General features: G+C 41.1%; 2 protein-coding genes and 1 long non-coding RNA gene across 3 annotated transcripts; 2 read left to right on the top strand and 1 right to left on the bottom strand.

Annotated features, from left to right (window-relative positions):
* Positions 1–27,280: 27,280 nt before the first annotated feature.
* Positions 27,281–29,762, top strand: LOC134201093 (uncharacterized). Its single transcript, XR_009976271.1, has 3 exons — positions 27,281–28,837; positions 28,920–29,031; positions 29,566–29,762. It is a non-coding gene; the product is annotated as an uncharacterized LOC134201093 (long non-coding RNA).
* LOC101736160 (prominin-1) lies at positions 28,662–56,949 on the bottom strand. The gene is made up of 18 exons (XM_062675229.1): positions 55,822–56,949; positions 55,641–55,696; positions 46,684–46,907; positions 44,755–44,867; positions 43,300–43,395; positions 41,310–41,512; positions 39,107–39,242; positions 38,829–38,999; positions 38,297–38,396; positions 37,491–37,572; positions 36,607–36,770; positions 35,452–35,673; positions 34,686–34,801; positions 33,803–33,993; positions 33,257–33,415; positions 31,630–31,763; positions 31,396–31,452; positions 28,662–30,514 (listed from the first exon to the last, which is right to left on the bottom strand). Exons 1-18 carry the CDS (start codon positions 56,783–56,785, stop codon positions 30,481–30,483), a joined length of 3,222 nt encoding a protein of 1,073 aa, XP_062531213.1. The 5' UTR covers positions 56,786–56,949; the 3' UTR covers positions 28,662–30,480.
* LOC101736376 (protein takeout) lies at positions 51,581–55,446 on the top strand. Its single transcript, XM_004932616.4, has 5 exons — positions 51,581–51,861; positions 51,984–52,206; positions 53,095–53,219; positions 54,004–54,156; positions 55,279–55,446. Exons 1-5 carry the CDS (start codon positions 51,789–51,791, stop codon positions 55,428–55,430), a joined length of 726 nt encoding a protein of 241 aa, XP_004932673.1. The 5' UTR covers positions 51,581–51,788; the 3' UTR covers positions 55,431–55,446.
* Positions 56,950–72,089: the final 15,140 nt, after the last annotated feature.

Genomic DNA, 72,089 nt, shown 5'->3' with positions numbered 1-72,089 from the left:
TCCGGCGCCGGTGCCCAGTGTCTCGGCCTGGGCGAAACCGCTGCCGTATATGAACACGGCTACAATTCCCTCCTCCGCGATTCGTCCCGCCCCCGCGACTCGTCCCGCCCCTGCGACTCGTCCCTCTCCCGCGACTTGCCTTCCGACCGCGTCCGACAATCTCGCTTTAGCGATCGACTTCTTTCAGTCGATCAACTTTGAGCGCGTTAACGCTTTGGGCGACGCCATTCGCGCTGCCTCCACTGCACAACACTTTATCGCCGTTGTGCAAGAATACGCCGACGTATACGCGTCATTAAATACGTACGTCCTCCCCTCACTCCGCCGGTAATCAATGGCGTATATAAGTAGAGTAAAGCCCCTATCCGTAACGATAGGATTTTTTAACGCTTACGGTCTCGCAAATCAACGTGATCAGGTTTCTGACTTTTTGCGTGACCATCAAATTGATATATTTTTAGTGCAGGAGACCCTACTTAAGCCCGCGCGCCGTGACCCTAAAATCGCGAACTATAACATGGTCAGGAACGACAGGCTCTCTGCTCGTGGTGGTGGTACCGTCATTTACTATAGAAGAGCCCTGCATTGCGTCCCGCTCGATCCTCCCGCGCTCGCTAATATCGAAGCATCAGTGTGCCGAATCTCACTGACGGGACACGCGCCGATCGTTATCGCGTCCGTTTATCTTCCACCGGATAAGATCGTTCTAAGCAGTGATATCGAGGCGCTGCTCGGCATGGGGAGCTCTGTCATTCTGGCGGGCGACCTAAATTGTAAACACATCAGGTGGAACTCACACACCACAACCCCGAATGGCAGGCGGCTTGACGCGTTAGTCGATGATCTCGCCTTCGATATCGTCGCTCCGCTAACCCCGACTCACTACCCGCTAAATATCGCACATCGCCCGGATATACTCGACATAGCGTTATTAAAAAACGTAACTCTGCGCTTACACTCGATCGAAGTCGTTTCAGAGCTAGATTCAGACCACCGTCCCGTCGTTATGAAGCTCGGTTGCGCTCCCGATTCCGTTCCTGTCGCGAGGACTATGGTGGATTGGCACACACTGGGCATTAGCCTGGCTGAATCTGATCCACCATCGCTCCCGTTTAGTTCGGACTCTACCCCGTCTCCTCAGGATACCGCTGAAGCCATAGACATCTTAACGTCACACATCACCTCGACATTAGATAGGTCATCGAAACAAGTTGTAGCGGAGGACTTCCTTTACCGCTTTGGGTTGCCCGACGATATTAGGGAGCTCCTTAGAGCTAAGAACGCCTCGATACGCGCCTACGACAGGTATCCTACCGCGGAAAATCGTATTCAAATGCGTGCCTTACAACGCGACGTAAAGTCTCGCATCGCCGAAGTCCGAGATGCCAGATGGTCTGATTTCTTAGAAGGACTCGCGCCCTCCCAAAGGTCTTACTACCGCTTAGCTCGTACTCTCAAATCGGATACGGTAGTAACTATGCCCCCCCTCGTAGGCCCCTCAGGCCGACTCGCGGCGTTCGATGATGACGAAAAAGCAGAGCTGCTGGCCGATACATTGCAAACCCAGTGCACGCCCAGCACTCAATCCGTGGACCCTGTTCATGTAGAATTAGTAGACAGTGAGGTAGAACGCAGAGCCTCCTTGCCACCCTCTGATGCGTTACCACCCGTCACCCCGATGGAAGTTAAAGACTTGATCAAAGACCTACGTCCTCGCAAGGCTCCCGGTTCCGACGGTATATCCAACCGCGTTATTAAACTTCTACCCGTCCAACTCATCGTGATGTTGGCATCTATTTTCAATGCCGCTATGGCGAACTGTATCTTTCCCGCGGTGTGGAAAGAAGCGGACGTTATCGGCATACATAAACCCGGTAAACCAAAAAATCATCCGACGAGCTACCGCCCGATTAGCCTCCTCATGTCTCTAGGCAAACTGTATGAGCGTCTGCTCTACAAACGCCTCAGAGACTTCGTCTCATCCAAGGGCATTCTCATCGATGAACAATTCGGATTCCGTACAAATCACTCATGCGTACAACAGGTGCACCGCCTCACGGAGCACATTCTTGTGGGGCTTAATCGACCAAAACCGTTATACACGGGAGCTCTCTTCTTCGACGTCGCAAAAGCGTTCGACAATGTCTGGCACAACGGTTTGATTTTCAAACTATTCAACATGGGCGTGCCGGATAGTCTCGTGCTCATCATACGGGACTTCTTGTCGAACCGCTCTTTTCGATATCGAGTCGAGGGAACCCGCTCCTCCCCACGATCTCTCACAGCTGGAGTTCCGCAAGGCTCTGTCCTCTCACCCCTCCTATTTAGCTTATTCGATAATGATATTCCCCGGTCGCCGCCGACCCATTTAGCTTTATTCGCCGACGACACGACTGTTTACTATTCCAGTAGAAACAAGTCCCTAATCGCGAAGAAGCTTCAGAGCGCAGCCCTAGCCGTAGGACAGTGGTTCCGAAAATGGCGCATAGACATCAACCCAGCGAAAAGTACTGCGGTGCTATTTCAGAGGGGAAGCTCCACACGGATTTCCTCCCGGATTAGGAGGAGAAATCTCACACCCCCGATTACTCTCTTTAGACAACCCATACCCTGGGCCAGGAAGGTCAAGTACCTGGGCGTTACCCTGGATGCATCGATGACATTCCGCCCGCATATAAAATCAGTCCGTGACCGTGCCGCGTTTATTCTCGGTAGACTCTACCCCATGATCTGTAAGCGGAGTAAAATGTCCCTTCGGAACAAGGTGACACTTTACAAAACTTGCATAAGGCCCGTCATGACTTACGCGAGTGTGGTGTTCGCTCACGCGGCCCGCACACACATAGACACCCTCCAATCTTTACAATCCCGCTTTTGCAGGTTAGCCGTCGGAGCTCCGTGGTTCGTGAGGAACGTTGACCTACACGACGACCTGGGCCTCGAATCTATCCAGAAATACATGAAGTCAGTGTCGGAACGGTACTTCGATAAGGCTATGCGTCATGATAATCGCCTTATCGTAGCCGCCGCTGACTACTCCCCGAATCCTGATCACGCAGGAGCCAGTCACCGTCGACGCCCTAGACACGTCCTTACGGATCCATCAGATCCAATAACCTTTGCATTAGACGCCTTCAGCTCTAACACTAGGAGCAGGCTTAGGGACCTCGGTAACCGTGCTCGTCGAACTCGACAAAGAGTTCGCCGTGCAACCTAACCCATGAATCAGCTCGCTGAGTTTCTCGCCGGATCTTCTCAGCGGGTCGCGATTCCGATCCGGTAGTAGATTCATTCGCGAAGCAGCTACTCTTGAGCTGTTAGGTCTCCTTCGGAGGCGCTCGGATAGCTGTTAGCAAATCCCACCCCTCCTGGCTGAGCCTTTGCTCGCCCACGTGTCCTGGTGAAACTGGAAAGGCCTCCGGGCCACCAGTAATCTTTTTTTTTTTTTTTTTATTGCCCTTGTAGGCAGACGAGCATACGGCCCACCTGATGGTGAGTGGTTACCGTCGCCCATGGACTTCAGCAATGCCAAGGGCAGAGCCAAGCCGCTGCCTACCGCTTAATACTCTCCACAAGCCTCGTTTGAAGAAGGACATGTCATAGCGCTCAGGAAACACCGTGGAGGGGAGCTCATTCCATAGCCGGAGTACGTGGCAAAAAAGATCTCTGGAAACGCACTGTGGATGACCGCAGTGGCTCCAGGTAGTATGGATGAACTCTACTCCGGTGGCGGGCGGTGCGATGGTAAAAACGAGATGCCGGTATCATCTCGAACAATTCCTCAGAGCACTCCCCATGGAACATACGGTACAAAATACAGAGGGAACCGAAGTCCCTCCGCAGACCCAGAGGCTCCAAACGATCCGTGAGAATGGGATTATCGACAATCCGAACGGCCCTCCTCTGTATGGAGTCAAATGGAAGAAGCTGGTATTTGGGAGCCCCGGCCCAGAGATGGGAGCAGTACTCCACGCGAGGCCGGACTTGTGCTTTATAAAGCAAAAGCCTTCAATCATAAAAAAAAAAAAAAAAAAAAACATTTACAAAAGCAAATTCTTTACCTAAACAAATTGAATACACATAGAAACATCACGAATGGCATTTAAAAAGACTCGTCATAAGAATATTATATAATTATATAAATAATTACTGGTGGTAGGACCTCTTCTGAGTCCGCGTGGGTAGGTACCACCGCCCTGCCTATTTCTGCCGTGAAGCAGTAATGCGTTTCGGTTTGAAGGGTGGGGCAGCCGTTGTAACTATACTGAGATCTTAGAACTTATATCTCGAGGTGGGTGGCGCATTTACGTCGTAGATGTCCATGGGCTCCAGTAACCACTTAACATCAGGTGGGCTGTGAGTTCGTCCAACCATCTAAGCAATAAATAAAAAAAAGAATAGCCATGTGAGAAGGAAAAGCAAAAAGGAAACCTGAATTTAGTAAATTTTTTTTTTCTTCATTTTACACCACCTATTCCATTTATAGCTCTCGTCATCCTTAACACGAACGCATAAATCACATCTTTAATACACAATAGTTTGAAATATCAAACTTCATTTATCACTTTACACCATAGTAAGAAAATCCTTGACTTGAAACACTCGAACTAGAAACGATTCGAGCGCTTAAAATAAAGCAAGGACCATAAATGTTGAATAATTACATTAAAAGTGTAAATGAGATTGCACAGAATGTGTTAGCGTAAATCAAAAGCAAACGAAAGTAATGTTGTGCATAAAAATGTTATTGTTGTGCGATTACGTAAAACGCATTGTAAATTATGGAACGTCACCTTGAAGGTCACGGGCACACGTGCAAAAAGCTTACGCAATATTAAAACGGTTGAATCTGTGATGATATTATTAAATTGCACAAAAGTCGGTGTTAAAGGTCAACAACCTTGAGTTTGACTGGTTTTTGTAGATTGTTACATGTCCCCAAGGAAATTATAATAGTTTACTTAAAATAATTTTTTTCTGCATTTAATGCACGTTTGTTTTTGTTTTGATATGTTTTATCCCTAACGAATTGTTTGAAAATTTCGCGGTTTTCGCTAGAATAATACTTACTTTTATTTAACATTATGAGATTCTAACTAATAGTCTTATCTAGGTCAGTGATCATGACGCTTCGAAAACAGTTGTATGTACCCACAAGCGGTAAGAACCAGTTAAAGTATTAAGCAGTCAAATAAATATTTAAGTTAATTTATTTGAATACATTTAGTAACCTTCTCTATTTGCTAAAAATATGTAATAAATTGACTATAACAGTACAATAAGAGTATTTTAATCGAGTATTTAAAAGTATAACTGTGTCACAATGACTTGACGAATCCACAAATACGATTAATTTTTTTTTTTTTTTATTGCCCTTGTAGGCAGACGAGCATACGGCCCACCTGATGGTGAGTGGTTACCGTCGCCCATGGACTTCAGCAATGCCAGGGGCAGAGCCAAGCCGCTGCCTACCGTAATTATGACAAATCGAATTGAAATACAATAATGGAATGAATGAAAATAATTGAAGTACTTCAATTTAAGTTAGGTTCTTAATTTATTTCATGGATACATTTATTTATTTGATACTTTAAATAGCCTTTTAGAAATTAAGTATGTTGAGAGATGAAATAATAGTGCCCAAAAAGTACAAACACAAATAAAAATGAAATGAAAATATAATAATATAGTTAATAAATTTTTAAATTACTTTTGTGTTCAACTGTACGTTCACGCACGAATTTAGAGTATACGGTCAAATATGATACTCGCGTATTTCAAAAGACATATAATGTAACGTAACAAAAGGATTCGACACTTGCAAAACGTGCAAAATATATGTATGTACCGGTCCATTTTTGGTACAACATTGCATCCCACACGATGTGAGCACAAATGACTTGTAATACGTGTTCATACCGAAACTAGTTTGCATCTTAAAGCGGTGTCTACCTATATATATAATTTTTATACTCATAGAACTATTGTATTATTATTCAACTTGAAATGTATTGTAAGCTTGTGCTTTTTATGTAATAATAAAATCTGATTATAAGTATTTAATGTCATTCATTAAACACTAAAACGTAATAATTTGTTGTGCCTTAATTAAATTAATTAACATTGAAAAAGTGATTTAACTTCTGATTTTTTTATCGGTGGTAGGACGTCTTGTGAGTCCGCACAGATAGGTGCCACCACCCTGCCTATTTTTGCCGGGAAGCAGTTTCTGCCGTGAAGCAGCCGTTGTACTGTTAAGAGTGAGACCTTACAACTCATGTTAACTGCTCAAGGCGGGTGGCGGCATTTACGTTGTAGATGTCTATGGGCTCCAATAACCACTTAATATCAGGTGGGCCGTGAGCTCGTCCACCCATCTAAGCTATAAAAAAAAATCTAAGCAATAAACATAAAATATAAACTTTGTGTAAATCTGAATGCCGAATCCAGATGTTTTTTGTAAGCAGTTTTTGTAATTTTATTACAAGTGCATACATTATACAACACTATAATGCGAAGAGACTTTTCCCCCAACCTATTATGTAAAAAACATAACGCAAAAATCATTTGAACTGATAAGTCACATACGAAGACTGTAGATATGAATTCTCAATGACTTTGTTTCTTCAAAGACCATGATAGACGACGATAAAACCGGATTCCTCTATCGTTTATATGGTAAAGTTCTCATTTCACCATTACCGTTTATAAGATTCAATGTCTCGCTCGCTCGGGTTTATGGAGCGATACGAATAAATCAGTTAGGTTTTTTTTTCCACGAATGAAATGAATCATTATAATGAATGAATGATAATGAATGTTGAAATGGTAATGAATGATAATGAATGTTGAATGGTAATTAATTTACTGGTGGTAGGACCTCTTGTGAGTCTGCGCGGGTGGGTACCACCACCCTGCCTATTTCTACCGTGAAGCAGTAATGCGTTTTGGTTTGAAGGGTGGGGCAGCCGTTCTAACTATATTTGAGACCTTAAAACTTATAGTAGCGTAGTACATACCACCCATCCGAAGGCATGAGAATGAAACTTGAACTGTTTTTTTAACGGCCAGCTCTTAAAACCAGAAAGAAAGCACTGTATAACAGCTTCAAGGCAGTGAGTGAGATTTTTATATGTGAGTGAGCAATCACAATACGGCTTAGAATAAGTAAAAAGGTTTTTCAATGAAATGTAGTTCGACGAATTAAGGGGCTTGATAAGAAAACATTTAAGGGCTCGCAATGCCTGGTAGTACAGGACAGGTAATTGTTGCGAGCTTTGGTAGAAACTTGGTAGACCGTCATAGCACATCATCATCAGCATCATAGTAGCTCAAGGAAGCTTAGCAGCTTGAGTAAGTTAGTATCCTTTTATAGGTCCGACGATCTTAACGGATACCTACCATTTTTTACGACTGACTACGGTTCGCTCAGATAGTTCGACAGCTCGACTACCTTCGATGGGATTCGTAAAGGTTTTCGCGAGTCGTAGGACTCGTAGGCATACTGCTTTTACTACTTTTACGGTATTGTCCCGTGTCATTTATTATAATATTATTATTATTCTAACTGACTCAATGGTGCAGTAAGTAGGTAGCGCCCCCAAACTGTTGCACCGAGAATTGTGGATACGATTGACACATTCGTATTATGAACATGTATGTTTCCTCATTGTTTGAGTGCTTATTATCTATTTATTTAAACGTATGTATGTCAGCCTCCATATGGTACACATAACACAGAAAATCCTAATTTGGGACCGGATGACCTTGCGTGATTTGTTCCCAATTATTTTTTATTATGTATTTATGTACCTATTGTTATTTCTAACTTTTCGAATACTTTTTTCGTAGTCAGTCAGTCGTCCGTAAAAAATAACAAATACTAGACTAAGCCGATTAAGTAGTTTATTTATTTGAACTAGACCGGTCGATATTGAGCCATTGCGTGTTCCTATATACGTACCTACCTGTTGTACCTAAAAGTTGTGAATCATTAGACTTTATAATCTGACCGAGTTAATTTATACTGTGTTTCGTTTCTCTGACCTTACTCAACGACGCCCACTGAAAGAAGATTAAGCATCATGGACCCAGCCCTGCCGACGTTATGTTATTATTATGCATAATTTATTATTTAAAATAAAATATGATATTATTAAATGATATAAATGATAACAAAAAAAAAAAACGTGTGGCACTCGGGAACTGCCGCGGTAAAGCTATTGCATAGCATTTTTTATCAACTTATGCAATTATAATTAGACAATGATAATTTAATATTAAAACAATAATAAAACAAGACCACGCTATATTAAACATTAATAAAAGCAAAACCTTAACTGTCCCCTTCACACTCATAAGCTAGACCGCGCGAGAGAGAGATGGGCAGACTTTTCATGATGCGCATGCAGTGTGACGTCACGCCACGCACTTATTCACAAACACTAAAACACAAGCGCAACGTGTTAATGTGTTGAACGCGAGCTACATGGTAGGCGGAGTGAGGGGTGGAAGGTTTTTTTCGTTACGGAATTTCATGATTCGGTCGCCGCACTCAAGGCCCGCGATAAAATCTATGCAATAGCTTAAAAATATTAGCATTCTGCACTCATTCTCTGTATTCTCTATAAGTTTGGGAAATATCATACTCCTCCGTCCACGCAATTTTCGTAAAAATGGTACAAAATTTTTGCTTTACACATTAATATATAGATAACGGAATACATAATGATACCTAAATATAAACCACGCTTTTATATCTCGTAAGCAATATTCAAGAAAAGTCAAACTGCATCGCATAGCTGAATACGACGAAAGTACTAAATCATTTTAATTGAACATTAAATTCTAGAACGTTACGATATTTCCTGCAATCAGTCTCAACATTTGAAATATGCTCAAATTATCCATACACAGTCTTACAACGAATACTATCTTGTAATATGATTGGCATAGTTTCACTTTTAAATGATAAAGTTATTAATTAAAGAAGCATGGATAAATGCATAATGCATTTTATATAGGCAAAATATTTACGTCACATAAATTGAGTGTTATGATATACGTGACGTATACGTACGTTTATACGTTAGTTCAATATGAAAGAGGAAATAAATGTAGCACATCTGTGAACGGCATGAAGAAATGAAATGAACCTTAAAACAAAGGCTTAAAGACAAATTTTGCATGTGTTAAGATTTTTCTGCGAGCTTCAATGAATGTAAACGTCCCGTTTTTTACTATTTCACCACTCGTTAAGTCTGGATTAACTGACACCTCATCTATTGGCAATATTTTCTCGTTTCTCAAGATCTAGATCGTGAATTGAACTATGTAGTTTCAGCGCTGTTTTTTTTATTACCTTTGTAGTTTTTTACTGGTGGTAGGACCTCTTGTGAGTCCGCACTGCCTATTTCTGCCGTGAAGCAGTAATTGGTTTCGATTTGAAGGGTGGGGCAGCCGTTGTAACTATACTGAGACCTTAGAACATATCTCTAGGTGAGTGGCGCATTTACGATGTAGATGTCTATGGGCTCCAGTAACCACTTAACACCAGGTGGGCTGTGAGCTCGTCCACCCATCAAAGAAATAAAAACTAAAGAAAGCAGACGATTATACGGCCTGATGGTGAGTGGTTACCGTCGCCCATGGACTCCAGCAATGCCAGGGGCAGAGCCAAGCCGCTGCCTACCTTCAACTGTGTATCATAAGTTATTGCTTCTACCACGAGACTTTAGGAGATTTTTTTAGGTAAGCAGTGGCTTGAGTGAGCCTTTTATGATGCTGTTATCCATTGGTGGTGGAAGCTCCTTTTTAGTTGTCTTGATAGACTTTTTGGTCGGGAAATTGTCAGCTAACCCACATACATGGTCCTTCGATTCCCCGATGCACTGTGTTCTGATGTTGAACGTCTCATGCCTTCTCTGTTTTAATTTTACCTTCATTTTGCAATGAACTATTATTCAAATCAAATCAAATCAAAAAAAAATAATTCAACATAAATGAAAGTACATACTTGTTGAACGTCAAAAGAACTACCGCCAATTCACAAGAACTAGCCTCCGTCCTGAGAAGAATTGGCAAGAAACTCAGCGGGCATGTCTTTTTTTTTTAAATATTAGATAATTTTTTAATATTAGATTTTTTTTAAATATTCATTTTTACATGAGTATTATAACATAACAATTATTACAATATGGAAATGCCCGGAGCGAGCAACTCATTCCCACTTTGTGCAATCTTCTATTAAATTATCTCGTTAAAACCTTAATTGTAAACGTGAGACATAATTTTGATGAGAAAACCTATAAATTCTTTCGCTTTCGTCAATACTCAGGTTTCGCAAGAGAAGGGCGGACATAAGCTTATCCTGTCGCAAATCTAGATCGCTAGACTTTTGTGAAAGGTCAGACCGGTACGTTGGGAAACATTCAATGGCCTACCACTATCAACATAATATCGGAAAATATATAATATCGGATTGTAATTATTAAATTCTTTGACTAGAAGTTTTAAGTAAGACCTATTTCGTTAAAACTCAGCGTTCAATACGTCTTTATAATGACTTATTGCGATCGGTAAATCAAACTGTTATTTTCCATCAATATATTATACAATATGTCCCACTAAGTATTGCGAATGTATTATTTTTCGTAATAATGAAATAACACTTTTTTAAACATATTATTATCCGCAACACGCTTCGTCAGGTTATAGAAACAGAGCTATCAGCAACATGCTTTGTCAAAAAGTACAATACTTACTTTCAGGTACAAACGTCGTCATTGCGAATTGTTACCATTTACTCTGTGGAAAACTCCTTGACATGTTATTTACGATGCAACGTAAAAAATCGTATCATTTGTATGCAAATAATTTTAATGAAATCAACATATAGATTTTAAATAAAGCTATTTCATTTTATTGAATTAATTACAAATTAATAATAAATATTTTGTTAGTAATGAAACCCGCCAAAAACTATAGTTGGCGTAAACACTGGTAACTATTGAATAATCTACTTCGTTTTTATCGAGGGCTGATAGGCACATGAAGTATGTTCTGCTGTTTTACAACTACATTACAAAATTAATTCTAATATAGTATTGTTTTCTATACTAATATTATAAAGAGGAAAGATTTGTTTGTTTGTTTGTTTCGAATAGACTCCGAAACTACTGGACCGATTTGAAAAATTCTTTTTCCATTAGAAGCCGACATTGTCCCTGATGAACATAGGCTACTTTTAAAAAAAAAATTTTTTTTTTTTTTTTTGGTTTTATGTGTGTTTTAATGTTTCCGAAGCGAAGCGAGGGCGGGTCGCTAGTATATTATATTAAGATTTGACGAGTCGAAGACATAATTAAAACTACTTTATGCAATATAATATTTATTATATAAACATCATTCATCACAATATTAAAATGTTGACGAAAAATTTTTTTGTCGTCAATGATTACGAAAATTGTAATTCTACGAAAGTCTTCGAAACCTTGGAATTGATATAATGGTAATGAAAAAGCGAAATTTTAAGCTGTAAAAGTAATTTTAATTTTTTTTAAGTATGATGTAGAAAAAAGTGTCTACGGCCTGGTGTTAAGCCGTTATCGGAAAAATCACTTTTAAGAAGCAAATTTTTATTGCGTGTTTTTTTTTCTTCAACGCACTAAGCGACCGTGATTATATGTTATTTTCTTTAGTTCATTCATGCTAGTAAGTAATATTTATGTAACAATGATGTAACAAGTAGAGTCAGTAAACTCCAGGTCGTTGACACCGAAGCTGGGTTCAAGGTATAGAGCCTCATCTTCAAGCTATTATAATACTTCTATAGGTCATGGCTGCTAGAAGAAATTATTGCATGGCAATGGATGTGGCTTTTAACTAACGATTACTATAAATTTTGATAAGACATTTTTTATGTACTTTCTGCACGATGTTAATATTATTATTTTTCTTTTTTTTTTCGAGCCGGGGCCGAGCCTCCAGAGGGGTCCCCGCGCCTAGGGGGCGCGCGGGGTATGTGGAACTAGTCCGCGACTGCAAAACTAAGGGCCCAAGGATGTTTTCAGAACCCTACCCACTAAACGACTCCCCTGCACCCTTTCCCCAAGCGTCCGATCCCCTCCGAGCTCAGAGCCCGGATGAGGTAAAGGGGTTACCGCGGTCAACACTACAATCAGACGGCACAGCTCACCCCAAGGACGCCCGGCCGACGGAGCCATGGAGGCGAATCGAAGGTTCTTAAACGTCGGCCATCTCGGTACGGCAGCCCGTCAGGCCGCCCAGACGGTGCCGCTGGTATCCCGGAATACCCCGCTAGACCAGAACCAAACGATGTCAATATTGCCTTAAGATTTTTTTATCTCTGAGGTAGTGGTATTTACGGAACGCCTGATGATCAGTGCTCACTGTCACTAATAGACGTCGGAAATGCTACGAAAATAGCCAAGCCACTATCTGTCGCAATATTGATACCTCATGTGTATTGGTACAATGTGGCTTTACCTTTCAAAGCTGCACACATTACTTTGAAGCAGAAAATATCAGGATGGTGCTAACTACCCGCACGGGTGTGCTGGAAACATGTCATGTTTGTTCATCCCAAAATTGGACTTACGTATATTTTCATTTTAATGAAAAAACCCATGATCGACTATGGTGATGTGTGCTACTTTGACCTGAATGCAGATCTACTCAATAAACTTAACCGGCTTCTCAATAACTGCATTCGATTTATTTATAATCTTCGGAAATACGATCACGTATCTTCTTATCGCTCCCAACTCAAATGGCTCCCCATTCGTCAACGCCGTAGCTTGCGTGCTCTCAGTACCCTTTACTCTTTGTTGCACTCCCTAAATCCACCTGCTTATTTAACTAATTCCTTTCAATACTTAGGGTCTGACCACAGCCGAAATCTTCGTTCATCTCACAATCTTCTTCTTCGCTGTCCTCCACATAGTTCTGACTTTTTACATTCTTCATTCACAATTCTGTCTATTCTTCTATCGAATGCGCTCCCACTCAAAATAAGGTCGGCCACTACACGTGAAGCGTTTAAGACGAAGGTTCGAGAACTGTTTCTCAGAGAGCTAGCAGAGTCATCTAATTGATAATATTTGTTTATATATGTTTTTATATGTATATATTTATATATATCTATATATTTATGTATATGTATTTATTTAAGTACTATGTATTATGTATGTTATATATACACATAATATATGTTTAAGTAATATCCCCTTCACACTACACCTACCAAGCTTCATCTCTGCACTCCCCTAAGGTAGACTGTTAGAGAATGCCTATGGCATTAAGTCCGCCTTTATACTTTCTAGTATAAGAAGTTATAAATAAATAAATAAATAAATAAAAAACTAGTAAGTTAATTTTTTTTTAAATTTAGCTAGTAAGTTAAACTGATTATTAAGTTATTTCGAATAGATTTGTAGTATTCTCTTAAGTCAAGCAAAAGTTCTTAAAATTTATACTCTGCCGGCAAATTAAATATGATGTGATATATTGAGACAGGAGAGCCGATGGAAAGTCAATTTCAAATAGCGAGTGTTAGTGAAGTTATTACAAGACCTCACAGCATAAATACCGCCGTTTACCTTGCGAAAAGCTAGAATTTAATATCAAAGAGTAAATTTTCATAACAGGTAAACTGGAGCATTCAATTTAGACTAGCGCAGCCTTAGTTTTTACTTTTTATGATTGAATGATTACTGGTAGCCCAGAGGGCCTTGCAGTTTCACCAGAACAGGTGGGCGAGCAAAAGGTCAGCCAGAGGGGTGGGATTTGCCAACACCCGCCCGGGCGCCTTCGAAGGTCACCTAACAAATCAAAAGCAACTGCTTCGCGAAATCGCTACTACCGGATCGGAAACGTGACCCACTGAGAAGATCCGGCGAGAAACTCACCGAGCTGATGCATGAGTTAGGTTGCACGTCGACCTCTTTGTCGAGTGCGACGAGTACTGTTACCGTACCGGGCAGCCTGAGTGTCGTTTCATAGGCAATATGGCAATATATCTACTATTGTCATATGGACACGGTAATAGGAAAATTATCCTGAATGACACACATAAAACATTTCATCGTGACATTACGAAAATTGAAAACGTAATGCCACATCTGAAATTAGTCCGTTCATGGCCTAGACGAGTCTAGCGCTCATCTGTTATTGAAAGCACGACCAAGTATTTATGTCAATAACGCTTTAGTTCAAGGTTTATTTACTAACCCATAAGATAAGACATGAGTCATTTATGAAGTCAAATTTGAACGAAATACCATAATCGTATCAGATACGGACATAATCGATTTATTTTTGTTAACTTTAAATTTTCAGATCGGCTTACTTTAGAGGCTACCTGAATCTACAGACATCAGAACTTCATGCACCAGAATTTTGGCCGTATTCTCAACTGATTATTACAGCTAGGTCCATACTTCAAATAGTCCAATTAAGCAGGGAAATTATTCTTTAAGTCAGCTGTTGGCTCTTGACCAATGACTAATCATTATAAAACATAATACTTCTGGTTTTCCCTAAGAATAACCAGGGTAAGGCGAACTCTTTATACCTTGGGAATGAAATAGTACAAAATAAATACATGCAACCAAACAATAAAGAGATTTATTGCTACTTGTCAACTTTATTTTGTTTTTGTAGCACTACAATAAGAAGTTAGGAAATGTTTTTATGTTTACTTCCCCTGGCGTGGTTATGGAGATATAAAATCGGATGTCGCCATATTTTATGGAAAAGAATCGAAATGGATCATCAATTCAAAGTTGGATTATTTTAATCGGCGGATCTTGGTGATTATATATTTTGAACATAAATTACTTTTATTTTTCGAATACTGAAAAGTGTATAGAATACGTAAAATGTTTTACCTTGAATTTATTATTAGATACAGAGTGTACGTTTATAGAAAAATAAACATATCTCTGAATAGAACGACTTCATCATCATCATTATTATCAGCGTTATCAGTCGACAGATGTCCTCTACAGGACATAGGTCTCCCCCAAGATCTTCCATAATGACGAAACAAGTCTGCAAGTCGGTAAGTACAATCAAGAAAATTGGGTTGAAAACTCAATTTCGTTGATTTTCGATGAACAACGAAATGTTATCATTAACGCCTCTTTCTTTTTAGCTAGCTCCAAATAAAATTGTAATTATATGATCGCAGCTTCAACAGAAGTTATAGTGTGTTCTCGTGAGCTTTGGAGCAATTAACGATTAATGATATGGCAACGTCGCGTCGTGTCACACGAGTTATTGGCAGTTTCGATATTCCTCTGTAGCCACACAACCGAGTGCAGTTGACACAACTCTTATACGATTTTATTTCGTGTGGAAGTCCTTATAAATAGACTGTTAGGTACATATTTTAATTAATTGACGAAAACAGACCAATCATTTGACGTCATTTTTCGTTTTTATTGCCAGCGAAATCCAGCTCACAGCAGTTTTCTCCAAATACATGACAAATTTTAAATCTTTTTTTTTTAACACGTTGCCTGCTTTCTGTTCACCTTTCTGTTACTAAACGTCTGGATTGTCTAGCTTTGTCTTCTTTTGTTTATTAATGTACATGTTTTAGTACTTTTGGTCTCTTAGAAATAAATTAACCGAACAAAAACAGTTTCACTGTAAAAAATTGCGCCAAGTCCACGTTTATAAAACTCATCTCAATAACATTTGCACTTTACAAAAAAAAGAAGACTTCAATAGCTTTCATTCTCTACAAAAATATGTGAAATACAAAAAAATACCAAGAAACCGTCATAAAGATGAAAAAATTAAAAAAAAATTGTTGAAAATTTAAAAATAAAAAAATAAAAATTTTATCGTGCTTGGCGCGCGTCATTGAGTACCCCAAATTTTTCAGGATAAATGAACATCCTTTCAATGTATAGAAATTTATAAGTAGGTCAACCTATGAAATGCATAAATGTAATTAATGAATTATTATTTCATAATAAGTTTTACAAAAGTATGTAGTAGTATGTTATTTGAATTTTTTTCATTTCCCACTCATCTTTTATGATTTGAACTAAACACCCTCTCGTGTTCGCTTATACAAATACAAACTACTTACGAGTCGATACGTATGTATACGTTGGCTTCAAAACATTTGAAAAAATTCTCAAAGATGTTTTTCAAAGGGTAGAAAAGAATAATAAAGTTTCAGCTGAATCTAAAGGGGTCGGACGCAAAAGTGGTCGATTTGGCATATAATAGTCCATAGGTATATAGTGAGAGCTGTTGAAAATTACCGTAGTTCTGTCTCAATTTCTCATAAAACGCTAACAAGAGCGAAAAAGACAACCTGGGTAACTTTTTCAGCTTTCACTGTATATTAAAGCAAAATTGTTTTTTTCTCGGGTTGAAATTCTTCCGAAAAATTTTGGGGTACTCAATGACGCGCGCCAAGCACGATAAAATTTTTATTTTTTTATTTTTAAATTTTCAACAATTTTTTTTTAATTTTTTCATCTTTATGACGGTTTCTTGGTATTTTTTTGTATTTCACATATTTTTGTAGAGAATGAAAGCTATTGAAGTCTTCTTTTTTTTGTAAAGTGCAAATGTTATTGAGATGAGTTTTATAAACGTGGACTTGGCGCAATTTTTTACAGTGAAACTGTTTTTGTTCGGATTTCATATCTTTTTGTTAAGTATTATTTTTTGCTCATTTATTACTTAATAAAAATAAATTATAAATAGTCACTCAGCTTAAAAGCTAATGAAACGCTCAATTAATTAGTGTTTTAATGTTAGGTGCCCGACTGGCATGAGACTCTCGGGTTGTCAGTTCCGGTATCGACCGGGGACGCGTGTATTCCGCTTCAAAGTCTGGCGCGCACTAATTGGGGGTGCGATTTGCGAATGATGCAACAGATGCGCGGGCGCGGGTAGCACGGGGTGGGTCGTCGCGGCACGGACCTGAGTCACATTCTCTTTGGCTGCTGTTGCCCCGCGAAACGGAACGCTGCGTTACATACTCCCCCTCCAAGTTGGGAACGCGTCCCGAGTCCAACTTGGGACTGTTAGTCTGAAGACGCGGCCTTCCTCTCTGCCTCTTTGGCATAATTGGATCCGTACTTGAATTTGACGGAGAGCGGGTTAAATCCGCGGTGTGATACTTGCCGATGACATTGTTTGACAAGTCTGCTAAGAAGTACGTTGTAGGACTAACTATCTTTACTACGCGATACGGGCCATCCCGATGAACTTACGTGTTACACCCCTAGACGCATAAGCAAGCCATAACGAAGGAAATACTCTTCCAGTAGGACTCGGGAGCAAGCCACGGCGGTGGCATCAACAAGTGCGTAGAGTTCTACCCATCTTGTAGCTACATCCTCTACCAGGAGTACCCATCGCTCCCCCTGCTCTCCTTCTGGCAGTGGCCCGAACAAATCGATTGCGAGAACCTCTCCTCGCTGTTGAAGCACAGGAGTGAGCCTATACGGCGGTACCGATATAGGCGGATGATCACCGGTATCAATGTGGTGCTCGGCGTAAAGGGTTGGGGCTCCCCCCACCCTAAAGATGTCTCCATTCTCCTGCAATAAATGTGATAGCTGCTGCCGTTCATCGGAGCCAAGCATAGAACCCTTATCATCACGCAGGAAGTCAGCAGTAGAAGCAAACATGCATGGGGGTTGATTGCTTCCCGCTTCCGTAGGTTTAACCCGCGATTCCCTACAAGTGACCCCTGGGTGGTGCAAAACGGGAGCCGAACACATAATCGGTGGTAGGACTTGTCCGACTGGCTGGCGACCACCCTCCAACTAGAGTCCGCCGCCAAATAGCCTAGCTGTGTTCCGGCGTGTGGGTTGGAGAGCCAGTTTTATTCCTTCCCTTTCCTCTTCCTTGTTCGGGGTGAATCTTGATGATGCCTGGAACATGCGGAGCAGACGTGCGTGCGAGCTCGCGGGACGTGATTGTTTGACGGGGGTATAGGGAGACCCAGTGAAACGGTGTTCGCCGCCGCCCGCCGGTCAGTTGGGGACCTGAACCCGGGTGTCTCTACTAAACTCCGCCCCGGGAAGCTGTCCCGCCAACCGGTGTAAAATCCTGCCGTGCGGTCGTCGTGCCGGAGTCGGAGACCGGAGTGGATCCCGGCGATCGCACGCAGGGTGGACTGGGGGCCCTTCCATGCCCTGCGTCAGTCTCTCACGCAACCCGTGGTCGAGCACGTACTGTGTTCCGCGCTTTATTCAGGTATCGTCATGATTTCGCTTCGAACTTCCTACCCCACCCATTCCCACTCTCCAAAAAAAAAAAAAAAATCAAACATGACTGTACAAAAAAGGAAAAGGGTTTTATCGGCGATGCCCCATTCCACATTTAATGTGGATTTCAGCAATGTAAGGGGCCTACACAGCAACCTCGACGCCGTACACCACCATCTTGAGACGGCGCAGCCTGCCCTCCTTTTTCTGACGGAGACGCAGATATCTGCTCCGGATGATACTTCGTACCTTGAATACCCCGGCTACGTATTGGAGCACAACTTCCTGCGTAAAGCCGGGGTGTGTGTATTCGTCCGGGCTGATGTCTGTTGTCGCCGTCTACGAGGCCTCGAACAACGGGACCTGTCCCTCTTGTGGCTGCGCGTAGACCATGGGGGTTGTACCCGAGTCTACGCGTGCCTGTACAGGTCCCAGAGCAGTGATGCAGGTTCAGCTCTGATAGAGCATGTGCAAGAGGGGACTAGCCGCGTGCTTGAGCAGTACCCATCTGCGGAGGTGGTGGTTCTTGGAGATTTTAACGCTCACCACCAAGAGTGGTTGGGGTCCAGAACCACTGACCTCCCGGGTCGGGCTGCCTACGATTTCGCCCTGGCCTACGGCCTCTCCCAGCTGGTGACACAGCCCACCCGTGTCCCAGATATTGAGGGGCACGAGCCTTCTCTGTTGGACCTTCTGCTGACCACCGATCCAGCCGGATACAGTGTAGTGGTCGACGCTCCGCTTGGATCGTCTGATCACTGCCTTATCCGTGCTGCCACACCACTCTCTCGTCCTAGTCGTCGAACGACGACCAGGTATCGAAGAGTTTGGCAGTATTTGTCAGCAGATTGGGATGGATTGCGTGAATTTTACGCATCCTACCCATGGGGGCGGTTCTGCTTTTCCTCTGCTGATCCTGACGTCTGTGCGGACCGTCTTAAAGACGTGGTGCTCCAGGGGATGGAATTGTTTGTTCCCTCCTCTGAAGTGCCCGTTGGGGGTCGCAGCAGACCCTGGTATAATAATGCCAGCAGGGATGCTGCACACCTCAAGCGGTCCGCATACGTGGCATGGGATAATGCCAGGAGACGTCAGGACCCTAACATCTCAGAGGAAAGGCGGAAATATAACGCCGCTTCCAGGTCCTACAAGAAGGTTATTGCCAAGGCGAAGTCGGAGCACGTTGCTAGAGTTGGCGAGCGACTAAAGAGCTATCCCTCTGGGAGCCGTGCTTTTTGGTCGCTCGCCAAAGCCGCAGAAGGAAACTTTTGCAGGTCTAGTCTCCCACCACTGCGAAAGTCCGATGACAGTCTGGCCCATAGTGCGAAAGAGAAGGCTGACCTTCTGGTCAAACTCTTCGCCTCGAACTCGACCGTGGACGACGGGGGTGCCACACCACCGAACATCCCCCGGTGTGATAGTTCCCTGCCGGAGATCTGCTTTACACAGTATGCAGTCAGGCGGGAACTCCGACTCCTGAACGTCCATAAGTCGAGTGGGCCAGACGGCATCCCCGCAGTGGTTCTGAAAACGTGCGCCCCTGAGCTGACGCCTGCGCTAACGCGTCTGTATCGCCTCTCTTATTGCGCTAACAGGGTTCCGTCTTCATGGAAGACCGCCCACGTCCACCCTATCCCCAAGAAGGGTGACCGGTCGGACCCATCGAGCTATAGGCCTATCGCGATAACTTCCTTGCTTTCCAAGGTGATGGAGCGAATAATAAATATACAACTCCTGAAGTATCTTGAAGATCGCCAGCTGATCAGTGACCGACAGTACGGTTTCCGTCACGGTCGCTCAGCTGGCGATCTTCTCGTATACCTTACTCACAGGTGGGCTGAAGCCTTGGAGAGCAAGGGCGAGGCTCTTGCTGTGAGCCTTGATATCGCGAAGGCCTTCGACAGGGTCTGGCATAGGGCACTTCTGTCGAAGCTACCATCTTACGGAATCCCCGAGGGTCTCTGCAAGTGGATCGCTAGCTTTTTGGATGGGCGGAGCATCACGGTCGTTGTAGACGGCGATTGCTCTGATACCATGACCATTAACGCTGGCGTTCCACAAGGTTCGGTGCTCTCCCCCACGCTTTTCATCCTGTATATCAATGACATGCTGTCTATTGATGGCATGCATTGCTATGCGGATGACAGCACGGGGGATGCGCGATATATCGGCCATCAGAGTCTCTCTCGGAGCGTGGTGCAGGAGAGACGATCAAAACTTGTGTCTGAAGTGGAGAACTCTCTGGGGCGAGTCTCCGAATGGGGTGAATTGAACTTGGTTCAATTCAACCCGATAAAGACACAAGTTTGCGCGTTCACTGCGAAGAAGGACCCCTTTGTCATGGCACCGCAATTCCAAGGAGTATCCCTGCAACCTTCCGGGAGTATTGGGATACTTGGGGTCGAGATTTCGAGCGATGTCCAGTTTCGGAGTCATCTGGAAGGCAAAGCCAAGTTGGCGTCCAAAATGCTGGGAGTCCTCAACAGAGCGAAGCGGTACTTCACGCCTGGACAAAGGCTTTTGCTTTATAAAGCACAAGTCCGGCCTCGCGTGGAGTACTGCTCCCATCTCTGGGCCGGGGCTCCCAAATACCAGCTTCTTCCATTTGACTCCATACAGAGGAGGGCCGTTCGGATTGTCGATAATCCCATTCTCACGGATCGTTTGGAGCCCCTGGGTCTGCGGAGGGACTTCGGTTCCCTCTGCATTTTGTACCGTATGTTCCATGGGGAGTGCTCTGAGGAATTGTTCGAGATGATACCGGCATCTCGTTTTTACCATCGCACCGCCCGCCACCGGAGTAGAGTTCATCCATACTACCTGGAGCCGCTGCGGTCATCCACAGTGCGTTTCCAGAGGTCTTTTTTGCCACGTACCATCCGGCTATGGAATGAGCTCCCCTCCACGGTGTTTCCCGAGCGCTATGACATGTCCTTCTTCAAACGAGGCTTGTGGAGAGTATTAAACGGTAGGCAGCGGCTTGGCTCTGCCCCTGGCATTGCTGAAGTCCATGGGCGACGGTAACCACTCACCATCAGGTGGGCCGTATGCTCGTCTGCCTACAAGGGCAATAAAAAAAAAAAAAAAAAAAAAAAAAAAAAAAAAAAAAAAAAAAAAAAAAAAAAAAAAAAAAAAAAAAAAAAAAAAAAAAATGGCTTAGGGCACTCATATTCAATTGGATAGGTAACCCGTTTTCCCGAAAAATGCCAAGTGGATGAAGCAAAGTCAAGCACAATACCTGCCGCCACCAAAAAATCCATGCCAAGCAAAGTTTCATTATTTTGAGCATCTGGAAAAACAGTAAATTCAAGGGTTACTGACCTTTCGGGACTTATCCTTACTTCTAGAGTAGTGAGCAAAACTCGGCGGGTGCGCGCGGAACCGTCTGCAAGCCTCACCCGACGCCTGGTTTCCTCACACGGATGGTTATGCTTTAACAGCAATTCATAAAGCAACGCCCCGGCAACGCCACTCTTAGCTCCCGTATCCAACAAAGCATTACCTCGTATACCTAACATTTGAACACTTAAAATTGGTCTTAACCTAACCTGGTGCTCAGTAGAGTTACTCTGGGCAACACTTTTCACATTAGAATTAATTGTCGATAAATGTCCGACGTTTTCCATGGTCACCCTATTTTCGTTCATCATGGTCACCCTATCGCGGCCACTTGGTACCTCGGAATAACTATATTTTGGTTTGGTACCACTCGAGTAACGCATCAGGGGCCTATTCCTAGAACTAATATTATTGTTTATATTATGATTAAGTCTAGAATAATTTTGAAGTCTAACCTTGTTATCAGTACCGAAAAAGCGCGGGGGAAGAATCGCCTTAAAATCGGTAGGATAATAATTATTTTCATTATCAACAAAACATTGTTTACGATTATTAATAAAAATGGACGACTTTACGGTGTTTGAAGTGCAAGCTGTATGCAACGAGCTGTCACGATGAATAGAGTTCACTGAACTTGACAGCTGTTTATTTACTTTACCAATAGGTAAATCGGATGTGACTGATCGGGTCCGTGCAGCGTCGACGGCGTAATAACTTGCGTTACACTTTGTACACTGAGACCGAGTAACACCTTTGGTACCACACCCGTAACACGAGGATACAGCTTGCGTATTTTCGTTGTCGAATTTCGTTTTTGACGCTAATTTTAAACACTCATCACGAATATGTTCGTACTTTTTGCAATAAACACAGAACAGTCTTTTAACAATCGACGTAGATGATACATTATCAGTGTTCGTGTAGCGAGGCGCGGGGACTCGAACGGTGCTCGGCGCAGCGCTATCGTCGCGTGGCGGGCCGCCAGCGGCGCCCGAGTTGAATATTTTCCGCGGCGTCATCCGCGCCGAAGTCGAAGCACCGGCGGGAACTTCGCCTACGGTACTACCCGATGAACGTGGCGTCGCTCGCTGAGGATGATGAATAAATTCAGGCGGACTGGTCTCGTAGATGGAGTCCTCGATATGGCGCGTTTTCTTTAATAACGTGTCGTATGAAGTTATTTCGTCTCTTCTTAATCTTTTACGAACACGACGGTGTAGAAGGCCGTAAAGCATATCAATTTGAACTTTCTCACTAAGGTCACCAGGTGGGAGTCGAGCTAGCAGGGCTCGTGCTCTGGCAACGAAGATCTCCGTCTTCTCTTTTTGTCCTTGCGACATTTTGAAGAGCTCTAAGTAGACTCGATGGGGCGGTCTGCAATCACCGAAAGCGCTTCGTAACGATGATAAAGCGTCGTCCCAGGAAGTGATGCTAGCTTTAACGCCTTGCCACCACACGGCTGCATTTCCGGTTAGTAACATCGAGAGTCCTCGTAACGCGATGGCGTGTCCTACGTCAGCACAATCTTTGTATGATTCGACCGCGTCAAGGAAACCGTCGAGTGAGTCGCCGGGCGCTCCGCTGAACCGCGCCGTGCATGACGCGAAGTTCCCAGAATGGTGAGCGGGCGTCGAGGAAGGCGGCGATGTCGGCTCCGACGTCGGTGTTGCTGATGATTCGAGTTGAGTTTTATGCTCAAAAACTCGGTCGAGTAGGCGTTCGAATGCTGCCATTTGACTTTCTTGTAATGACGCCATGTTGTTTGCGATAAATGTTGGCGTCGGTCCCGCGGTTGAACCAATTTCTTCTTCAACGTCTTGAAAATCGGATTGACGCCGTGACTGACGACGAGTACGTGTCGTAATTACGTAGATTCACTCCGAAATACTAGTTAAAGGGCCCGCGCTTGGGCTGCCAGTTTACGGCCTGGCCACGGGGATCGGCGGTGCGAACAGCGAAGCGGTGGACGAGGCGACCATTCGCGCAGCACCGTTTGCAGGCCACGGGTACTCACGTTCGCCGCCGCGACTAGTAAGGAAGTCCGACAGCGAAATGTCTATATCGAAATTATCTCGATATTGCTTACAAATTAATAGTTTTTTGGTTCAGGACCTATTATTTGGAAAAGATTGTGAAGTACATGATTTGAATAAGAATCGGAGTATACCTATAGATGGAGAATTCCACAAGAAGTACGAGAAATACTTTGGGTGGCTAGACTTCCAAATAGCTGGTCTAGCTAGTATTTCAGCTATTTTTTTTTTATTGCTTAGATGGGTGGACGAGCTCACAGCTCACCTTGTGTTAAGTGGTTACTGGAGCCCATAGACATCCACAACGTAAATGCGCCACCCACCTTGAGATATAAGTTCTAAGGTCTCAAGTATAGTTATAATGGCTGCCTCACCCTTCAAACCGAAACGCATTACTACTTCACGGCAGAAATAGGCAGGGTGGTAGTACCCACCCGTGTGGACTCACAAGAGGTCCTACCACCAGTAATTACGCAAATTATAATTTTGAGGATTTCATTTTTATTACACGATGTTATTCCTTCACCGTGGAAATCAATCGTGAACATTTGTTGAGTACGTATTTCATTACAAAAATTGGTACCCGCCTGATATTCGAACACCGGTGCATCGCTCAACACGATTGCACCGGACGTCCGTTAGGCCACGACGACTTTAAAAATATAAAATAAAAAATAAATAAAAAATATAAAAATTTCGGCGTTAATTTTTCGCGGCGAAAACAACTAAACTCATTTAATCACTGTACTATTCGCCGCGACTACCGCTCGACTTCGTGGCTCGCGCCGTCCGTATTCATGCATTTGTTTTGCTCGCCCGCCGCATCGCGCGATTCGCTCGGTACATTTCGCCGGTCGCTTCGCCGGTCGCCGGTGCGCGTGGCTTGTTAGGTACATTTCTATGCGCTTATTCTATTCGCTAGACGCTTCGCCGTTCGCACCGCGCGAATATTCGTCTCGGCGAATGTCCCGTGGCCAGGCTGTTAATGTTAGGTGCCCGACTGGCATGAGACTCTCGGGTTGTCAGTTCCGGTATCGACCGGGGACGCGTGTATTCCGCTTCAAAGTCTGGCGCGCACTAATTGCCATAATTGGGGGTGAGAATGATGCAACAGATGCGCGGGCGCGGGTAGCGCGGGGTGGGTCGTCGCGGCACGGACCTGAGTCACATTCCCTTTGGCTGCTGTTGCCCCGCGAAACGGAACGCTGCGTTACAGTGTAATAATAATCATCAACTTTTACAAATTTAAACCGAATTAAATTTTGTTTCAAATGTGAAGGGTAGATGACGCTGTTCTTAATTATTTCAGAATTTAAAATTAAAATCTGAAAGCCTTGAAACATCAATCCGCATAAATGTAATTTAAAAACTACAGTAAGAGGCTTAAATAAAAAGCTGAACTTAACTCAGCCTTAATTAGAATTTTCATCGGAATTCAGTAGTAAAGTTCAAGTTATTTTGATGAAATCAAAACCGAAATATTCATAGCATCTTAAACAATCACCTACGAATAAATATTAGTTATTATATTATTTATTATTCGTAGACAATCACAACGGTTTTATAGTTTTGGGAAGGGATTTTTTGTAACGCCATCTCGTAAAGTATTTCGGTATTACATTACAAAACAAAATTGTTTCTCCAACAGTAACAACAGTACTTGCTTCGGCAGTACTTAAACTAAAATACTAACAGTAACAACATTAACGTTATTTAATGTATAAACCGTTCAATAAGAACTGCAAACTATCCCCTTGAAGCTACAGTTTATGTAGGAATAATGACTTTTTGGCGGGAACGCGAGGTGTGAAGTTGTGTGATTTGTTTTAATTTGTCTATTTAGTGTTTCTTCGGGTTTAAATGTGTAATAATAGTGGTTTATTAACTGTTTAATATCTGTGAAAGTGCACAAACGTGGGAAAATGAAACAAAGCCGCTGTACGTAACTTCTCGGTTTCCTCCAAAAAGTCCACTGAGATCTTAGTAAATGACCACCACCATTTTACTGAGATTATATTTCATTCCATATCATCTCATCTCATTTCATTTCATCCCTTTTGATTAATGTCTCAAATTAATCATCTTCATTTCATTTCACTCCATAATATCACATTTCATTTCACTCCATAATATCATTTTTCATAAAAATATGAATATAAATTAAAATACGACATGACTTAAAGGTCTCAGTTACCAGGTCATAAAATCCATTACAAATAGGAATAATTCCAGCGCACCCTGGCGGCCGTAGATTACCATTCTCGAATATTTATAGTCTGTGGCATGTCACTTTTTACATCGAAAAAAGTCAGGATCGAAATTTTTGAGCGAGCCATAGTTTGTGGTGATAAAATTAATAATTTCAAGTAGATTAATTGTTGTAATTGATATAACTAGTTAATATCAGTAAAATAAAGTTGTGAGTGATTGATATAATATACAATTTAGGAACCAGAAGTACCGTAGAATTAAATAAAATTTCGTAACCTCAAAAAACTGTTCTGCTCACAGTAAACACAGTCGGTAGTCTGGCGCTCCGTTTACAACGGGATTTTTGAACGGAACTTGGCGCCAGATTCTACCGAATCTGTGGATTCTCAGTGTCGTTCAGATTCGTATCTCCCAGAATCTACTAGATATTCCGGCGCCTTAGTAAGAAGATAGAAGGGATACATCGAAATAATTACTTCAGGGCGCTGCGTAGGGCACCGGTGACCTACATGGCGATCAACGTGTTAACCTCACATTGAAGCTCATTTCTACATAATATATAGATTATCAAACCCGATACGCTATGATTAATGAACAATGCGTCAGAAACTAGGTCAATAGGATTCAAAAGAAATTATGTATGTAACTATTTAATCCTATTATGTAAATAAATGCAACCAATCTGTACTTAGTCGTTTCGACATAATATTAACTGACTATCTTTTCACATGAGCTCTCTCGCGCTATTGTCGAAAAAACCTTTTAGAAATCAGTACCTTTTTTGTGGATGAAAGTTTCCGCATGTCTTTTCGGTATCCCTGTGAAGGAACAAGGTGTAGATGAACGCAGTGGTTCTAGTATGGACAGTTTGGATGCACTCGGCTCTGGTGGTGGACAATGCGATTGTAAAAAGGATATCAAGGGATCATCTCGAATATTTACTCAGAGCGCAACGCATGCGATATCTATGTATTGCATGTGTTACAAAAACATAAATAGCTGTAACCCCTCCGTGGACTAATAAATTCCAAACGATTATAAATAGATGAGTACTATTATATATCTAAAATATTGTTATCATAGGACTGTCAGTTTTCTATTCCAATGCAGACAATTAAACTTAAAGAATTGTGAACTGCTTCAACTACAACAACTAGTCCGCAATGATATTTTAAGTCTCGTACTACAGAACCGCGAATAATATGCGTCCAATTAGTTACATAGTTACGCAACAGTTATAATGATATATCGCACCGACCGATTGACATTTGCTGTGGCCTCCAATCCACAAAAATACGTTGCGACAGTATAGAATGATCTTGTCGCTGTTGATGATTCCAATCTGCAAGTCACCGGAGGCTTGTTTGCGAAAATAGCCATTAAACGCAATAAAATTTCGGTGATTTTAGACGTAGCCGTTGAAGACTATTTTCGAATTCATGTCTTAAACACAAGTTTTCATCTCTATATATAAAAATGAATTGCTGTTCGTTAGTCTCGCTTAAACTCGAGAACGGCTGGACCGATTTGACTGATTTTGGTCTTGAATCATTATATTTGTGAAAGTCCAGAAAAGGTTTAAAAGGTAAAAAAATGTGTGCAATTCACACGTGGTAGAAGTGAAACCTTCCAAAATTAAAATACAATTATCCTAAACGTCTTAAGTATATGTAAAATTTTGTCATTAGTAAATAATTGTAAGGTAGCGCCCTCTGTGAATTGATATTTTAATTTCACGTATAATCCTAAATTAAAATTCACTACAAGAGCTTTCATACACACGTTAGTATTAAAAAATCTCACAGATGGCGCTGTATTAAATAGTATGTATATTTCTGTCTCATTCTTTGCTGGCTTCATCCTACACATTTTTGTATTTGTGTCTCTTACCTGTCATTTTTTCCGTTGCATCCGGTTTGAAATCACAACGATTCTAAAGAAGTTTTCACTTCAATAAATATGAAAATGCTCGGAATGAAATGAAAATAACAATTTTGTTTTCCCTTTGTTGTGTCCCCCGTCGGACGGATTCCTTTTCCGTCTTTTATTTATCGATTGACGCACTACGAAGTCTGCCGGGTCAGCTAGTGACTGATAAATGACAGCTAATTACATATCAGGAGGTATACGTATAATTTAAATAAGTATTTAAATAGGTATAGTAATATAGGGTTCCAATCCATCATTCTCCGAACCGAAAATAACGTCTAGTGCCGATCATTCCTAATCTCTTGCCGTCATCTTTTGCCGAACTGATAGTCGTTATTGCTCTTCAATATCATCAGCGCTAGAGGCACAGCTGAGTTGCTTTTATTCTGTACAATGAAAATTCAAGAGTAAGGAACACGCATGGTAGCTATTGATTCCTCGTTTGATTGCTAGTTCACGAAATTAGAAATAACTAGCTATACCTGTCCGCTTCGCTGGGTATTTAAAATTAACATTATTATTCTTCACCCCCACAAAGATTCTCATCATTAATGCCCCCGCAACTGGTTTAGAGAGTCCAACACTCATATAAATCCATTAAGTACATGTATTTTCTACATGGATACCAAGTTTCAAATCAATCGGATGCCTGGTTCAGTAATTATAACGGAACATCCGTAAAAACCACTGTAGATTAGTATAGATTAATCGACAAGAGGATTAGTGGGTGTTTCATATTTCCAACCTACTATTGCCTAATAATTTATATTCGTTTCGCCATTCTGGCCATCTGATCATATAGTAAGTACAACCCAACTTGTATTAGTAGTTGAAGCAGTTTTTGGATTTCCATGAAATCTTAAAATAAAAAAAACATTACGAAAACATTTAGTAAAATTTATTTTTGTCATTTTTGTCAATTGTACTTTGTTGACATTAAAATATTATAAATATCGTAAGCAAACTCCGTAAGATAACTGTTTAAATCAGGCCCAATAGTTGGGGTTGGTTCAATGCCAATATTCACGATGATATATTAATATTAAATAACATCCAGAGGTTACACTATTGAAAAGATTATGTTTTAAATTTGCATATTTTTGTGAACAATTTTGTTTGATGTAGTTTCTTTATTGCTTAGATGAATGCACGTGGTTACGATTCATACACTTATTAAATTGTCAGAGAGGCCCACAGATCTCTCTACGGGTGTGCCGCCAACTGTTTTGAGACATGTAGTCTACGGCTCAATTGTAAGTACACAGGTTGTCTCAACCTTCAAATCTAAAAACATGACGTTTTCGCGGCAGAAATAGTCAATATAATTTGGTCTCTACTCGTCCAGTATTAAAATACTCCCTATTACAACTAAGTATTTATATACTATTTAAAAAATTTGCATGTTTGTTTTTTATTGCATAATGCTACTCCTTTATTTTGGAAATCGTGTACTTAAATACTAATGATAATTTATTATTTCACAGTTGTTATCTTACAATCGTCGAAGTCGTGCCAAAGTCCAATTTTAAATTGTTAATATAGCTATTTGCCATGTTTTATATATTACATATAGCTACGATGCCAAAATGGAATACTGCTAACCTACTCTCGAATTTAAGTGTAGACATAGCCTAACACGGAAGCTGATCAGATGTTTGTTCGCCATTACTATTTTATGCCTTCCGGTTCATCCATCATTCAATCCACGGAAAGTTTTCAAGTTTTTAGTAGAAAAAATTAACGAGTGATTGTTTAAATAAAATTCCATTTTTAATATTTTCTTGCAGGTCATTCAAAGGCCTCCATCATTTTTTATGTACTATGGATGTTTTTATGTCCGACTTTTACCGGGAGCTCAATAAGAGCCCGTAGTATCAAGCCAAGGTCACTAAGTTTATATATAAGGAGTGATGTTGAGAGGGAAAAAAAAATCAGCAGTAAATCACCGAGACTATTATTAAAAAATATGTAATAACAAAACTAATTAGTCTCCTAAAATTCTTAGTATTTACAACATGATTCACTTCCTCAATTCACTTTTATAACTTCAACAATGAACTTATAATAAAAAATGCTATATTTAAAAATCATGTACTAACATTATTATCTAATTGGAAATCCATTTCAGAATTAATCGATTTTAATATTTTAGTTTGTTGCTATAGAGGAAAAAACCTCTCTGAATCTTGATTAATTAGCTGGAAGTTATTATTTATTGATAACGCTGTTTGAATATACTAAAAGCTCTTAAAATAACTTAATAGAAATCTTAGCCAAAAAATCGCATGGAGTCCTTTAGTTTGTCGACAAATTGGAATAACTAATTGTTTGTAAGAGTGGATTTTAATGGCTAAAACGGAAGCCATCACCATAAAGTTTCTTGCACAACAGTTGTCCACCATTGAAATTGGAACGCAAGTCGGCTTCGCCGCAAAAACAGGCACGGAAGTGAAAGGTTAGTGCAGATAATAATATGTATATGGCGTCTATCAAATTTCGCTCATATTTAACATCAATAATCTCTGTATAAAATGGAACGGGTGTATGTAAGTACAAACAGGGGCATTGAAGGAAGCTGTAAGGGTTCCGTGTTAACAATATCAATTTAATGACTAATGTACGCTTTGTTTGTAATTTGGTTACCGTCCAGTGTTGTGATCAAATACATGTTTGCGCTTGAAAATTTTGAAATTTTTGACATTTCACCAACTGTCACTTCTAGGCGGAGGCGGTGGTCTGAAATTTAACAGGTTCAACATTATACAACATTAATTTAAATCACACATTAATTGATACCCTTTCTTATTGTTTAGAATTTGTCGTGGCCTTAATCACTCGACGCATTCGTATTTAGCGATGCGACTGTGTCGATGTTCGAATCCTACGGGATTCACATCACACAGTCCTTGGTACCTTCGAGAAAGTACCAATTTTTCGAATGGAATACGTACTTGACAAGTGTTCATCATTGATTTCCACGTGAAGAAATAGCATCTTATAATAAAAAAACAACCACCAAAAGCTATAATTTGCGTAACCACTGGTGGTAGGAGTGGTAGGACATACTCTGTGCTCTCACAGACGGGTACCACCACCTTGTCTACCACTGCCGTGCAGCAGTAATGCGTTTCTATTTGATGATTGGGGCAGTGTGTTGTACTGTAAAATCTAAGACTCATGTCTCAAGCTCTCACTCAGGCTTCACCATGACCAGTGGGCACATGAGCCTTTAATAAATTAGCTAAAATCTACTCTATCAAGAACAGTGCTTCGCTTAATCTATAACGGTCGGAATCGCAGCCCACTAAGGAGATCCCGCGAGAAGTTATGCTCTCAAAATGATTGGAATATGGGCAAACATTTTTCTTTGTCGTATCACTCTTGTCAGAGCGGTCGTGGTCGTCAATCAGTATCATTGCTGTGGGCAGATGTGATGTGCCTCACGAGTAATCGCTACTTCTCTCGGTGAGTCTGGAACACTAATACAAATAACCGAGAACTGTTGATTTGGTCGATCCATCGCATGGAATGGAGATATGATGTAACCATAGGCATATGTACTTATATATTATAATAATTACGGGCTCATACACATTTTCTATACAAAAACTACATACCCGGGTGTATTCCAATTGCTTCCATCACACAGAGCCGTTGTAGGCGTTTCTTGTTGCCTGGAAAACAATTTTGTTCGTATGGTCATTTCGTAGAATTAAAATGTCTCTTGCGTTTTCACAGTGATTGGATCGAGAATGGATACGAACAAATATGATTTTAAATTACTCTTAAAGTAAGCTTATTGACGGCTATCTCTATATTAATATTGGCCAATAAAATCTTATTATATTTACCCCAAACTAGTGAGAATCATTGTTTCGTGAGTTCTTATTTTCCGACTATAAAATCTCCAAAGTTTGACGCATAATGGTGTTACTGCAATACACCATATGAGTCCTAGTAGGAAACCGCAGACCCACCAAGCGTGCTGGAAACATTAAATAAAGTTTTTCTTTTATTGTTCAAGTTTAGAGTAGAGCACAATACACTTTGTTAAGTAATAAATTAAAAATAAACTCGTAGTAAGTACAAAATAGTTTAATCTTCCTCTTTATATTATTTTGGAGTAAGATATTTACTATTTTGTTTTTAATTTGGTGTAAAATTTACGAATAGATTGGGTGTTGTGTTATTGTAAATAACGTAACTTGAATAGCGTAATAAATTCGATCTTAAATGCTCTGCTTGGTTAAAGAAAACGAAACCCATTTAAAATCCTGACCATATGTTGTTCTGATTGTCACTTATTAAATTATTATGTAACACACACATAATTTCTTGACACTACATTCGGGTCACATAGTCTAGGCTTAAACATTACGCAAAACGCATAGGACAAGAAAAGCAAATGTTACAATTTTTAATACGCTTTTCTTAGCTTCATATGACGTATGTTAGTATGTAACGGAATCTTTGAACATGATTTTGACCTCCGTTCAAAACGTCGGATTAACTCGAAATTGTGTATAATTATTCAGGACCGATGACAATTCAATATTTTAAGCAGTTTGATCCGTTGTCTTTACTAGGATTCTTAATCTTACTTAATCTTAATCTTACTTAAACTTAATCAGGATTAGCGATTTTTAGTTTTTCTGAGACCCGGAGTGTCTGCGTCAAGACCAAGAAGGGAAACTACCAGGCGCGCCGATCAACTATTTCTCGAATAAGTTACCTACTGATTCAGATGAAACTTTTGAAAATTTAAAAAAATATATTGAAAAACATTTAAATTCAACTAAAAAATGAAAAATAAATATAGTTTAAAAAACTAAAAATATACGTTTTTATAAAAAAAAACGACTAATATCACATCTGTTCATAAAATATTTATAACTATTGATACCATGCACCCCACGCTTTTTTTTACAATAAAATCATTTTTTAGTCGGATATTTTATAAAAGCGTATTTTTTTTGTTTTTTAAACTATTATTTATTCATATTCAAAGAATGATAACATTAGTGATATTATAATATACGTTAAGAAAGTGTTCTTTACGTGATTGTTTTCGTGTTTGCGCTCCTAGTAAACGAGTTGAGGTGGAATTTTCGTAGCTACCTAATTATATTGATTTCTGTTTAGAATTGGAGAACTAAATTACAATAAAATAGATTTCAAACGTCGTTTCTTTGTTTTTACATAGGAGTTTTTTGTTTAGAAAAATAAAATAAAATATCGATAGATCTTGAATATGTTCAACTAGCGACCCGCCCTTGCTTCGCTTCGAAAACTGTAATTTATTATTGATTTCTCCACTATTTAATGGATGTTATTATACACATAAACCTTCCTCTTCAATCACTCTACCTATTAAAAAAACGCATCAAAATCCGTTACGTAGTTTTAAAGATTTAAGCATACATAGGGATATAGGGACAGAAAAAGCGACTTTGTTTTATACTATGTAGTGAAGATTACCAACGATGCGACATAATGGCTGCATATTAGTGATCTAAGTGCGGAGTAAACTGTGAACAGCGGTCGACATTTAGCCGCGTGTTTCCCGGTGGACATGAGCACGTGTGTGCGCCAGCCGGCAGCGTGCGAGATGAGACGGGACACGAATGTGGAGACTTTCTGAGAAACAAAAATCATTAAAAGAACCGTTAAGTTGCAAAATTTCTAGAAGTTTAGAAAATCGAAAACAAAACCATAACAACATGGTTAATCTTTGCCCCAGCCTCAGATTGCGTACCCAACACAATTTTTATTTCTCCTTCTTAAGGTATGAGGTTAGTCTCTATTGTATGATATGACGATTATACCATTTTCTGTTCAATATTTCCAACTAACTCATAGTAATTACGCAAATACGGTAGCCAGCTGTTTGGCTCTGCCCCTAGCATTGCTGATATCCATGGGAGACGCGAACCGCTCAGCATTAGGTAGTATGCTAGTCTGCCTACAAAGGTAATAAAAAAATCCTTATCCACTTGTTCCTGTAGTATCCATAAGAAGCCTTACCTTTTGGGCTATGACATCTCCTTGATTGTCAATATAATATTGGGCTGTATGTATATGACTAAGAGAAATATTTAGTTTTTTTCTAAATGGTTTCAGCTGTAATTCGAGCTCAGTTAGTTTGAATACTATGTCTGCTCTCATTTCTTCTAAAGGCTTTATATTATTTATGTACAATCGTTGTGTTCTTGTTGCTAAAAACAAAAGGTTAGACTTTAACATAATATGATATAAACTAGTAACAAGCTAGTCGAAAGACTTCTCATCACCGGCAAAGTGGAAGGAAAAAGGCCTAGGGGGCGTAGTCCCATGCGCAGGTCCGATCAGATTAAGACGACTTTGGAATCCAGCATCAATGTCGCTATCCACTGCGTGGACAGAAGTGAATGGAAGAAGATAGTCCTGACAAAAGTGCTCAGTAAAGGTCACGACCCTCAGAACTGAGGAATACGACGAACGGAGGAGGAGTAACAAAGCTATTAATTTGCATTGAATTGGCAATGAACTCATCGTGGCCTAAAGGATAAAAGTTCCGGTGCATTCGTGTTGATGTAACGGTGTTCGAATCCCGCTGGCAAGTACCAATTTTTCTAATGAAAAACGTAATTAACAAACGTTCACGATTGACTTGCACGGTGCAGGAATAACATTGTGTAATAAAAATCAAACCATCATAATCTTAATTTGCATAATTACTGGTTAAAAAAATTTGTCATTATTGGCTAAATATGAAGTTAAATAATTTTATAGATAGATTTATTGATTTGTATTTGAGCTACAGAGTACTATACACTAGTTAGGCAACGTGTTCGTCTCCCCATAAATAGTCAGAGAAACCGTAATTTAGAGCAAAATACTCAATAATATTAGGAAAAAAATAATGTACTCAATGTCTCTAATCTGCCAGCTGTGGTCAAATCTGTTACTTGCGCTGCAACATTCTCGAGCTGATCCACTAATGATGGCAAATCTTTACCGACCATAGGAACATTATAATCCATCCTGAAATTAAAAAACATAAAAATATTTGTATATTATGTTCGGAAAAATACAGGACGGTAGCAGTCCTAGTCTCATTTTTTATTATACGAATGGGATCGACGTTTTATGAGCTATCTGATATCGGTTATCGCAGTTCATGGATGTCACCTAATAAATTCTGCACCCACTTTAAAGCAAGAGGTTAAAGTTCCTATTGTATTGAATAACAGATACACCCTTGTTAAAAATGTAAACATGACTGCTTTACGACAAAAACAGGCAGGATAGTGTTGCTTACGAGATAAGAATCACAGTAAGCTCTGCCACTTTCACAAATATATTTTAATTCAGGGTACGTTTATTACTGGTGGTAGGACCTCTTGTGAGTCCGCACGGGTAGGTACCACCACCCAACCTATTTCTGCTGTAAAGCAGTAATACGTTTCGGGGTGGAGGGTGGGGCAGCCGTTGTAATTATACTGAGAACTTATATCTCAAGGTGGGTGGCCTATTTACGTTGTAAATGTCTATCGGCTCCAGTAACCACTTAACACCAGGTGGGCTGTGAACTCGTCCACCCATCTAATCAATAAAAAACAAGTTTCTCTATTGAGCGCTGATAGTGAGGTGCCACAATAACAGACGGACAATGAAATTTTAGTAATACTTACCTGTATTTCGCAAAATCTACACCAGAAACCACGAGCATTTCGTTCAACAATTTAATAAAATCAAAGGATATCGTTTTCAAAAATCCGACATCTATCGCTGATGCAAGTCCGCTTAAGTCGGCTTGAAGTTCCTCCCATTCGAAGTACGAAGTTTCTTTATTCACGTCCAAGAGTTTGTCTAACTGAAACACTACGTACGCCGGACGGTCCTTTTCACAGTCTCTACAACACAATAGTCAATGGTTTTATATTATGAGCTATATTTATGAGTTTTATATATATATAATTTATGAGCTGACTAGCTTTTTCCCGCGACTTCGCCCGCATGGAATAGTTACTATGGCATAACGCTAAATTTTACCCGCCTCTTTATTTCTGTAGAAAGTGAAAATATTTTTGAATAAAATAGAATGTTAAGGAGCTGTTTAAGGTACCAAAATCACGCTTTTTAACCGACTTCTAAAGAGGAAGTTATCAATTCGACCATATTTTTTTATCTATGTAAGTTTACCGATTTTTCGAGAACGCTTGAACCGATTCTGATAATTCTTTTTTCAAAGCTCTCAAAAGGGAAAAAAACCCCGATTTTGAAACATTATTTATTGGTGCTCCGCTTGCATTGGTCTTAGCGTGATATTATATAACCTATAGCCTTCCTCGATAAATGGGCTATCCAACACTGAAATATTTTTTCAAATCGGACAAGTACTTCCTGAGATTAACTCGTTCAAACAAACAAACTCTTCAGCTTTATAATATTAAGTATAGATAAGTTCATAATCTGTATAGCGTTGAATTGGTTATAAGATCTCATAGATTTCTAAATAAGTAGGTACCTACCTTAAAATACATGTAATGTGTTCTCGGATCACTTTTACCGCGAAGGAATAACATTAATGAATTAAAAGAACAAGAACAAATTATTGTAACTTCTGATGGTTGAACGTCTTAAAAGCAAGTTATAACTATTCGAAGTATCACTAGACTATTAATGTAGCAAAAGTTTAAAGGGTTTTCAGGTTTCAAAGGTTGTCTAGTCTTAATGTGCTTAAGCCACAATAGCCAATTGAGACTTCCACGGCGCCGCGGCGGCAGCAACTTGCTGCAAATTGATTCTAGTTTCGAATATTTAATATCAAATTCCTTCGTGCGAACCTTATGACATCTTTGACAGAAATATCCATTGTGACATTATCGATATTGTTGAAGAGAGCATCAAATATTCCTTCCCTGTTTGATAGTAGTGGTGATGGTCTATCGAACAGAGCTGTAAGTGTCTCATATTGCGGACTATCCCATAGAGCGTGACAGACGTAAACCTGAAATAGTTTCAATAATAAGATCGATATCGAAATAAAAAGTCGAATATTCATTTTCGAAGCATCGAATGTCTCAACGGAACTATCGCTTTATATTTATGGGTCAATTCCTTAAACATGAAGATTTAGATGTAAAATATTCTAGGTAGGTAATAATGAAAACAATAGAATGTATGATTTCAGTGTAAAAGGAAGTTAACTATTAAGTTAAGGAAGGAACCGGTTACTTTTTATTAATGAGTTAATTATTTAATCTTTAATTTCGAAACATTCTAGGCTCATAATGTTAATATTACAAATAAATTAAGAACCATGTTAGTATATTGTAGTTAGTCAGACCCGTATAATTACGGATGTACCTACATTTAAGGTAAAGAAGTAGGTAGTAATAGCAGTAGCAGACGGGAGATTCATATTTGTTTCTTTTGAACAATAGCCAAGCGTAATTATTTATTATTTTTCTGCATTTAATTTATGGCCTTTTGGCCTTATTGTACAGTTCATAGTTTAGAGCAAAATTTTGTTACTGTACGGTATATTCATAGCTGCGAACCCAGACGCCTTAATAACGCCTTCAAAGAAACCTAAAGCAATACACGTAAAAGCAATTTTCCACGTGAAATCACAAAAGCGTTTTAAAACGTTTTGAATTTTTCCCTTTGATTATAACGTGTTAAGAATTTTGAAAGTAATGTATGTAAAATGTCATTTTTAACTTACTTCCGCGTGTCCCGAGGCAAGAAATATTGCTGATACCACCGACCATAGTAACAAAGATATGAAACAAAGCAATACTGTCGACCTAAAACAAAAATAATGTTTATATTTTCGTTTTATTGTCAAACGAGCTTGGCACCAGCTATTAAAATATTATTGGAGTCCAAAGACATCAGAGAGTAATATTTTCTGGTTAAGATTTATTGAATGGTCAAAACGCCTTAATCGTAGAAATTGGCTTAGGCCCAAACTGTATTCGTTTTCATTCAAATGTCAATTGAAAATGTATGCTACATGTAAAATCTTTATCAACGAACTGTATTTAAATAATAAACAGTTAGTTATTATTAGTTAGTTACAGATTAGTTAATGAATAAATGGGATAAATTACATACATTACGACTAATCACTTAGCTGTGGTTTGTACGTCAAAACAAATGTATTATTGATTTGTTAAACGTTTTCTTTTGTATCAATGACTGCTTCGAAAGTATTTTTAAATACATAATTAGCATAAGTCATCAAAGTACTATAAAAACTCATCTCTCCCACTGAGAAGCGCCCATGAAAGGGTCTGAACGGACGCGCAGTCTCTTCAATGTTCTTACTAAAGGGATCTACAAAATCCATAAGCCGTTTGAGCAAGTCGAGAGGTTGAAATCCCAAGAAGCCTTATAAGTTTTAAGTAAAAATATCCCTTATGCTTGTAACCAAGAGTCTTATTTTGATATTTTTTTTGCATTCATACTGCTATCTTATTGATAAACAAATTAAATATTGACTGGGTTTTCTTAATTTTGCTTACTTACACCTTTAGTGTTCTTTGGGCGTGATTTTTTGCTTGTCCACAACCACACACCACAGCCATTAGTATAAGCGCCATCACAAGTGAGAACATTAGTATGCATGCTGAAATTAGTACTGAATGTTAACTAATACGATGCCTTTTGTCAAATGTTCTATAATTAGCTTGACCAGAAAGCGCATGCCGATTTTCGAAATAAGAATAGATTTATGTAATATAGTTAGTTGCACCCAGTTTTCCGAGTTTTATGTGCCTTTTAAATATACCATACAACAATTTTTGCAGTGTTAATACTGAAGGCGTTTGTTGAAAGAGCTATCTGAAAGTACGGTATACGGTATAAGTCTGGTATAGCCACTTCATCACAAATGGCAATCGGATTCGGCGGTAATTATCATGTGATTCATTTGGGATCTGCTAACGTCCTAATAACAGGTAAGGGCGAACTCCACTGCATATTTGATAAATACTATACTAACTATTTTAGAATTGTTAATAAAGACAAAATGTATCAAGTAAATCTTAATATCACATACCTAACATTATAATCCATCTTCCGAACTCGTATTTGTGTATCCTTTCTAAGCTTCTATCGATTTGTTTCGCCATTGAATGTAATCGTGCCGTGAGATCACGTACGATATTGTTTACAATCTTCGCTGAATTGTGTACTTCTTGTCTTCTCGTTTCTATATCCTTTAATACAGCTGAAATATACATTTCTTTGACACGCACTGAAGCTTAATCGATATCATGCATTATGGTAACATAGAAAAACTTGATGTATGATGATTCTAAAACATAGGCTAGGTACCTTGTCTGGCAATTAGTGTTTGTGCGGATACAACAGAAGGTATACTTCGAAACTCCTGTCTGGAGATCGAAATGGCTCTCGTTAAGTTCTCAACGCCTAGTTTACGAAGTTCTAGTAGTTGCTGCTCGTGAAGGATCTTAAACAAAAGATTTATATTTTAATTAATTTTTGTTTGGTCTTCACATATTTCACCCATAAGATGGTGGTAGGTAGAAGAGTCGAAAAAGCGTTAGCACCATCAATACAAGAAGACTGACACATGTCTCAGCTAGACAGACCATGGAGTAAGCGTTCCAGTGTCTATAGTAACTAGGTTAAGCCTGAAAGGCTGTGAGTTCGTCTAGCCAAAACAGACATCCGGTAAAAACTATATGAATTGATGAAAATTCACAATACACATCATAATTTTGCTATTAACGTCAAAGTAATTACCAAAATGCTTAAGCGTTTTACGCGAATGGTAAATATTCAACTGTGAGCATTAAACAATACGAGACCGCGCTCCGAAAGTTCTGGAACTCTCGAGTAACTAAACTGGCGTTATGCTACGAGTACGTAATAAACTATGAAACTTGTGCTTTTAAGTCGCGCAAGTTTCTGTTATCATACGTACATACATGTGAAGCTTAGAGTTATTTAAAACGTGTTGTCAAGTGTTATTATTGCTTTTTAAGTTCATTTCGTTCATTAATTCTCTAATATATCTATGCTCTTTAAAATATAACATCACCTGGTAATAGGCCGCTTTTTGATTGCACACGAGTAGGTATCACCACCCTGACTATATCTGTCGTGAATCAGTAATGCGTTTTGGTTTAAAGGCTGTACTAAAAATCACTTCGTAATAAGGTGACACTAAAAACTTGCATACGTCCGGTCATGATCTATGCAAGTGTAATGTTCGCTCACGAAACCCGCACTATTTTGGAACCTCTTGAAGTCATTCAACCCCATTTTTTTAGAATCACCGTCCGAGCACCGTGGTTCATGAAATATGAGGATCTTCATGATGACCTGGAGCTTGACGCCATCGGTAAGTATATTCAGTCAGCATCAGTGCGCTACTTTGAGAAGGCGGCACGACATGAAAACCCTCTTGTCGTGGCCGCCGGAAATTACATACCCGATCCTGCGGACCGAATGGTAAACAGTCGACGTCGCCCTAGACACGTCACTTCGGGTCCTCCCGATCCACTATCAGTGCTTTTAGGTCCCTCAAGCACCGGTCACCGCTCTCGTCAAACCCGTCGCTCGCGACGAAGGGTTCGGCGAGTAAACTAACCCATAGACACAGCCTACTGTTTCTCGCCGGATCTTCTCAGTGAGTTGTGTTTCCGATTCGCTGGTATATTCTGCGAAGCACTGCTCTTGCTAGGGTTAGTGTTATCAACGCTTCCGGGTTCGAGCCCGGAGAGCTCAACTTTATATACATCTAACACCTCATCTATATACTTCTATTCATTTACTATATACGTCTATACATCTAAGCTATATAAAAACGTTGCCTGATATATACTGGACTGAGCATTAAACATTTTTGTTTTAAGTTCTTATTTTGCAGACGCTTTTTCGTGGATCTCACTCACTAGCCTTTTTTAATTTATGATGTAAAAACCAATTATTTTATAATAAATTATTTTGATGTTAGGGTGTATTGTAAAAACACATGGTACAGTTTGTAGTATGGGACAGCCGGTGTAGAAAACATGCAATTGAAACTTTGATCTTGTCTGATTTCAATCTCTCCAACGCCCCTGTATATTAGCTACCAAGGGCAATTGAGACTTCAAGTTCATAGTCCACTAGTGGCATGTCAAAGATCGCCAAATAGGGACTCCAATAGGGACCAAATACCCAATTTGTCTAAAATGAGCATTTTACACCATACGATATAAGGTTTTACATATGAACTGCTAATTTTTAATGCTATTATTTTTTTTTTAAAAGAAGTCGCTGAATGTTTTCCAATATAGAAAATGTAGATTTCTGTGATTGTTTATTCTTAAACTATACGTATTCTGAATCATTTTAATTTAAAATTTGGTACTTTACAAGCTACAGTTCATAAGCCTTTGTCAAATGTTGATGTTTTTGTCAGTTTTAGTTCCAACAAACAGGTGTGCTTCATAGAGATAACGTTAGTAACAGAGGAACTTCTACGGGAGTAATTCCCTAAAATTTTCAAGTATACAAGAAAAGTTACCATGTCAAATTTCATTTTCATTTCCAAAGAGTGAGAGTTCAAAGTATCACATAAAGGCATATCTTTAACGGTGCAATATTTCTTCAGGGTTTCCAGCTGTTTGACCAAATCTTTTATCCTGTCTGAGGCAGCGGATGCCAATACACCGGCTTTGATGCTTACATCGCGAAGGGATGATATTTTTGCAGAGAGGTCTTCAGTTTCTGTAAAGCAGATCGCCAATTGGTTTTTCACATTAGTGTTTTTTTTTTTGCTTTGATGGGTGGACGATCTCACAGCCCAGCCAAATAGGCGGGACGATGGTACCTACCCGTGCGGACTCACAAGAGATCCTACCACCAGTAATTACGCAAATTAAAATTTTTGCGGGTTTGATTTTTATTACACGATGTTATTCCTTCACTGTGGAAGTCAATCGTGAACATCAAGTACGTATTTCATTAGAAAAATTGGTACCCGCCTGCGAGATTCGAACACCGTTGCATCGCTAGATACGAATGCAGCGGGCGTCTTATCCTTTAGGCCACGACGTGGTTACCGAAGCTTAAAGCATCATGACGAGAATGCATTCAATCATCTTGAGAAACCAGGTTGAAATCATTGTATAGCAGAAGGTCGAAAATTATTATTTTGTCATCAGTTCAGCGACATTTTTAATTTTAATTTTTGTTTTTTTGCGAGTCAATGTTATCAAAGGAACAATTTTGGAGTCAATTTTCGAAATACATTAGAAAAATATTATAGAAAATAAAAAATGGAGTTCAATTAATATACCTAAATCTTGAGGAAAGAGTGATTAAAGACCAATTTCAATCACTGGAGGAACATTGGTTCATTTTAATTCGTTATTGAGACGATCCTCTAAGAACCTCCAGAATTTCATAATAAAAACAATGTAATAAGGCTTCTAGGAAGTGTGTGCGTGGGTAGAATATATTAATAAAATATTCTGGATATTTCATTTTGTCCTAAAACGTCTTTTTAATAGAATAACGTAATAACGCAATATTGTAATATTGGGTTTCATATCGTCATATTTATCAATGAGCTTGGCTCTACCCCTGGCATTGCTGAAGTCTATGGGCGATGGTAACCACTCACCATCAGGTGGGCCGTATGCTGGTCTGCCTACAAGAGCAATAAAAAAAATATTGAGATATACATAAAGCTAATCACTTTTAAATTTTATATTATTATGTCGTAGATGGGCAAACTAGCTTGCGTCATAAGTGGTGTAAAATGGTCGCTGGAGCCCCAATAAATCCAAACTCCAATGAACGAAGCCGTTATAATCCCATTCTCACGGATCGTTTGGAACCTCTGGGTCTGCGGAGGGACTTCGGTTCCCTCTGTATTTGGAACCGTATGTTCCATGGGGAGTGCTCTGAGGAATTGTTCGAGATGATACCGGCATCTCGTTTTTACCATCGCCCCGCCCGCCACCGGAGTAGAGTTCATCCATAGTACCTGGAGCCACTGCGGTCATCCACAGTGCGTTTCCAGAGATCTTTTTTGCCACGTACCGTCCGGCTATGGAATGAGCTCCCCTCCACGGTGTTTCCCGAGCGCTATGACATGTCCTTCTTCAAACGAGGCTTGTGGAGAGTATTAAGCGGTAGGCAGCGGCTTGGCTCTGCCCCTGGCATTGCTGAAGTCCATGGGCGACGGTAACCACTCACCATCAGGTAGGCCGTATGCTCGTCTGCCTACAAGGGCAAAAAAAAAGGCATAGAATAGTCGGAATTAGAGGAAAACACCTTTTCATAATAATATGATTGAAATTTTAGATGAAAAAGCGATGGGAAGATTATTTAGCGGGTTCACTCTCCAAATAGTAAACCAACCCACTGCTATAAAAAATATTAAGTCGAGGAATGGACATGTATTGTGATATGAATGGTTTCCGATAATCATATACGACCACCTAAGCTACTCAGTCATTTTGAATGCTTTCAAGTAGTTTCAAGAGTATGAAATAATAAAAAAATACCGGTGATAATGTCTGCTAAAGAGTCGAAAACTAAATCGATTCCACTTTCGGATGCCACGGCTTGCTGAATGGACTCTCCGAGTAATGTCTCCACATCTGAAATTATTACATTAAAATTGTTCAAATAAAAACTTTATAGCCCAAAGAATAGTTAAATAATGACAATCATTTAAATATTCATATTTTCAGATCACTAAGAGAAAAAATAGACAAAATTTCTAACTGATGTTTTATTTTATATTAGTTTTTCATTTTATCATTTCTTTGACTATAGTCGGCGTTTGTTGGAGGTTTAAAAATAGTCCAATTTGTCGCAACACGTTTAGAAATAATTTAAAGTGAACGATAAGTTCCAAAATTGTTATTAGAATATCAATTATATTATAATATTAACCTATGAATCTTTTCAATACGTACAAACATGGGATATACATATAAAGAATCCATCTATGGATTAAATGATAATCGCGTTGATGTTTAGCTACCAGGTTCAATTGTGATCCTGATTTGTATGGCAATGACAAAAATAAACCATTTATTAATAATATTTATGTTGGGTACCTAAAAAACAGGGTGCGTTAACATAACATAACTAAACATACCTAAATAGGAGGCGGTCCAGTGAACCAAAAAGTTTAATAGCTTCTAGACTGATCTAGAAAGTTCTGAAACTTGCATAGCATTTCCGTGCCATGTTTAAAGAAAAGTAAGATACGCGAGAAGGTTTCTTTTTATGAGAGACAATATCACTTTGTCTAAATATATGTATTATTATAAATAAACAGCGCTACAAAAAGCTAATAAACTGGAAATTGTATAATTAGTAAATAATTATTTGTATAGAATATAAATTGTAACTGGAAATTTTATAGTTTGAATTCCATAATAATCTGAATATTTGTAAAGTTGAAATAAAAACAAAACAGGAACAGCAATCTTGTTTACCGATCGCTTAATTTTTATAATTCAAGGTTTATACAGAAATTATTCATATTCTTTTCGTGGCATTAAATCTTATAATAATTGATTACTGTCGTATCAAGGTCATTGCCAATCTGTTTTGCCATTTTTTTGTACGTTATTATGTAAATAAAATAGCATTGAAGTCTATATATTTGTTACGTCTAATTGCATTAACATTAATTTTTTTAGTAGAAATTCTTGAAACAAGCGCAAATGCTCGTTCTTTTGACGACATGAATGCATTGCTGGTTCCGGAATATCGCAGAATTTTTTGTTTTGCTTATTTCTGCCGCGAAGAAACCATTTTTGGTCATTGTCTGGGTGTTTACTATATATTTAAAAGTATATGAGTATGTATGTCCGTCTCTGGTACCCATAACGCAGGGTTTCCTATTTTGGGAACTGTACTTAATTTGTTCTCAGCTATTTATAATTAATATGTATTATTATTATAAGCAGTTTATACTAATAGTAATCTGTGTTGGTACTCACTTTTTAAATCGTCTTCGTAAGCGTGGAGCACAAGATCTATTGGTGGAACGAGACTGTGATACAACTGTCTTGCTGCAGTAGACATCCAAGAGACTACGTCTGCGCATGCGCAGCTGAAAACATTGTTACTGTCAATGGCCGCTGTGTGCGCTTGTTCGTTGCTTATAGCCATTCCTGATATTAGAACACTGAAAAAATGCAAAGATTAACATATACAATATGATATAATTATATAATTTGATTATTGGTCACGGAATCAAGAACAGAATGAATCAAGGAATTCTGTGACTAGATGTTTTGTTTATATCAGAACAGTAAATAAATTCATAATAAGTAAATACTGTAGGGCAATGTAAGTAGCAAGTGATTGGGAAGCACTTTCAAGAAATTGATTTTTTACAAAATTAACGATGGTCACAACCCGAAATCACCGGTTTTCGCGGGGTACTATATCTTAAAGCTTAAATATTCACTTTAAATCAAATTTACTAATAGCCTAATTTATTATGTCGTAAAAAAAATTGGAAAATAAAACCTATCAAAAGATACTTCGGATAAACACATCCAAAACATGAACCAGTATTTCCAGACTTGATATTAGATAAAATGACATACCCTACAGAAGTCCGTCACTATCTATCAGATAAAAACAAACGAACATCTTCATTATTAAAGCTACGATAGTGGTTATCCTAATGCAATGCGAACTTTTTTTTTTCTCATCTAATTGGTAGCTAACGGGGCTTTTCCAACTACGCAAAGACGGGTAGGTGAGCTCATGAGCTCAACCTGACAGAATTTGCAAACACCAGCCCTAGCAAGAGCAGTGCTTTGCAGAATCTACCGGACTTGTGTTTCAAACACGATTTTTATCGTCAAACTTTGTCCATATCAGATATTAATTTATTGTCAGTTTGCATAAGGTCATTGAGTATATTTCTCACAGAAAATCAAATATTATTAACTCCTGTCCTTGTCTTCATGTCCACGGTGTTCTAACCAAATAAAAAACAAACGCAAGATATGAATTTAAATCATTATTTAGAATCATTCGAGAAATTTACATTGAGTTCCTTAATATTGATTGCAAATCTTTCCCGCTAAATGAAATTCAATTATCAAATTATTCATTCCGCATTTTAATTTTGACATCAAAGTATATTTGCGAACTGAAATAAATTCAAAAGAAACAGTAATGAAAGAGTTGGCGAAATTTTCAGAACTTTTAAATTTTCGTCGATTTAATTGCTCTTCTGTTAATTTGCCTCATTTCGATTTTGAAAAGTCAAACTTCCTTTTTACGAGATTGTATGGTAATATTTTTCAAATCAGAATATTGTTTTCGTAGTCTTAGTAGACTCATTAATTTATAACGATACTCAATATGATTTATATTTTTTTATTAAATCAAAATGCAAAGTAGCTTCATAGCCTAAAAGTACATATTATTATCCGCAACACGCTTCGTCAGATTAGAATATATTACGGATGTATGATTTAAATCATATGACGCGTGAGTTAATTTCATATATCGGAAAGAGTTCGTTGAATCTTGTAACATTATTCTTTAAATCAATTCTAATACCTAGGTAGGTATTGGATAAGTATCTGAAGATCAAAATTATCCTAGTCACCAATTTTTTTTTATTGCCCTTGTAGGCAGCCGTGCATACGGCCCACCTAATGGTGAGTGGTTACCGTCGCCCATGGACTTCAGCAAAATTAAATAAATAAATTAAATAAAAAGAAGAAGAATAAAACTCGCATTTTAAAGTTTCAATGTATACAGAACAAAGATCATGTAGTAAAAATTTTCCAACTTACACTTTACTAGTATGAACTAACGAACTAATATTCACTGGACAGTATAGTTTTTATATCATCACTTTTGTACTCTACTGAAAAATGTGTATTATGAATAGGACATACCAACAAACCAGTACGGCAAAAAAGGTCATTACGACCAACGCTTTGTCGTTGCAATCTGGTTCTTCTATATCAGGAAATAACGCACCGGCTTCTGTTTCGTCATCACAACTTGACTTTGAGAACAGCGATAGAATTCCCAAGACGAGAAGGTATGACGGTATTACTAAGGCTATACACGCAAACACGACGATACAAACCAAAAATGTCGACTCCACTTTTATTGACTGAAAAAAGAAATCGTTATGACTTTAAAATGCTTCGCTGATTTTAACTAGTTTCAAGTTAAAAAACTTTGGAATTTTGAAAGCCTACACTTATGTAAATCAAGATTTTACAAAATTTTACTAAGAATTCAATTCAACAAAATCAATGGTTTTGATTTGTGTACTTAGATGGGAAAATTATTAGTCAGAATGAAATAAAGATTATTACAAATGTTTTTTCCAGCATCTTTCTCTGTATCATACGATATTCTCCCTTCATCCTGGAAGTCTTAAGATGAAACGTGTTGGCTCAACAAATCAAAACAGACAAGGCATAATCCGAGAAAAAGCCGATGTAATTAGACGATGACCAATGCGTCTTGTCTAAGAGAGAAATGCCCATTTTGTGAAATGAGCAAAGGAAATCTCAGAATAATAAATAATTCCGACATTATATTTGAGCATTTTTGGGTATTAATAAATGGCGTAAATTTTTGAAAGAATTCGAATTAATTCAATGGTTACAGCCTTAAAATAAGCATTGAACCTTAATAAAGTTTTTAAGAATATTTTCGATCCCATTTCTCAGTCATGTTTTGATGGCAATGGGCCCGGGTAATAATAAATTTACATCAGATGTGCTGAGAACTTGTTAGAGCCTAAAAATTCATGTAACGATTTTGTTCTAAAATTAGATTGGATCTGTATAAATTCTAAAAGAAAGTACTTTTAATCCTAAATATTTGGGCCTGAGTACGAAATTTTGAAATTGTTCAGGCTCTTAGCTTGCTATTTTTTGTCTCTTATAATTGGTACAAATCTAACTTAGTTCAGAACGGATAAATTGTAAACTACGTTTTTTTCCTTGCATTTGGTTTTTTTATTTTTTATTGTTTAGATAGGTGGACGAGCTCACAGCCCACCTGATGTTATGTGGTTACTGGAGCCCATAGACATCTACAACGTAAATGCGCCACCCACCTTGAGATATAAGTTCTAAGGTCTCATGTATAGTTACAACGGCTGCCCAACCCTTCAAACCGAAACGCATTACTGCTTCATGGCAGAAATAGGCAGGGTGGTGGTACCTACCCGCGCGGACTCACAAGAAGTCCTACCACCAGTAATTACGCAAATTATAATTTTGCGGGTTTGATTTTCACTGCACGATGTTATTCCTTCACCGTGGAAGTCAATCGTGAACATTTCTTGAGTACGTATTTCATTAGAAAAATTGGCACCTGCCTGCGGGATTCAAACATCGGTGCATCGCAAAATACCAATGCACCAGACGTCTTATCCTTTAGGCTATGACGACATCATATAACCAAAGGAGTCTTAGGCTAGAACAGATAAATGCTTAATACCTTTGAAGACAAACAAATGCTCGACGCACCTGATGGTAATTGGAAACCTATACTGCCGCTGCCTATTGCAATACAGGATATTTCAAAAATTGTTCAGTATATTATATTAATAATACTAACAGACCCGGCAGACTTCGTAGTGCCTCAATCAATAAATAAAATACCTAAACTTTTGTATAAAAAAAACTTAAAACAAACAAAATGAATCCGTCCGACGGGGGACACATCAAAGGAAAAACAAAATTGTTTTTCTTATCTAATTCCGAGCATTTTCATATTTATCTACCTTTTAAATCTTTTCTGGACTTCCACAAATAATTCAAAACCAAAATTAGCCAAATCGGTCCATCCGTTCTCAAGTTTTAGCAAGACTAACGAACAGCAATTCATTTTTATATATACTTATACTTAAATATAGATTTAATAATAATAGCTATTTATTCCGATGTTTACCTAAGATATTTATTTACTAATACTGCTGTCACAAACAAGTGTAGATAGAGCTTGACATTAAATTCCACTTTAAGTTACTACATTTTCCGTGATAATTTTAAACGTTAAGTTTATTATTTTAAGAATACGCGTTTTATAAGCAGGTTGTAAGCTTGTTTTCGCATTTTATTAATTTAAACCAGTCGGGACACTTTTTATCTGACTAACCTGTAGCCACACGATGTTTTGCCTATTATGAAACAAAAAAAACTTTGATCGTTTTTTAAACTATAACATATTGAATTCTTGCTAAATTAGACTCACATCGACTGGCACACACAACACTGTACAAATATACGTGTGATGCTTTTAGCACTAATCGGAAGAGCCAAGGCGTTATTGAGTTTCAGAAGGCTATCCTTTTAAAATGTCATTGTTGTTTGCTTTCTTTTTTTGATATATTACACAAACCATTCGGTCGACCTCTCTGGATACTAAGGAAATGATTTATGTGTTTCTAAAATATGAGGTTCATGGGTATGATTTTGATTTCATGATTAGGGTAGATCAGAATCACCCCAATATAAATAAGAAATATATTTTTAAAGAAGAGCATTGTATTGTAGCCCACATTGGCACAATGCCTTCAACATCTATACTATCCTTCGATTGGAAGGCCAATCTATAGTATTTCTGACGTCCATAAGCGACGGTCCACTTCGATAAAGCGGCACGACACGAGAACCCTCTCATCGTGGCCGCCCGCAACTACATTCCCGATCCTGCGGACAGAATGGAAAGCAGTCGACGTCGCCCAAAACACGTCATCTCGGATCCTTCCGATCCACTAACGGTGCTTCTAGGTACTTCAAGCACCGGTCACCGTCCTCGTCGAACCCGTCGCTTGCGACGAAGGGCTCGACGAGTAAATTAACTCTCAGACACAGCCCACTGAGTTTCTCGCCGGATCTTCTCAGTGGGTCGCGTTTCCGATCCGGTGGTAGACTCTGCGAAGCACGGCTCTTGCTAGGGTTCGTGTTAGCAACGTCATCAGGTTTGAGCCCCGTCACCTACAAACGTTAGGGTTACGCTGAAATAGCCTCTCAAGGCTCTCAGCTTAGGTAGGAAAATAAAAAAAATAAAAAAATTAAAAAAAAGCGACGGTGGGTTGTATATTTTGTGTTATTAGTCATTAGGTGGGTTCTACACTTATTTGCCAATAGGACAATAAAAGAAAGGTTCAATAATCCATTATACTTAGTAGAATCTGGCGCCAAGTTCCGTTCAAAAATCCCGTTGCAAACGGAGCGCCACACTACCGACTGTGTTTACTGTAAGCAGAACGGTTTTTGAGGTTTCAAAATTAATTCTACGGTACTTATCCTCTCCCGAACCTGAGATATTTAGATGGACCTTTAATTGTTGTAGTCTCTGGTGTTAGGTGCTACTCAGATGAAACCAGTAGTAATAATGCTCTATACTGATGCTCTCACTGTGATATTTATGATGTCCTGGTGAAACTGGAAAGGCCTCTGGGCCAACAGTAATCCCTCATTCATAATTTAAAAAAAAAGATAGTCTTCCGAGCAATATCACCCGCTCGGTGGAAGAACTTCTCTTCGTCGTTATTTCCACACCTTGATAAAGAAAATGAACCTATCTTAAGTAATATGTTTAATTTTTTTAAATTTAACAATGTTGATAACAAATATTAATAACATGTAATGAACAAAATTATTTCTGTATAATTAAAATTCAAACGCACCTGTGAAAAAACTTGTAATTTAATTTAAATAGTTTAACGTACATTATTCGAAGGTCACATGAAATATCGGTAGTGCGTCATCCGTAGGCTCCACAACAGAATTAATTCCTCGAAGGTCAATTAAGTTAATAGTTATCAAAACTTAATATATACGTCATTTCATGTCTGAATTTACGGAACAGAAACGAGAAATCACATCTCAGGTAGGTTCAAGGTTTTAAATTTAATATACATAATGTTTGTATTATGTGTTACCATACTCAAAGGGTTCTTTCTGTATGTAATTTTTACTTATAATTCAAACGCAAAATCTAAGGAAATATTTTGTATTAATCTTTTTGGGTCAGAACCTGTGTTTGATGCTTTGTATGAGACAGAATTCATCCGAGGTAGGCTGACGACAAAGCGACACGTTTCACGCAGAGCGCATCTCTAAGCACAATATTGTCCTTATAAAATGCAGAACTGACGTGACGGCAGCTGGCGGTATATCTGAAGGTCTCGCAGGCGGTGCCGCCAAATTACACTCCCGGGATACCCACCATTTAAGATCAGATTGAGGGTGAGTAGGGGAGTGCGGTCATCCGCAATCCGGTAGACGCGAGTCGCACGTAACGTACGCGTTGCATTTTTTGGGCCCCTTAGCAAGTTCTTAAATTAGAAGCGGAGCGAGACCTTAAGGTGCCGTTTGGGCGAGATCTATATCTTGGCCCCTATTCGACCTCGACGGGTACACGAAGAGAGAAGCGTGTTCTTTCTCAGACATTAGTGTAAGTTCTCGTACATGTAGGCAGCGGCTTGGCTCTGCCCCTGGCATTGCTGAAGTCCATCAGCGGCTTGGCTCTGCCTGCCATTGCCTGGCATTGCTGAAGTCCATGGGCGACGGTAACCACTCACCATCAGGTGGGCCGTATGCTCGTTTGCCTACAAGGGCAATAAAAAAAAAGCATGTTAACTGGAACTTAGAAATTGATAATCGCCCTACGAGAAATGAGGTTAAATATTTTTGAGATATCATGATTTTTTCATAAAAATAGCTGCCTTACGTTTATTATTAAGGCTATGAGTTAGTTACTAGTACAATATATTTATTACGAAAAAATATTATCCACGGAACTCCGAAAAGATTTATTATTGTTCGGTTCCTTCCTACAAGTCAACCGTACAGTTGAACTGACTTATTTCCTTTTCGCGATACCTTATTTTGTATGAACAATAATATGCAAATTAATTATTTGACATCACATTTTATCTGAATCGTTTTTAATACAGCGTCAGTTTGCACAAGGTTCGCGTCGGTGATAAACGGATTTTATTTTAATTTATAATAAGAAAATCATGTTTAATTATTTTTTTACAATTGCGATATTTATCGCTTTAAGTAGCTATCAATGCTACGCTAGAGTAGCCCGTAAGTACTATTTATGTAAAATACGTACATATTTCGATTTACGATTTAAAATTTTTTTAGTTCAATGTTAAAAGATGTTCATTCGTCGATTTTTAATAACAAACTTGGGGTTATTTTTCTAGCGGATTTCATTAAAATATGCCCCGGGCAAAAGTCGGAATGTTTGAAGAGTACTGTACAGGAGACGATACCGATTTTCTCGAAGGGTATTCCGTCCCTAAATATAGAACCGATAGATCCACTGAAACAGGATAAAGTGGTCGTGGAGCTTCCGGGGGGTTTTAAAGTGGAACTCTTGAATGGAACTGTGACGGGCTTTAGAAATTGTATCGTGGATTCTGTCAGGTAAGCGATTAATTGGAATCTAAATAACTGCCTTTTCGTTTTCGCAGTATCAAAATGTTTTCACATTGAAACTATAGTTTGACTTGTCAATATTTTAGTAAAATCTTATTGTACGTTAATCGACTGACTTGTATTGGTACCGTTGAAAAGTTAAATATATATTTTACTTAGTTTCGAAGATCTACTAAAAATCACATTATATTATACACAATCTATAATAACCGAACAAAAAATATTTAGATAAAATTAAAGTATGAAAATATTTTTTTTAATTTATTGCTTAGATGGGCGAGCTCACAGCCAACCTGGTGTTAAGTGGTTTTGATTTTTCTTGTACTTTTTAGAATGGTGACAGTAAAGGGTTTTTAAATTAAAATATTAAGTTGAAGTCGTCATAGGGACAGGATCCTACAGGATAAGACACCCGGTGCAGTCGTATCGAGCGATGCAACGGTGTTCGAATCCCGCAGGCAGGTGCAAAATTTTCTAATGAAATACGTACTTGACAAGTGTTCACGATTGATTTTCACGGTAAAGGATAAAAATTATGTAATAAAAAACAAACCTGCAAAAATTATAATTTGCGTAATTAATAGTGATATGGCTTCTTGTGGGTTCGCACGGGTAGGTATCACCATCCTGCCCATTTTTGCCGTGAAACAGTAATGCGATTCGCTTTGAAAGGTAGCCGTTTTATTGTAAAAAACAGAGAACAGAACTCATGTTTCGAGGTGGGTGGCGTCATTTACGCCATATATGTCTATGGGCTCCGGTAATCGCTTAAAACGAGGTGGGCTGTGAGCTCGTCCACCCATCTATGCAATAAAGATTAACTATGTAATTCTAATTATGTATTCATTGCCGAATCACACGTGTAAACATTTCTAGTTACAACGATGAAGAAGCTGAAATGAAATTCCACTGTAATTTGACGATCAAAGGAAAATATAAAGCTAAGGGACAAATTTTAATTGTATCAATAAATGGAGACGGAGACGCGAAAATTAAAATAAGTAAGTTTTTGTCTTTTAAATGAGATTTACAAAAAAAGTTTGGATATGATTTTCGAGTTTTTGTGAACATATTGATGTAGCATTAGCGTAGTCGTTTTAAACCTGCCTGTCTTACGTACTCATCTGATAGTTTAACCGGCTATTTATAAGGTTATATGCGAACAGTTTATTTTGGCGCTAAACGGGTATAATTCTGTATTATATTGCACTGCCTCATCTAATGAATGTTTTCCGACAGAATTAGGCTACAAACTGGTATTATGAAATCCTACCTTCAGTAAAAGAGAATTTGCGATTGCAGTGATAGTAGAATACTCAGAGCACATCGCTATACAACTTTACGACGACTAGAGGAAGAAATGTGGCTGTTATACTTTAGGCACTACACAGGCCTCAGCTCTAGCTTCTTTCTTATCATCCATACTTACTATCCTAAATAGTAGCACCTTTTTATTCTTATCTAGTTTTTGTCTACCTTAATAAACAAAATGTAAGCGAAACATAAAAATCGTAATTAGAAAATCTAATTACAATATTATTTGTTTGAATTTAATTGATCTATGTGATGATTATGTAACAATATCAACTTAATTTTTGTACATGACTGTCAAACCTTCAAATCTAAATGATATTAGTAGTTGAATAAGGTTAACAAAATAATAAGAGCGCTGATGACTTTTACTCTAATAATTTATTTGTTAAAAGCTTCGTCTCGATTTATAAATTTCATTTATTGAACTATCTGTTTTGTCTAGATTCTGACAATTGCTTTTTTTCTTTTCAGCGGACGTAGCACTAATGTTAAAGGTTAAATTTGAAGACGTGGAACGAGATGGCGAGGTTTATCAGGAAGTTAAAAGCTACTCGTTGGATTATAAAAACGAAGGAAGAGTTACATTTTTCTTGACGAATCTGTTCAAAGGGAATCCCGAAATTAGTTAGTAACATTAATATTTCTTTTATTATTCAATTTTCTGTTGAAGAACAATCAAGTGAACAGCCTAATTGATGGTAGGTGATCAACTTTGTCCTATCGAAATACAAGTGTGTATTACCAACATTTTTGTGGCTGATTTTCCTTAAAAATATTCTCAAATTAAATGTCACGAGAACTCTAAGATCGGAATACTTCTCAAGGAATAAAAGGGCACATCCTTAACAACTTATTTATTTTAACGACATAACTTTAACTCCCTATGTCTGTACTATCGCCATAGCCGCTTAACTGAATTATCTCTTGCTGTTAACAATCTTATGTCAAAGTCATATTTTATTTTTTGCAAAGTAACTCAAAAAGGTGTGGAGGCTCCTATAAATAATACCTAATACTTACCGAAACAAAATCCGATACTTTAAAGTTTTACTTGTACTGTTTATAAAATTCTATTCTTACTGTATACTACATAACATTTGCTATTTCTTACGCAGCTAAGTACCAAAACTGTCTTCGGAACGTTAATAAAGAAATCCCAATATCTTTTTACCGGAAGTTGAGATATCTACTTATAAAGAAGTGATAGGCAATAACAAAGAAAGGAAGCTTTATTTCAAACTTGATTCGTACAGCCGACCAATAACAGTAACTCTGATTACGAGTTACGAAATTAATTTACGTTAAGGGCATGAACTAGCCCAGAATTTTTTAAAGAAGTCGTTCTTCGTTAAAATTTATTTCAATAACCGATGGTCATCGGTTATCGTCTGATACCTAACAAGTCGTGAATTTGCAAGGCTCTAAACGCAATTTTCTTTGGATTTTGCGAGCCATAGACTAGACATAGACTACTTTTACGAATTAATCTCATGTTTTTTAATGTCATTGTATTCTTTCTGACATTTCGAATTCTTGAATTTAGATTACGATTTTTTTTTTTTCTAATTTTTTATTTTTTTATTGCCTTTGTAGGCAGACGAGCATACGGCCCACCTGATGGTGAGTGGTTACCGTCGCCCATGGACTTCAGCAATGCCAAGAGCAGAGCCAAGCCGCTGCCTACCGCTTAATTTTCATAGCATTGTGAATGTATTTTTAATTGCAATGTTGTATTTTCTTTTATAGGCAAAGCCGTTTTGTCGTTCATCAATGAAAATTGGAGGCAATTAACTGAAGAATTCGGAAAGCCAGTTGTCGATGAGCTGGTCCGTTTAGTATTTGAAGTTGTGAAAAAATTCTTTACTTCGATCCCTAAGAAAGAACTATTTGTTGATTAAATGACTATTTAAAAGATGTATTTATTTTCATTGTCTTTCGTGTCTTTTCGTAAATTAATTAATACAACATTTAATCCTCCATAAATGGACACAATGATGACATGAGACAGAAAAATCTTGTTCTGAGAATAGTAATCCGTTGATTTATTTATAATCCATTTTATTTTCTATGTTTTTTTTTTATATCAATTTTTATACTTTTTTACGTACCTGCAAAAATGAATGTGGAAACGTGAACTCTCCCCAAACTATGTCTTTGATTAGACCTTAAACAAAAAAATACTAATGATAGGATATATGAATCGCTGTATTACTTTTGTATTTGACTAAGCGCAGTGAATTGGAACGCGATGTGAACCATATTTGTATCGAAATTAGTATCATTACTCACCTATTGGAAAATCAAACGGATAAATCAGGTAAAAGAACCGTGACATAAAACTGAAAGGGTAAAATCCCTCCTCGAGCTTCAACGTGGGTATCAAATATGTTTCCCTTTGGGGGAGTTCACTAAATCTTATTTTCGTTCTGTCCTTTGACTCAAACCAATCTTCTGTGTAACCAGCTATAATATTGTTTTCTGTCACATTAATATTGGCCGTGGTGCTCGGCACTTGCTCTTTGAAAACGTTTCTTGTTATGGGTATGACGTGTACCGTACTTGACGCAGTTTCTGTCACCGTTTGCAAGGTAGTCTCTGTATTTTTTTTCGGAAACGGAAAATCCAATTTTTGTTGACGTCTTTCTTCACTTTTACTGTTCTTTAAGTTATTGTATTTTTGCAACCAAGATTTAAAGGTTGTCGTGTCGTTTAAGCCCACATTCCGCTTATTCCACAGGTTTCCGATATCTTTGTTACCCTGAATGTGTATATTATCATCAACATGTGTATTTTCTTCGTATTTCACTGTGTTTCCATAATTTTCTTTGTGCCGTGTTTCTACACAGCCATTCCAAACTAAAGGCATCACTTGGCCAGTATTCGTTTTATCTTTTTCATTTAGAGGAAAAATCCCACCATTATATATGACTTTTCTATCTGTAGATGAAGGCAAGTCAACGTTTTCTTCGTTTCCGATTTGATTCTTTTTTTCCATTTCATTTCTAAGTGAGCGAATTGCTTGGAAATTTTCATGTACATCCTGGTTGTTCGATGCTGCGCCCTCGTCGGCATTGAGATTGTTTCCGGCGGAGGCAGCGGCGTCCGCATCCGCGCGTCGGATTTGTAAGGTAAAAATCGCGACGGGAGCATCTGTTAATGCGATTCCGCCAATCTCTGGTGGTAACTCGGTTATCGCCGTTCGCGTGCTGACTCGATTTATAAGTAATATTCCGAGTAATAGAATCACGGCCATAACGGAATTAGCTTTGTGTTTATATTTTCACGGCACGAGTGTATTAAGTCGTTGGTAGCTGTTTCCGACTGAGCGGGGTGCGGGACATTGGTCAGAGGATTTGTAGCACTTAGTAGTCTGCCCGGCTACGTTGCACAATCGTATCACGACGGCTCCACTGTGCCTTTACTGGATTATGTACAGAGTACACCACACTCAGAAACTATTTACATTAATATTATTTCTAGTGTTGTTAATAATATTAAAAATACTACCAAAAAATAATGTAGATATTATTTAAGTGTAAGAATTTTTTGATAGATGTTTTGAAAGTAAAATTATGGTTTAGAGAGAGACACATTTACAGAAAACGGTTATAAGCAACGGTCCTGAGATACAAGAAATTAACTTGAATTATTACTAATTTTTAAACTTTTTTTTTTGGTCAGTAGGAAATCGCCGGACTCCCACCCTCCACTGGGGATGGAGGGTGGGGCATGTCGGAGTCGAACCGACTAAAACCTCCTGTCGCTCAACAACAACGCCCAAACCTCACATGAGACAGAACTCATGAAAAGGCAAAGGGAGGAAAGTGAAGTGTTTAGTGCGAGAGAGAAGAAGGGTCGTCGTACCCCCTTACGGGGGTACGGAACGGGCCTCGGGGCGAACCCCACTGCCCGGGCAGAAGCTCCCTACCACATAGGGCAGGGGTGAGTTGATGCAGGGGGGAATGGGAAGAGGGTTCGTATGCGCGTTCGGCGCACTCCACATCGACAAAATATATACATATACATAATACGATGAGCTTGATGTAAGCGACGGATTGATGCCCGCGGAGGTGGCACCCCGGCGCCGGCTGCTGTCCTTGGCTTCGGTTTTTTTTTTTTTTTTTTTTTTTTTTTTTTTTTTTTTTTTTTTTTTTTTTTTTTTTTTTTTTTTTTTTTTTTTTTTTTTTTTTTTTTTTTTTTTTTTTCCCTTACAATGTAACTAATTCTAACTAAACTAACTACAACTAACTATACTACTATATACATCTATATACAAGAAACCAGGGCAACAGACAGCAGACGAGGGGCCCGCCACCGGCCCCATGCCGCGGCCCCACCTCTACAATTCAGAGGGGGGGCCGCGGCACTAGTTTGGCGCTCACCCGCTAAGAACTCCCCAAAAGGGGAAGGCCGTCGCGGGGAGGGACCGACGTATAGTCACTCCCCATAAGGGGGAGTGGTCCACCCAACGGGGGTGGGAAATGGGTCCCCATAAGGGGGCACCCCAACAATGTGGGGGGAACTGACGAGTGTGGACAGCTCAGTCCCATGGGGGCACTCATTATGAGCACTCCCATATCACTCCGGTTAAGCCGACTATCTTACCATAGAAGGGGGTTCTAGTAGCTCCCTTGGTAGCGCCCGACCATCAGGTGGTCTGGCGTGCAAGGGAGCTAAATTGTGGAGATGCTCGTGGGGTCCACCGTCAGCCCGCTCGTAAAGATTACGAGCTAGCCTCCGGATGAACTCCTCGAGCGACTCCACATCCAGATCCCGGGCGATTACGGCATTACTGACGTAACGCCCTGCTCCGACTATCGTGCGAAGAGCCAGATTCTGCTGGGCCTGTAACTTCACCCGCATGACCTGCGGGATGAGGTGATACCAGGCCGCAGCTGCGTACGTGATACGGGAACGGACATACGTCTTATAAATGCCGAGCTTAGTCCTGACCGGCAACCCGGAGGCTAACACCGGCCGGAGGAGGAATCTCGCATAGCGAGCGGCCGCCAACGCCGATTTGGCGTGGGCGGTCATCCTCAAACTCCGGTCGATATCGACCCCCAAGTACCGGACGCTGGATCTAAACTCGACATTAGCGCCACGGAGACTGAGCTGTCCCGGGACGACTGTTGTGCGGACCGGACCGAAGAGTATAGCCGCAGTCTTCCCCACGTTGACCGCGACCCTCCATCGGTCCAGCCACTGGGGCAGTAAGTCCAATAGCCTCTGCATCCTCGAAATGGCTGCAGAGGGGAAGTTGGATGACGCGAAGTAGGCGCTGTCGTCGGCAAACAGCGCCAACTTCACGTCGGCTTCCCACGCTTGGAGGTTGCCCTCAAGCGTGGGAATGTCGTTGGTATAGAGAGCGTAGAGGAGTGGTGCCAGGACACTCCCCTGAGGAACTCCGGCCGTGACTGGGCGCACCGACGACTTGGCGCCCTCGACCGCGACAAGGAAGGATCTTCCCTCCAGGTACGACCCCAGTAGTCGCACGTAGGCGTGCTGGAGGTCCGTGTTCCGCAACAACTTGTGAACCAGTCCCGCATGCCAGACACGGTCGAAGGCCTTCTCGATATCGAGAAAGACTGCGGCCGTGTCCTGGCGCGCGTTGGACCGATCCGCCAAGTGATGCATAACTCGGACCAATTGCAGCGTTGTCGAGTGACCGCTGCGAAACCCGAATTGCTCGGGTCTGAGAAGGATGTGCGGCGACACCCTTCTCAGCAGCAGCCGCTCGAACAACTTGCCCACATGCGACAGCAAGGTGATCGGACGGTAACTGGAGGGATTTCTCCTATCCTTGCCGGGCTTGGGCAAGGCAATGACCTTGCCCAATTTCCAAATTCCCGGGAAGTGTCCTGTGGACAGAATGGAATTGAACAGCCGTGTCATGTATGACACGACCGTTTCAGGGAAGTGGAAGAATGCGAGGGAGGGAATACCGTCCTCACCCGGCGCCTTGCGCCTCTTCATCCGCTTGATGGAGAGGCGCAATTCGCTGGGAGTGATGAAATCATCATCTCCCAACGGTGGCACCGGGGAGGAGAGTAGGTTCGCTACGCTCTCTTCCACCGATTGGTGGAATGCGGCCTCTGAGGATACAGAGTCATTTGGAGCGAACTGCCGCTCCAGCATTGCGGCCAGGACATCGGCGCGGGCCTGAGCCGAGAAGCATCGGTTGCCCCTCTCGTCCACAAGTGGACAAGTGGGGGCAGGCCGATTTGAGAGCTGGCGGCAAAGTCGGTGGAGGGACACGGAAAAGGGGTCCTCACGGGCCTCCTCAATCCTTTCCTCCCACGCATAGCCCCGGAAGGAGCTAATCTTCGCCGCCAACTCCGCTTCCAACTCATTAAGCTCGCGCTTGATCCTGGGACAACGAGTTGTCGCCCAGAGCCTCCTCAGACCCCTCTTCCGGCGAATGATCGCTTTCAGATGGGCCGGGAGTATACCTCTGGGCCCGCCGCTGGGCACAAGAGTCGTCGCCTGGTCGATCGCTCCCCTGATGGAGTCGACAAGGCGGACCGCCGCGTCGTCGACCCCATCAGGGGTGTTGGGGTCCTGAATTACGGGAAGGTCGACCAGTCGTCTCTTAAAGAGCTCCCAGTCGACCTTCGGTCGTAGGGGCGAGGTCGCAACCCGGGTGAGCCCCATACCCAGTGTCACCAGGATAGGGAGATGGGGGGTACCCAGGTCGTACAGTGCCTCGATCGTTACGGGGCACCGTAGCCCCTTATGAACACACACGTCCAGTACATCGGGCTGATATCGCGCGGCGGACGGGACGTGCGTGGGTTCGTCGGGGCCGACCACGGAGTAGTCGCCCCTATCGGCATCTTCTAACAGCCGCCTGCCCACTGCTGTGTTAAGTCGGGAGCCCCACGCGACGTGTTTCGCGTTGAGGTCCCCGACCAGCAGAGCTGGGCGGCTGTCGTAATTCAGGGCCCGTCTTATATCCTCAGGGTGGAACTCAGGCCCCGGGGGTCTATACGCGGCATAAATCCGCATATCTCCCCCCGAGGTGTGTACCCTCACACCGACTGACCTTGTCGATGTGAAGGACAGCAAATCCAACTGATCATGCACCACGTCCCGCCTGACGAGGGCCGCAGTGCCCCTGAACGGCCGCCCGGCAGGGGTAAGCTCGTCACGTCGGTACATGAAGTAGTTGGGAATCCTGAACGCATCCTGAGGACGTAGCTTGGTCTCGCCCAGGAGCACAACCTCAGGGTTGTACTCCCGGGTGAGAATCAAGAGGTCGTTCTTACGGGATTTAATCCGGTCGGGGTTCCAGTAGATGATGCGCAACTCCTGGCTAGCCATTGAGCTGCGCAATCATCTGGTAGAACCCCGACAGGAGCGCCCCGAAAGGGCTGGCTCCTGAGCAGCAAAGCCGGCAGGCTGGGAGGCCTGCCGACCGCTGCGCCGCTCACGCTGCGGGCGGGGTGGGAGGGCTTGCAAATTTGGGCCCGAGGTTGTTGGGTCTTGGGGCTTCTCGATCGACGTTATTTTTATTGGCCTGGATGTAGAGGAGGTGGAGGCTACTGCCTCTTCCGGCTCCACATACTCCACCTCCATTTGTTGAGGCGCCTCTTTTTGTGGCTTGGGTTGGGCAGTTGAAATACTGCCTGTGGCCTGATTTTGCAATGCTTGTTCTTGGGCCTTTGCCGCAAGTTTCTTCTGCCTTTTTTTTATTTTTTTGTTTTTATTTTTTTTTTGCGTTTCTTGCGGCTTTCCCTCCGGTAGAGCGTACTTGTTTTGAGGACGCAACAGCTGGAGCTCTTGGGACGGGAGCGGAAGATGTGGAAGGACGTGGTGGGTTAGCCTCCGCCATCAGCGTTGCCGCTGCGGCGTGGGCCTCCACATTCGTAGGAAGGAGTGTGGGTTGGGAAGGAGGAAGGGAAGATTTTCCCTTCCCCTTACCCTTCCCTTGGGGGATCGGTAAAGGGGCAGCGGTGGGAATAGGAACTGGGTTCGCCCTTGGCCGCGGCACCGGTGGTAATGGAGGGGGAGCGGTTACCCCCATCATCCTCAGCCTCCTGCGGTAGGTTACACACCGTCTGTCGACGGCGGCATGATCCTTACCACAGTTTGCACAGGTGAAGGGGCCCTCCCTCGGCCTCGGGCAGTCCGCCACAACGTGCTCACCTGCACATCGCACGCAGAGGACCGCTCGATGACAATTGTAGGAGGCGTGACCAAAGGCCTGGCAGCGGTGACACTGCGCAGGACCCTTGCCGGGACGCCAACCTTCAACCGTCACCCCCGGCAAGTATAGCAGTTCACTGACTGCATACAAGCGGGCGAGGTCGACCTTCGAGAGGTGGTCTAGAGCTACATGAAAAATGCAGCTCGGCCTACCCCTCTTGGCCTCTATACACCGGGCATAGCGCGCCGGGAATCCCAGTTCTTTGAGGGCGTTGATGACTGCTGCAGAGTCCGTGTCGGCAGGGAGGCCCCGAATCGCTACCTTAGTGGGGATGTCCTCCGACATTGCGTAACAGTACCACTTAATGGTACTGTCCGCGGCGGAGGCCCCCGACAGGTACGACTGGACCGCCCTGTATTCCTCCACGGACGTAGGCAGGAATCGAAAACCGGACCCATGGGGCCTCACCGAAGGAGCTCGGCCTAGTCGCTCCCCAATGGCGGCCATGTGGCTAGGCCAATTAGGGAGCACCTCCACCAATATAGGTGGGTGGCGTTTGAGCTCTGCGGCGCGGCCCCTAGTGCCCGGGGTAGGAGTGGCTGATGTAGTTGGGACTGTGGCTCTTGGAGGAATGGAACGGATTGGAGGACGAACTGCGGCTTTCGCCGCGTACGAAGTTCTTGGGACGGTAGCTGGAGCAGCTGGGATTGAAGGAGTCTGCGTATGCGTACGCAACTGCGTGGCCTCTAAGTCCATATACCTCGTGGATTCGAGGTTGCCTGCCGTGCTGCTTAGGGCAGGGGCACCTCGAGGCCGAACAGAAGGGATGGGAGATATAGGAGGAGAAGGGGAACGAGGAGGGGTTCTCTTGCACCGTCGTACTTCCGCCGTACTGACAAGAGCCATTGGCATAGGAGTGGGTTTAGAAGTGGGAGTGGGTTCAGGACTACCACTGCGAGAGGAGGAACAAGAAGAGGAGGGAGTCGTGGTATAGGAAGGAGAAGTAGAGGAGGACTCCTCGCTGTTGTCATCCTCCCTAGACCTAGACGACGGTCCTATCCTGGCGCGTTTGTCACCTCCGGATGAGCCCTGATCCGACTCGGACCTGGCCTTCTTTCGAGACTGAGTGGCCCCCGAACGAGCGGCCGGAGTAGGAAAGGTACTTTCCCCCGGACCGGTCTTCGGGGACCCCTGGGCCTCTCTGGAAGGTCCAGGCCGATTGGCCAGGTCAGAGTCCATAAGACCGGGGTTAGGGGTCGAAGGGCGGTGGGCAAACATGCGTGAGACCACAGAACGTCCTTTGGACGGGCCGGGCGTGCAGTCAGCATGGGGGGTGATGTCCCCCCAGACATGTTTTTACCGACTCCTATCTTACCGAGTTCATCGGTCTTCCGAAGTAATACGGATTCAGAGAAGTAAAAAGAAACTAAAACCGATAAAGGAAAGCAACTTGAAATATAACAATGTAACTGAAACTACTTTTTTTTTTTTTATCAAACTATTAAACAACAGTTAAGCAAGTGGCCGGTCGATGCTACCGCTATCTATTGAATTTATTGTAAACCTGTCAATGAACTCTATACTTTGTTAATTAATAAACTGAATTGTTGGTAATTTGTGAATCGAATACTAGGTGGAGCTGTAACTAATGTTATTATTGAATAATTTATTTTATAATAAGTGAATACTAAATTAATTTAATAAACTAGAAACTAAAGAACTAAGGGAGTCACACTCCGCGCAACGCGACAGCGGCTCAACTAATGTTGTTGACTATTTAATTTACTGAACTATTATACACTAAGATCTAACTACTATGATATCGATCAAATTGAGTTGAATCAAATTAATACTGGACTATATAACTAAGATAAAGAAAATAAAAAGATGAATAGTAATAATGAATAATGAAAACAATTTAATTTAACTAATTAGTAATTAACTGTACTTAATTTCAACTATGAACTATCTTAACTAATGTATCATTCGACGGCCGGCGGCCGAAGACCACGCGCCAGCACAGCTCGGCCAGTCAGAGGACCCAGGATCTCAAGGTTGACGAAACAATTTCGTCGCACTATGAACCCCAGAGTCGACTGGCAGGCAGAGCCACTACCGAACACACGGTCCACGAAAACCTCCGCCGAGCAACACCACAGTTTACTAACCTGGTCGCAGATAAGCTGTACCACTGTCGCGCCCGCAGGATCTGTCAAACTAACTTAATAACTAATGCTATCTACTAAAGAAGTTAATGTATAAATTAAATAAACTAATCAAATGATATATAATAGAAGTGTAGCGAAGGAGGTACAAACGTTGGTTAATTGTATAATAAAACAACAGTTTGTACATGGTTAATAAAATATGAATTTAGGAAAGCAACGGCATTCAACGAACGGCCCACTTACCGTTGGGTGGGGTTGGTAAATTTCCTTGATGCTATGTAGTAAATTAAATTTAATAGAATTTGTATCAATATGAAAAAACAAGTCTAAATGTGGGTAGTTGGGTGAAGAAAAATCTGTGTAAAAGAACAACGCCTCTGATTGGCTTACGGAACTATAGTAATTATTGAACTAATTTTATCTTAAACTAGGGAAATTTACCAATTAACTATGAATCTATGAATCTAACAATATATATACAAAATGAGAATGAATAAAAACTTAACTACTATTTACTTACGGGGGTCACGATAAACTGGGCCACGGCTACAAGGAGTCAGTTAACCGGGTTTAGTAGCAGCCCCGCCTAACCCCTAAGGGTAGGGGAGGACTGGGAGCGGACACGGATGGCCAGACTCGGTGGCGCTAACGTAACTCAGTTTTATTCATTAGAATAAAGTGAGTACGCAGCTTACACAGGTATGAACGACACCCACCCGCATTAACAGACGTTAAGAAATATGGTGTCGAACAACTTACCTGTTCCCGGGTCCCGAATTTCGTTTGCTCGGAGCGTCACCACACCGACACAACACTTCTGGATCAAACACACTCGCGAAAGGATTCGACAAGACCGCACAGCACAAGCAGTTTTGGTATCCTGGCGCACTGGTGTCCCGGGCTGTTTAGTGCGGAGCACATTTCTCCCATCACCCTCCCCCTCGGGTCGCCAGACTGGCGGTCGTCGGCGCCACGACCAGCCCTCTCGGTCGGCAGGCTATCCGAAGCCCGCCTAGATGGCGCCGGTTAGAGTAACTTATCCTACGGAATACCCCACTGGGTCAGAACCAGCGTGAGTCGAGGATAGCCGGCCTTCCATCACCCGGATGCTCTTGTGTAAAACGCGTGCAGAGCAGCTTGCACGTGGTCTTCTTAGGCCCCCCTCGTTGGTCCCCAGACCGACATGTGAGGGGGACCCGAAATACTTAGAAGGCCAGGGCTTGGGCGAGATCCGCCTTCCTGGCCCCCGCTCGATGGCGGCGGGTCTGTGCGTCTCTAACGCGCCCCGCCGTCTCCTTCTGTGAGATGGTGCACTCGCAGAAGTCGAGCATCGCCTTCCACGACTCGTCGTTACCGAGCATCGATGCCACAACACTCGGCAACGACAAGTCGTTTCCTATTTTTGCAACGAGGGCACGGCGCCACCCCTCCCATGTGGGGCAGGCGACGAGCGTGTGCTCCGCCGTGTCCAAGTCGCAACCACAAAGGTGGCACTCTGCCGTCGGCTCGGCTCCGATCCGGTGCAGGAAATCACCGAAGCAACCATGCCCAGTGAGCACTTGCGTGAGCCGGAAACTAAGGCGTCCTCTGTCACGATTCACCCAATTCACAAGAACCGGGCGCATCGCCGCGCGCTCTGCCCACATTGGGGCTGGGACGCGCCACGCCCCGGGCATAAAGGTCAGCCCGCCACTGATAGTCAGCAGCGAGCGTATCCGCTTCCAGAACCCAAGGCGGCGTCCTAGCCAGTACACACGCCGCCTCGAAGGAAATGGTGCGATAACCACGAATGACCCTGACCGCGATGGTGCGTTGCGGCCGTTGCAGCAGCTTCGCCAACTCCACGGCCAGGGACTGGCCCCACACGGGCGCCCCGTATAGGGACTAATTTTTAAACTAGGCTGTTTTATGTGAGGTATTAATATGACACCAATGATGAACTGAACTACTCTATGTCTCGCGGCTTGTGTTAACTTTGTCGGGTTTTGTACGTGCGAAAGTGACAGGATTTTAGTACGTAGGAAAAATATATTTTAAAATCATTATAATAATATCAATAGAAAAAAAAAAATACACTAGAACAAAAATTCGAAAGGGTACTTCTTAATGTAATTATTTGAAAACTTACAAAGGTCATAGTGTACGGATTATGGGGAGTAATGACTATCCGTGGATAATCTGTAAAGCGATGCCCAATATAAAGTAAAACTAAGTAGTTTAAGGAAAAAACAAACTTTAATCTTTGAGTCAAACTGAGACGCAAAATCGTTTATTGTTTTATAAATACCAGTTAGCAAACTAGTATGTGACCTATAATAACAATAATTTTATTCTATTATTAAAGACACAATCGCTGGGGTTCACGGGGCTTATTATAGGTTAGTTTTGTGCTCTTCTGAATGAGGTAAAAACAACAATGCCGGATTTCGATTATTATTTGAAATAAATGCCACTCATTTATGAACAAGCTCTATCTATGATGAAGAACGAATAGAACAGTTTAAAATAAATTCATAGTGTGTAAAGTGAGTAGCGTCTACACAATCGTTTTAATTTTTTACACATCAGTGCGTTTTGGAACTTGTCGGATTTAATAGGAATGGATATGAGCGCATTTGGATATGAACACAAGTCATCGTGGCCTAACGGATAAGACGTCCGATGCATTCGTGTTGAGCGATGCACCGGTGTTCGAATCTCAGGCGGGTACCAATTTTTCTAATGAAATACGTACTCAGCAAATGTTCACGATTGACTTCCACGGTGAAGGAATAACATTGTGTAATAAAAATGAAACCCGCAAAATTATAATTTGCGTAATTACTGGTTATAGGAGCCCTTGTGAGTCCGCGCGGGTGGATACCACCACTATATTTCTGCCGTAAAGCAGTAATGCGTTTCGGTTTGAAGGGTGGGGCATCCGTTGTAAACTATACTTGAGACCTTAGAACTTATATCTCAAGGTGGGTGGCGCATTTACGTTGTGGATGTCTATGGGCTCCAGTAACCACTTGACACCAGGTGGGCTGTGAGCTCGTTCACCCATTTTAGCAACAACAAAAAAATATTGAAATCAGATTCTGAATCATTTGTCCCGAAGCGCTAACCGATCAGTTTCCCGTTCGCGTGTACCTGCATTTCCGACGCGGCTGAATAATTCATTCACATCGCCTTGTGCATGTTGTAAGGCAGTATTTGAAATGCAGTCGTGCATAAATGTACTTGCACGTTTGACTTTCGATAGATCTTCGTTTTAGAATTTCTCATCGCCTTGATATTTTATTTGCATTTGCTTCTGTCGATAAAATCCTTTTTCATCGGTGGTTTTAAACGATACCGGATAAAAATAAACGATCATCTTCATTATCAAAGCTAGGATGGTTGCTATCTTAATGCAATGCGACCTTTTTTATTCTCACCTAATCGTTTGGTAACTAACGGGGCTATTACAACTACGCAAAGACGACTAGGTAAGCTTATGGGCTCAACCTGAGAGAATTTACAAACACTAGCCGGAACACACCGGATCGAAATCGCGATCCACCAAGAGGTTTACTGGTGGTAGGACCTCTTGTGAGGTCGCGCGGGTAGGTACCACCACCCTGCCCATTTCTGCCGTGAAGCAGTAATGCGTTTCGGCTTAAAGGCTAGGGCATCCGTTGTAGCTATACTGAGATCTTAGAGCTCTTATCTCAAAGCATTATACTCTGAATACAAACATTTGTATACAGAGTGTAATGCTCAGAGTACAATGCTCATAAACATTATACTCTCTAAACAATAATTTTTATACAGAGTATAATGTCTTATTGAAATTTTTAGGATATCTATATTTTATTAGGATATTTAGTTTTCCACCAACCAACCCGATAAGGTTGCGATGCGAATGAAGCTGTACAGAGAATTAAGTTTTTCTATTGTTGTGGATAGAATTGCTTATGGCCCTATTGGTTTGAAGTGGTTACCATAGACGTGTGTAGCTCGTATGCCGTCAAAGAGAAAAAAATGTTGTTTGTTATTTTCACTACAATTTCTCCGAACTCCGCAAGTTTCTTCAATGAACTTCAAGTGCAGATATGTGAGCATTATATTAGATTTTATATTAAACAAGCAATATGGGTTGCATACTTAAACCCTCTGTGCGATATGTGACAGCAATTTGAATACCGTAAACATCGCGCTTCAGGTCTCAACCATTCCTAAGCATTTCACCACAAATGATATTCCAAAACAGCACAACAACCACAACGAAGTTCAAAGCGATATATGCCTTAGAGGCAAACGTATAAAAAGGTTGAATGGAACTTTTACTATGGCGGTTGAAATGAGGGCGCGTCTGGGTTATGTTATGTATGTGTGTCGTGTCAACATACTGCTTTTCTTTCGGGTCGGGGTTTTCTGAGATTTTTAAAGGTAAATTGACTAGTCGCAGGTGGTTGAAGGGAAACAGGTCAGGGGGTCTTCGTGGCGTGTCATGTTCATGTGCCAACAGGGACGCACTTGACTTTAAAACTTCTCACACAAGTTGGTCACTCTAAAATAATTCCATATGATTGTGCATTAAATACAACAGTTAAATAAGTTTTATTCCTAATCACTTATGACCTAAATTTTTTATTACAAGAGATTAGAATAAATTCTTTTGCACGTACTTTATCGCCACAAGTCACTTGCGGTAGGGCACATTTGAAGTCCATGTGACTGATCTTATATATCAAAATTGTAAAATGTAAGATAAAAATATTAAAATAAAAGCCTTTTTTTATTGTATACGAGCTCACGACTCTGCTAATGTTAATAGAGCCCATAGAAATTGAAACGTCAAGGCCGCCCTGAGACGTAAATCGATATCTCAACTGTAAGTTAAAGCAGATGTCCCGCTATAATAATAGCTAGAGAGATGCATTAGGCCAATCTTCGGCATGTATGAGAAGAGTGATGAAGATGACAAGGTGAAGAAAAAGAAGGTGGAGTAACGCTTTTCTAGGCCGACACAAAACAGCTTTATACACGCTTAGTTTACTGAAAACATACTCTGATAACTGATAATACGGAATGCGACCCTCAGGTTGAATGCTGAATGCTTCAAAGTGTAACGATGTAAAGTTATTTCAACTTAATGCACGTCTGTACTGTCATATTTCTATTAATTACCGCGTCAACTAGGGCACGGCGCCCATCTCCGCAGTTAGCCAGCCGTCTTGACAAGTTTTTTTATTCCTTCCGCCGTGGCCAAGTTATTATAACTTTTTTTTTTTTTTTTTTTTTTTTTATGATTGAAAGTTTACTGGTGGCCCGAAGGCCTTTCCAGTTTCACCAGGACAGGTGGGCGAGCAAAGGCTCAGCCAAGAGGGGTGGGATTTGCTAACAACTGCCCGAGCGCCTCCGAAGGAGACCTAACAACTCAAGAGCAATTGTTTCGCGAATGAATCTACTACCGGATCGGAATCGCGACCCGCTGAGAAGATCCGGCGAGAAACTCAGCGGGCTGATGCATGGGTTAGGTTGCACGTCGACCTCTTTGTCGAGTTCGACGAGTACGGTTACCGGGGTCCCTAAGCCTGCCCCTAGTATTAGAGCTGAAGGCATCTAATGCAAAGGTTATTGGATCTGATGGATCCGTAAGGACGTGTCTAGGGCGTCGACGGTGACTGGCTCCTGCATGATCAGGATTCGGGGAGTAGTCAGCGGCGGCAACGATAAGGCGATTATCATGACGCATAGCCTTATCGAAGTATCGTTCCGACGCTGACTTCATGTATTTCCGAATTGATTCGAGGCCCAGGTCGTCGTGTAGGTCAACGTTCCTCACGAACCACGGAGCCCCGACAGCTAACCTGCAAAAGCGGGATTGTAGGGATTGGAGGGTGTCTATGTGTGTGCGGGCCGCGTGAGCGAACACCACACTCGCGTAAGTCATGACGGGCCTTATGCAAGTTTTGTAAAGTGTCACCTTGTTCCGAAGGGACATTTTACTCCGCTTACAGATCATGGGGTAGAGTCTACCGAGAATAAACGCGGCACGGTCACGGACTGATTTTATATGCGGGCGGAATGTCATCGATGCATCCAGGGTAACGCCCAGGTACTTGACCTTCCTGGCCCAGGGTATGGATTGACTAAAGAGAGTAATCGGGGGTGTGAGATTCCTCCTCCTAATCCGGGAGGAAATCCGTGTGGAGCTTCCCCTCTGAAATAGCACCGCAGTACTTTTCGCTGGGTTGATGTCTATGCGCCATTTTCGGAACCACTGTCCTAGGGCTAGGGCTGCGCTCTGAAGCTTCTTCGCGATTAGGGACTTATTTCTACTAGAATAGTAAACAGTCGTGTCGTCGGCGAATAAAGCTAAATGGGTCGGCGGCGACCGGGGAATATCGTTGACGAATAAGCTAAATAGGAGGGGTGAGAGGACAGAGCCTTGCGGGACTCCAGCTGTGAGAGGTCGTGGGGAGGAGCGGGTTCCCTCGACTCGATATCGAAAAGAGCGGTTCGACAAGAAGTCCCGTATGATGAGCACGAGACTATCCGGCACGCCCATGTTGAATAGTTTGAAAATCAAACCATTGTGCCAGACTTTGTCGAACGCTTTTGCGACGTCGAAGAAGAGAGCTCCCGTGTATAACGGTTTTGGTCGATTAAGCCCCACAAGAATGTGCTCCGTGAGGCGGTGCACCTGTTGAACGCATGAGTGATTTGTACGGAATCCGAATTGTTCATCGATAAGAATGCCCTTGGATGAGACGAAGTCTCTGAGGCGTTTGTAGAGCAGACGCTCATACAGTTTGCCTAGAGACATGAGGAGGCTAATCGGGCGGTAGCTCGTCGGATGATTTTTTGGTTTACCGGGTTTATGTATGCCGATAACGTCCGCTTCTTTCCACACCGCGGGAAAGATACAGTTCGCCATAGCGGCATTGAAAATAGATGCCAACATCACGATGAGTTGGACGGGTAGAAGTTTAATAACGCGGTTGGATATACCGTCGGAACCGGGAGCCTTGCGAGGACGTAGGTCTTTGATCAAGTCTTTAACTTCCATCGGGGTGACGGGTGGTAACGCATCAGAGGGTGGCAAGGAGGCTCTGCGTTCTACCTCACTGTCTACTAATTCTACATGAACAGGGTCCACGGATTGAGTGCTGGGCGTGCACTGGGTTTGCAATGTATCGGCCAGCAGCTCTGCTTTTTCGTCATCATCGAACGCCGCGAGTCGGCCTGAGGGGCCTACGAGGGGGGGCATAGTTACTACCGTATCCGATTTGAGAGTACGAGCTAAGCGGTAGTAAGACCTTTGGGAGGGCGCGAGTCCTTCTAAGAAATCAGACCATCTGGCATCTCGGACTTCGGCGATGCGAGACTTTACGTCGCGTTGTAGGGCACGCATTCGAATACGATTTTCCGCGGTAGGATACCTGTCGTAGGCGCGTATCGAGGCGTTCTTAGCTCTAAGGAGTTCCCTAATATCGTCGGACAATTTGAAGCGGTGAAGGAAGTCCTCCGCTACAACTTGTTTCGATGACCTATCTAATGTCGAGGTGATGTGTGACGTTAAGATGTCTATGGCTTCAGCGGTATCCTGAGGAGACGGGATAGAGTCCGGGTTAAACGGGAGCGATGGTGGATCAGATTCAGCCAGGCTGATGCCCAGCGTGTGCCAATCCACCACAGTCCTCGTGACGGGAACGGAATCGGGAGCGCGACCGAGCTTCATAACGACGGGACGGTGGTCTGAATCTAACTCTGAAACTACTTCGATCGAGTGTAAGCGGAGAGTTACGTTTTTTAATAACGCTATGTCGAGTATATCCGGGCGATGCGCGATATTTAGCGGGTAGTGAGTCGGGGTTAGCGGAGCGACGATATCGAAGGCGAGATCATCGACTAACGCGTCAAGCCGCCTGCCATTCGGGGTTGTGGTGTGTGAGTTCCACCTGATGTGTTTACAATTTAGGTCGCCCGCCAGAATGACAGAGCTCCCCATACCGAGCAGCGCCTCGATATCACTGCTTAGAACGATCTTATCCGGTGGAAGATAAACGGACGCGATAACGATCGGCGCGTGTCCCGTCAGTGAGATTCGGCACACTGATGCTTCGATATTAGCGAGCGCGGGAGGATCGAGCGGGACGCAATGCAGGGCTCTTCTATAGTAAATGACGGTACCACCACCACGGGCAGAGAGCCTGTCGTTCCTGACCATGTTATAGTTCGCGATTTTAGGGTCACGGCGCGCGGGCTTA

This window comes from Bombyx mori, chromosome 23 (assembly GCF_030269925.1).
Source record: "Bombyx mori chromosome 23, ASM3026992v2".
Lineage (NCBI taxonomy): Eukaryota > Metazoa > Arthropoda > Insecta > Lepidoptera > Bombycidae > Bombyx > Bombyx mori.
The sequence above is the reverse complement of the archived record's forward strand: the minus strand, read 5'-3'. Positions and strand labels throughout refer to the sequence as shown.

Coding starts and splice junctions, on each gene's coding strand:
- LOC101736376 (XM_004932616.4), top strand. CDS start 51,789: ATGTTTAATTATTTTTTTACAATTGCGATATTTATCGCTTTAAGTAGC. Junction 52,207..53,094: donor TGTATCGTGGATTCTGTCAG/GTAAGCGATTAA, acceptor AAACATTTCTAG/TTACAACGATGAAGAAGCTG. Junction 54,157..55,278: donor CAAAGGGAATCCCGAAATTA/GTTAGTAACATT, acceptor TTTCTTTTATAG/GCAAAGCCGTTTTGTCGTTC.
- LOC101736160 (XM_062675229.1), bottom strand. CDS start 56,785: ATGGCCGTGATTCTATTACTCGGAATATTACTTATAAATCGAGTCAGC. Junction 46,908..55,640: donor TTCCACATTCATTTTTGCAG/GTACGTAAAAAA, acceptor TTCTTTTTTCAG/TCAATAAAAGTGGAGTCGAC. Junction 38,397..38,828: donor AAGATGGATTATAATGTTAG/GTATGTGATATT, acceptor TACTAATTTCAG/CATGCATACTAATGTTCTCA.